The sequence below is a fragment of the Phragmites australis genome, chromosome 6 (assembly GCF_958298935.1).
Source record: "Phragmites australis chromosome 6, lpPhrAust1.1, whole genome shotgun sequence".
Lineage (NCBI taxonomy): Eukaryota > Viridiplantae > Streptophyta > Magnoliopsida > Poales > Poaceae > Phragmites > Phragmites australis.
In genome coordinates this window covers 10,091,365-10,162,223 of record NC_084926.1, presented here as the reverse complement: position 1 = coordinate 10,162,223, position 70,859 = coordinate 10,091,365, and the positions used below count along the sequence as shown (strand labels likewise).

Here is a 70,859-nt window from a genome sequence, read left to right as displayed (position 1 = left end):
TCTACTGTTAATCTTTTGAAATAAAGACAAGTTAATCTGGTAACGAAGCTTTTGAAACAGTTTAAAATAAGGTAACTTGGTAACAAAGCTTTTGAAACAGTTTAAAACAAGGTAACCTGGTAACAAAGCTTTTGAAACAGTTTAAAATAAGGTAACTTGGTAACAAAGCTTTTGAAACAGTTTTAAAACAAGATAACCTAGTAACAAAACTTTGAAAATAGTTTTAAAACAAGGTAACCTAGTAACAAAACTTTTGAAATAGTTTTAAATCCAAAAAACAATAACAAGTTATATCTGAGGGTTTTTCGATCCTAGGAGGGGCTACACCTCACTCCACAGTCTCTTCTATCACATCTGGTGTACCTCTAGTACCACACAAATCCTGGCAAATTGGGCCAACAACCTCATCACATGGACATCTAGTCCACACACTCACTCATCAAGACACACGCACTCGGAGTCTAGTCAATGCGATTGCTGCTTTCACATGTCTATGACCGCGGACACGGCTATTCGAATAGATTTACACTCTACAGAGGTTGTACACTGTACCCACGCGATATGTTCAGCCTCCAACCGTTGCAAGCGGAGGAGCAAATCATATCGAGACACTCCAATCACCTTTCCTATCGGGCTTTTCTACAAGATTTACCTTCAAGCGTCAGGGTCCAAGTACTGAAGGCCAATCCTCTTTTTAAGCCTAGGCCGGTACTAGTAACCTTCAAACAGAATGACAGATGCACACTTGATTGCTCGCTGCTCTTAGCCTCCTAGTATGATGTCCAACTCAGTCTGGTGAAGGAGAAGTCAAGTTTTGTCCATTCATGACGCATGGTTGCACAGGGTGGCTAGGCCAGATGACGCAATGACTCGGTCCTTAAGCGGTCAGGGCATATATCTTCTGGCAATAAACACCACAGAGGTGACTCAAGCCCCCTAGGAGTATCCTCATCCAGAGTACTGCTCCATCTGCCCTTGCTAAACAGTTTTTACCTATTTTTACACATCATCCACCATATCTCACATGACATCAAGGATTTCACAACCATCACGGAATTTACAATCATCAAGGATTCATGGTATATGAGTTATCGTTGATAATAGTAAATCTTATCACCGAGGAGATGTGTTTTAAAAGCAACGTCTCTGAGGAGACGCATTCAATCCTAAGTATGCTAGATATCAAGGTGTTGTCTAACATTAATATAGATAAAAACAGGTAATCCTCTATTTTGGATGATAACATTTATGGCATATAAAGTGTTTAATAGGATTAACTACTATAAGCAGTTTGTAAAAGCGCAATATATAGCACATACGATATAAGTCTAGTTTTAGTTGATCATGTAGATTAGTTAAAAACAAAAGTTCGATATGATCAAGGAGATATGACTTGCCTTCAAAAAAGTCAATTCATGATTGGTCTTGTCATTCGAGCATCCTGGGTTCTTCATCATCAGGCCTCGCCTTCAGTTCCTTCTTTGCGTTCTTGCTCAGAACCTTAACTTTGAGCCTACACAAACTAGCGATGAAAAGCGCACAACGACTAAGAAAATGAACACTAGAATAAAACTAAAGGAAACACCAAGACGAAAGAAGAACGACGGAGAAAACGGTGAAGCTAACCTAACGGAAAGACGACGGCAACACTAAGCTTAGCAAAACTAACATACAGAGATTAGCGAGATCAGCTTAGTGAAGTTAGGTCAAGTTGTTAATCTAGCTATTTATCGACTTAAGAGAAAGCATAAACAAGTTATTAACAACTAAATGAGCGTTTATTAGTCTAACTGCCAGAAAACGATACTTAGGATTTCTACGTGTAAGTGAGTGCACATGCATCGACATATATGTTGTGTGATACTTATGTTTATATGTATGTGAGCATGTATACATATATACATAAGTAGAAATCTAGGTGATTATATGTGCTTAAGTGTTGGATTAAATATTCTAACCTTGTACTAACCAAGGTTATCTAGTATTTATTCCTAATTACCTAGTATTACTTAATTGTCACTCTAATTAAGTCATATATTGTTGCCATCATAAGAAAAATTATATAATTAATTAATTAGGTCAAACTATTCTTTAAAACTAATTAATTAATTATTCAAAGGGTATTCAATTAATTAATTACTAACGTTAAACTATTCTATCATCTTCCAATGATTGATATTTATTTATTTAACAGCTACATTGGTTAACCTTATTACATTAATTAAACCAAAATTAATCTATAAACTATCGCATGAAATGACAATCTATTTCTAAACATTTATTAAAAGCAAACTTTTTAGTTTATTCTAAAAACTATTCTTTAATTAACATAGGGATTAAACATATAGTTAAGTTAGATTAACATTAGTGACTAATACACTATTATAACCTAAACATGATTATTGAATTATCTAACTCAAATTTAATTAATAAAAGACGAAACTATTTCTGGTTAACCACTGCGACACAAAAGTAAATACCAGATGAGAAAATTAAATGAGCTCCAAAAATTACAAGAGTTGGCCGAGAGATAGATTATGATTTTAGAGGAATATCAACGAAAAGAATCGCCGAAATTGGAGTTAAAATAGAGGAGATATGGCACTCGAAAGTTTGGCCAGAAGGATAATTCCAGGAAAAAGAAGAATGAAACTATTTCGTGGAATCGGTCCATGAAGCTTGTGGGCCGGTGGGGCTTGTGAGGGGGAGTCCATCGTGGATCGAGGCCGATGGACTAGCCCATGGGCCCACCTGTCAATGAGGAGGTGGCTCAAAGGGATAAGGGAGGAGGGAAGATAAGGTCGGGTGATTCTCTCCCACGGTACATCAAACTACGCGAGGAGACCACCTCTTCACGCTTTCGGCGGTTACTGAACACAATGAGGAAGTCCTTCAGGTGATGTTTGACCACCTGGCATTCATGCACCGCAACGCCGAACTCCACTGTGAGCGCGTCGGTGAGGAGGTATTCATTTGTGTCTGGCCTGGTCCCTGCCATGTATCACACCACGGCACGGTCGAGAAGCTTCTCCATCCGGCACGTCACCACGCCCGTCGTCGAGACAACTACATCTGCCTCAAGAGGCCTAGCCGCTAGATCCCTAGGAAAGGTGGCCATCTTATCGCAAACACCATTAGAGTGTTGGGCAGTGGTCTAAAGAGAGACATGAGAGGTGGAACAAAGTAGCGCTTCTTTGTAGGAGGGGTGTGACTGTTCTTTGGTTGGATTATGGCAGGGCGATGGTGAAAATGGGTGGCGTGAAAAAACAGAGGCGTCTGAAGCGTCCGCTGGAGCTTTGCCCAAGCACTCAAAGGACCGGTGATCGGACTTCTAACAGTTCCAACATCGAGGTGGTTCACGCCAAGAAGCTACTTTGTGCTCCGGGGAAAGCAGTTGAGGCACCTCCCCTGAGCTCTCCTGAGGAAGGCTTTCTTTCTAAGCAGCGTCTCCTCTGCATTAATGGAGTTACCCACCTTAGGACAGTGCCGTGAAAGAAACCCTAGCTTTCTCCACCAATGTCGCGGTCATACCACACTCCAGCCTTCCTCCAATGCCACTAGGGCATTGCCTCGAGCCCTTAGAGTGTCTGCTGCAGCTGCTATTGCAATGGGGAAATCCGAGCCATGAGACTGACATGGCCGTTGAAGGCCAGTGTCACTTGAATGCTGGGAGGGATTTGCATTGTGCTGAAGCTCTGGGTTGTTGAACTCTAACAAGAGAGCCAGTGGTAACTCTTGAGGAGGCAACATAGAGATCGAATTGAAGGAAAAGGAGATCTTGTTCCCTTTCGGAGGTGACTCTGTCATGTCGCTTCGAGGAGCTGCATCCCGCCGCGGAGTGAGAAGGTTCTGGCTGCGCCTGATGTGCCATGGCGCAATGAATGCTTTGACCTGGATCTCCAGGTTCTGTCACCAAGGAAGGGGGTAGGTTGTTGCCGCGCAGTGGATGCAAGGTCCCAGGATGTACGGAGCCATGAACTGAAGGGAAGCTCTCACGCCGGTGGTACGGAGCATGAGGAGAAGTCATTGGGCCCTTTGGTCAGCGTCGATAATACTCTGCACACTGGAGACCCAATTATGTAGATATGCGCCCTGCTAAGAGAGAGGACTCCGGAACGCCATCCGCTATCCGAAAGTGCTGCGAAAACTGAGGGATCTGCGATGAGGATGCAAATAGTGTAAGGAAACTAGGTGGATCTATGGTTTGTGTAGGACGAAGAAGGGATTTGGGGTTAGAGAAGGAGAGGACGAGCGAGTCGCCCCCTTGGTCGCCAAAGGGCTTCAATGGCTCTATCCCACTGTTGAGAGACACTGTCAGACTCCCCGAAAACTAGCAATTTCATTTTTGAAAATAACGTTACTTACTATTGCCAAAACATTTCTGAAACCTAAATAGAAATTTGCATGCATGTGCTGTCAGCTGTGCATATGCACAATTTTGAATTATTATGAGACATGTGTCCTTGTACTTTGCTAGAGATAATGTTTCGGCACGTAAGGGTAACAATGAAGCTAGGGTTTTGACAAGATCTGGACCTTCCCTATAAATAACCACGTACCCCCTCTCACCGAGCTTATTCCCATCCAGCATTCCAGCTGCACCAGCACTCTCCTAGCCCTGCTTTGTGCAAGCACTCCCTGCACCGTTGGAGGTTTCAGCCGCCATGGCATCCAAGGCTTTCTTCCTCGTGGCCCTCAACCTGATCCTCTTCACGGTGGCCAACGCCTGCGGCAGCACGTGCCCGACTCCAACGCCGCCAACGCCGACGCCGCCGTCGCCGTCCTACAACAAGTGCCCCAAAAACGCGCTCAAGCTCGCCGCGTGCGCCAGCGTGCTGGGTCTCGTCAGCGCCGAGGTCGGCCAGCCGCCCGCCGAGCCGTGCTGCAGCATCCTCGGCGGCCTCGCCGACCTTGAAGCCGCCGTCTGCCTCTGCACCGCCATCAAGGCCAACGTGCTCGGCATCACCCTCGACATCCCTGTCAAGCTCAGCCTCATTGTCAACTACTGTGGCAAGAACCTCCCAAGTGGCTTCATATGTGCTTGATAGCTACGTGTCTACGTGATTACGTACTTGCATTGCATGCAGCACGCACGCACGCATGAATACAGCGCTCATTCGTGAGTGCGTGCTGCGCGCATTGGTTTTCTCCGACCTTTTTTCTGTCTGCTTGCTTTGTCAGTCTGTTGGTTGTGAACGTAGAGCCACGGACAATCCAGATCAATAATTGTGAGTCAACTGTTTGTGCTCTATCTCTCTTTTCTTCTTCCCTCTGATCACATGGCTGTCAATGGAGATTTTCTCTCCAAGGTCCAAGCTAGGAACTGCATATGCAATGCTCTAGCTTTTATGTTTTACGTTGTGTTTCTTGCATTATTGTTGTACAGTAATTGCTTGGAGTTGATTCCATGGATTGTATGTACTGCAAGCAAGAAATTGTATGAGCTAGAGTTCAATTTAGCAATGTGTGCTGGCTACCTTAGGAGTTGGACATAAAACCCCTGTGCTCCAAAAAAAAAAAGTTACGGTACTATCCACCAGCTATTTATTGGAAATTTCAAATTGCAGTAAGGTTATAAATGAAGCAAATATATATGACTCTGTCCCTATGTCATATTATCGGCGCCGCTCAAAATAAAATAGTATCTTAAAGGGGAAATTTCAAACAAAAAACATATAGCTAGCTATATATATCTAAATCTATACCTTGTGTGTGCGTGTGTATGGGTGTGTGTAGGTGTGTGCTTGTCGTGCTCACTCCTAGGCCGCCGACCTTGTGGCACCGATGGCCCCTCTACTGGCCCATCTCGTGAAAAAAAAAATCTAAATCTAAGACCTCGTGCCAATTGAAGTCCAAATATGACTCTTTTTTTCAAGAACATGCCTGAACACATTTTTCGCTAAGAGGAAAATGATTGCAGCAACCAAAGCCAGCCCAAATTTAACTTTTTTTTTTTAGAAAGGACGGCACGATTCGGAGCCTAGCTAAATTTCGGAGCGAGCGTTTTGCTAGGCCGAGCCATGCCAAAAATTACTATTGACTGTAGTTGGGCATAACCAAATTTTTTGGGGACATGGCCTATGCTTGGTCACAAAACAAATGTAAGCCAAATTAGCATGGCCAAAATTTGGCTTGATACAGCCGCGACCTATCAAGTATCAAGCGCCAGTACGCGCAGGACAGGAGAGCTCTAACCTAAACACAAAGCCACACAACCTATCATCAGCGCCCGGTGCGCCTGGTCCCTCCACGGCAGACCTCGATATTTCAACCGCGGCCGTAGGGCCAAGCCCTGCCCTGCGGATGTGCCGATGTGCAGACTTCGTTCGTCACTTCGGAGCCCGTGACCTTGTGCGGGGCCGTCCAGCCGGGTGCCTACCGCGCGCGCTTAAGATTCACCTGCTAAATTCGTGCCGTGCGCTCATAGCGGCAGGCCGGCAGCCGCGGCAACGCGCGGTTCGACTCGGAGTTCAGTTCTCCACGGTGGCAATGGTGGATCGGCCACAGTCCGCAGAGCAGGCAGGCATGTGGATGTTGTTGGAAATAGAGATGTAAACCGAACCGAGATTGATCCGGTTAGTTGAGTTGTAGATACACCGGTCGTATTCAAAGTTGTAAAGCTCTTTAGATATAAGACATCTCTAATTCGTTGCTGATTCAGATCATCTCTCGGCCAGCCTTGTACAAGCCACGGCAGGGGCTTTTCCTGTCCATATAAACATGCAACCGTGGCCCTCCGGGTAGATACGCTTCAGCACTTTTATGGCATCAGGGCCAGCCTCCTCTGGCTCTTGTATCTCGGCAAGTTCCCAATCCATGACGTCGAGCTCTACTGTCCCGGCTAGAACGTCTGTTCCGGCGAGCGTTTCTGTTCCGGCGACAACAACTACTATGGCGGGTGCCTTCGGTATGCCGGTGGCTGAAAAACTAACCAGATAAAACTTTCTTCTCTGGAGAGCTCAAGTCTTGCCGGCAATCCGTGGAGCACAGCTGGTCGGGTTCCTGGAGGGAACAATCCCGACGTCTCCGGCCACCATTGAGGTCGCGAAGGAAGACAACATTGTCAGCATCTTGGCAAATCCTGCATATGCAACTTGGATTGCGCATGATCAGTAGGTATTGAGCTACCTCCTGGCATCCCTATCAAGAAAGGTACTAGCCTAAGTTGTGACTCTGACCAGTGCTACTAAAGTCCGGAAAGCAATTCAAGGGATGTTTGCCTCTCAGTCACGCTCAAGAATTATCCATCTAAGTTTCAAGCTAACAAGCATGTGTAAAGGAGACATGTCTGTAGCAGCGTACTTCTCCAAGATGAAAAGGTTTGCAGACAAGATGGCTGTTATAGGTAAACGGCTTGATGAAGATGATATTGTGTCTTATTTTCTTACTGGGCTTGATTCTGAATATAATCTGCTTATTGAGGCTATGAGTGCAAGAATTGACCCTATTAGTTTAAGTGATCTTTATGCTCAACTCTTATCCATTGAGATACGATTGGAGGCGCAAAGCTAGTTTCGAATATCAGCCAACAGTGCATCACGTGGATGACGAAATTCCTCGCATGGTCGTGGTGATGGAAACCGAGGAGGATGAGGTGGACGTCGATATAACAACAATAACGGCTCATCAAGCTCAAAACCAGTCTGCCAGCTTTGTTCTAAAGTTGTGCATACCATTCATCGTTGCTGGAAGGGATTCGATACAACCTGAAGAGAAGGTTGCAAATATAGTTGTTAATTCATATGGTGTTGATACAAATTGGTATACGAACACTGGTGTTACTGATCACATCACTGATGAACTAGACAAGTTAAGAACATGGGAGAAGTACAGTGGACAGGACCAGGTTCATACTGCTAATGGTGCAAGTATGGTTATTAATCATGTTGGTTACTCTACTGTTCCCACCCCAGTTTGTGATCTTCATCTTAATAATATTCTTCATGTTCCTAATGCCAAAAAGAACCTCATTTTTGTTCATCATCTTATTTCTGACAATAACACATATCTTGAATTTCATCCTAATTTCTTTTTGTTAAGGACCGAGCAACAAAGAGAACTCTACTGCAAGGCAGATGTAGAGATGGCCTCTATCATCTTCCAACCTTGAAGAAATTGTCTTCCTCGATACAAGCTCTTAGTGTAGTCAAGCCTTCACCCAAACGATAGCACAATCGCTTAAGTTATCCTTCCTCTATCATAGTTAAAAAGGTTATTAGCAGCAATAGTCTATCTTGTTCTCAAGAGTCCAATAAAGAGTCTGTATATAATGCTTATCAATAAGCCAAGAGTCAAGTGTGTCTAAGTTTTCTTTAGAACAAGTGTTCTCAGATGTGTGGGAGACTGCTCCTAGTTCAGTTGGAAGGAATAAATACTATATGAGTTTTATTGAGATTATAACAAATTTACTTGGGTCTATATGTTGAAAAATAAGTTTGATGTGTTTAATAAGTTTTATGAGTTTTAACAGCATGTTGAGAGGCTCTTCAATAGAAAAATTATAATTATGCAAACTGATTGGGGAGTTGAATATCAGAAGTTGCATTCCTTCTTTAAAATGGTAGGAATCTCCCATCATGTTTTCTGTCCCCATGCTCATCAACAGAATAGGTATGCGGAACGCAAACATCGCCATATTGTAGAAGTTAGATTAGCTTTGCTCGCTCATGCGTCGATTCCCCTAAAATTTTGGGATAAAGCTTTTCTTTCTGTTGCCTATCTTATTAATCGGCTTCCATCTAAAGTTATTAATTTTGAGTCCCCTATAGAGCGTCTCTTTTGTCATAAACCCGACTATTTCCTTCTTCGTGTATTTGGGTGTGCTATATAACATAAGAAAACTTCAGTTTCGATCTATAAGATGCACTTTTCTTAGTTATAGTGGTCTCCATAAAGTATATAAGTGTCTTGATATAGCTATAGGTTGGGTTTATATTTCAAGATACGTTATATTTTACAAAACAATTTATTCGTTTGCTCATCTCCATCCTAATACTGGTGCACAGCGTAGGTCTGAGATTCCTTCTCCTTCTTCCCACATTACTAAATCTCAATAGGACTGGGGATTCCACAGTAGATATTAACATGGTTAATGAAGTTATTGAACATGTTGTAGAACAGGGCACTGAAGTAACAGACACTACAGACCAACAGTTTATGCTTACTTAGGTCATCTCCAGCAGATATTTTAAAAATTCATCACCTATAATACTATTACAGCATCTCATAATACTATTACAACATCTTTTATTTTTTTTATTTTCAATAGTTACCCTATTTTCTACTTTCTATTACTCTTCTCCTCTCTCAAGATCCACGTGCATACGCGGTAAACAATGTTAGAGGATGCCGTATCCTGACGCAACTTTGCCGAACTCAATTTGCAACCCCTATCCTGTAGCAGTAAAAAAGTCGATTTAGAGTAGCTGCTGGAGCTTATTGCGGTAGCTTCCGATCGGTAAAAGGACAAAACCAAATGGCACAGTGATTTTGCGGCAGGAAACTGAGACAGCTGGAGATGGCCTCAGGAAGCCTTCACGGATTCCGGTGGAGATTATGCTGCTCCGATCTCTCCTCTGCCGGATGTGATCGGCCTCGGTCTGAGCTGTCGTCGGGACAGCAGAAGCGAAGGGACATTTTTGGTGATGATGCGCCGACCGAACATCAGCCCCGTGACTTGGTTCCAGCGCATGCTACGTCGTCTGGACAGAAGCAGCGCATGCATCTGCCGGTAGGAACAGTAAGTACTTCCGATTCTGAGCCTGGCTACAGTTATTCAGATGGTTAGGAAACTACTATTCAATGACCTGTCACTTGTTCTCAAAATAAAATTGTTAAGCCAAAAATATTCACTAATGGTACTATGCGATACGGATTTTTTATAGTAGAACCTCAAAGCTAGCAAGCAGCGATGAGTGATGATATATGGAGGGAAGCGATGAATAAGGAATATTCTGCATTAATGAAGAATAGAACTTGGTACTTAGTTCCAACAAAAGAGGCTAGTAAGATTATGGATTGCAAATGGGTCTACAAGGTAAAAAGAAAGACCGATGGAACGATAAATAGGTATAAAGCATGTGTAGTAGTAAAGAGTGTTTAAACAGCGGTATGGTATTGACTCTGAGGATATTTTTAGTCTCGTTGTCAAAGCTGCAACTATTTATATTGTACTATCTATTGCTACTTTCAGGAATTGGTGTTTTTGATAATTAGATGTTAAGAGCGTGTTCTTACATGGCATTATGGACGAGGAAGTTTACATGAGGCAGCCGTCTGGGTATGAATATTCTTCTTGTCCTAAACATATGTGTAAACTTGATAAAGTATTATATGGATTAAAGCAGACACCTAAAGCATGGTATTATAGATTTTGTATAAAATTACAGGAGCTTGGTTTTATTGCTTCCAAGGCAGGTACTTCATTGTTTTTGTATAACAAAGGTGGAGTAATCATATTTTTGTTAATTTATGTGAATGATCTAATTGTGGCGAGTTCTTCAGAAAATGTAGTTGAAGCTCTTCTTCACGATCTGAAGCTTGATTTTGCTTTAAAAGAGTTAGGTGAACTACATTATTTTCTAAGAATTGAAGTAAAAAAGACCAAGGATGGTATTATTCTTTCTAAGGAGAAATATGCGTCTGAGCTGTTGGGACATGTTGGAATGAGAAATTGTAAGCCTGTTACCACTCCTCTCTTGCTTTTAGAAAAGCTCTCAATCACTAGTGGTGATCCTTTAAATAGTGAAGACTCAACAAAATACCAAAGCATTGTTGGTGCTTTGCAATATTTGACGCTAACTCATCTAGACATTGTTTTCGCTATTAACAAGGTATGCTAATTTCTTCATGCACCAACGTCATTGCATTTGACAGCGGTAAAAAGAATTTTGAGGTATGTTGCTTATGCTATGAACTTGGGAGTTAAGATTCGCAAGTCATCTTCTATATTGGTTAGTGAATTTTTTAATGTAGATTGGACAGGATGTCCAGATGATATAAGGTCTACATGGGGTTTTGTAGTATATTTAGGGTAAAATCTTGTGTCTTGAAGTGCTCGTAAACAAGCTATAGTATCAAGGTCTAGTACCGAAGAAAATTATAAATCTCTTGATAATGCTACAACTGAGATTATTTGGGATCAGTCTATTCTAGATGAATTTGGTATAACTCAACCTAAAGCTGCTTGTCTCTGGTGTGACAATATTGGAGCAACTTATTTATCAGTTAATCATGTGTTTTATGTATGTAGTGTTACACCCAATTTTAATACAAAACCGAATGTAAGCTATATGTATGCAATGATCAAATTATATACACATAGTGACATCATAAGTGAGTAGCAGATATAATATCTTTTATTACAATGTTACTTTATTACATCAATAACCCAAGGGCCTAAAAGAAAATAACATCGCCTTCTAAGCAGCAACAAGATTATAGGAGAGAGTGCAAGCGTGAGTATATAGAATACTCAACAAGTGTAGAAAAGTATGACATATGAGCCAATAACAAGAATGGCTTACTCAAGGATTTATTTACATAAATACTATTATAATAATAAAACAGTTATATAAACAATCTATGTCTATGTGAATGATTCTTTAAGACATGAGTCATGGTTCCGACCACCTTGCTCCATAACCGAGATTCCAACCATCTCTAAACAAAGTTAACTTGGAATCACAGTTCCCACCACTGTGATCCACCAAAACCAACCCTGAAACACCCAACTAATCGTGTGAGGAGACCATGCCTCTCATGACCGTGAGCACGACTGATATATCAGTTTTCACTCTGCAGAGGTCGTACACTTTACCCACAAGACGTGTCCTCCTTTTTGCCCATGTCGATCAAACACTTGCACACTTCTAAGGTGTGCGGCCAAGATTCCACTACAAAGCCTTTCCAACGCCTCTCTCAACATGTATCGACCTGCTGAGGTTTCACCGCCATACATAAGTGGAGTACACCCTCCACCCTAGAAGCCCCTTTTTGTGCCTTACGATTCCAAAAAGTACACCCTTCCATCTCTGCACCACCAAATGATCTTCATAATACTGAGAGAATAGGGAATTACTCGGCTAGGTCCGTCCTATCCAAGTTTGTGGTTGTACTATTTTTAAGGGTAGTCACTTCATGAACCGGTGCTTAACATGGTCTGGGCAAGACCGCCATTATCCTAACAACAGGGTAATAACCAATATCTGATAAAGCCCACAATCTGCCTGGAACATATCTACAGATCAACCATCATGCCACACTTACCCAGACCCTAACTTCCATGTCTAAGCACTTTTACCAAAGTCTTTATCATGGTTCACATTATTAATCAAAAACACCATTTACATATGCTACCCATGAGTAAGCGACACTAAGTATTTTCTACCTAAAACATGATAATCATTCTACGGCTACAAGGAATACGGGGGAAACTAGTAAACCCTAACAATGGGATATCATATTTGACAAGCATGCAAATTGTAAAACAAAAGTTTTTAAAATAGGTGTAAGATGTTCAAGGAAACAAAAACTTTGTAAAAATAGGCGTAAGATGTTCAAGGACACTTGTCTTCTCCATTGAATTGTGAAATCCCTAAAGTCTTGATCATGGATGTTCTCAAACGCCTCTGGGACAAACTCCTCTACATGCGAGCAAACAAGCAACACTAAGAGCAAACACAATGAACAAACACTAGAACAAGATAGAGCACGATCTTTGGAAGATTTGAGCTTAAGAACCACCCAAATTGCAGCAACGATGAGAAAACTACAGCTAAATGAGTTACTAAACGGCTGAAAACGACAAAAACTATTTTTGTGCAACTAAACCTAATTTTTAAAAGGCCTAAAATATTTATTCAAAATTTTCTAGAGTTATTTTGTAGCATAAAACTGATTAAAACAATTTTATAGAATTGATTTACATTTTTCTGGAATTAAAACTAATTTTATATGCAATAAAACATTTTAAAAGCATTTATTTTATCAAAGAAAACATTTTTATACATTATCAAAATTAACCTAGATTTTCTAAACCATTTTCTAATTTCTAGAAATTTTCTAGTAAAGAAAAACCTATTTTTCGCATTATTCTATTTTTGTGAATTTATTTTCTAAAGGAAACTCGAATTTACAGCGCAACGCTGACATCATCGACTGACTGGGCTGCTGACTCAGCTCTGGAATGCTGACTGGACTCCCCACGTAGGACGGAGACGCCTACGTGGCCGCACAGGTGGCATGCTGACTAGGCTAAAGGCTATTTAAAACACGCGCATTGATCTAAGAATGGACGGCTGAGATCCATCTACTGCGAAGGGGTATCTGCCATCTAATCTATGTTGTACATCTAAGATTGAACAGTGGAAGGGTGGGGTTACCTCAGCTCTGGCTGTTCGGCGGCGATGGCTTCCGCGATGGTTGACGGCTAGAGAAGGACGAAGAGGTCGTCACGGCAGTTGGAACTCGATGACGAGCGGTGGAGCGCGGCTAGGTGACGAATACAAGCTCATTTGACGGGTCACGGTGCGTCGGGAAAGACCGTAGAGGCTCGACAACGAAGAGAGCTCGATGCAATGGCGGAAACTCAATAGCGAATGGCAAATGATGAAGAGATTCTAACAGCGAACACCATTGCAAGCTCAGACAGCGTCAGGGAGGCTTGGAGCGGCATGGCAACGACGGTGGGGTGTAGAAGAAGTCTGGCAACGACGTGGGGTCGTTCTAGTGATGCAAACGCGACAGGAGTTGGGGTGTTGGATGCAGTATGGCAAAGGGAGGCTCGACTGAGGGTCAATCGTGGACTTTATAGAGGAAGGAGGGGCAAATCGAGCTGGCCAATGGGGATTAATGGCAAGAGGAAGTTTAGGGCTCGATTTCCTTTTCTCACGTTGTCTTTCCTTTGCTAAATGATCTCGTCTTGATGGCAGTCTTTAACACGGGCTTCAGTTACCAAATGAACGTGGCCTCCTTCCTTTACTCAAGCGTGAAATCACCGGATTTTGAATCGAGCAGCTGCTCCCAGCGATGGAAAGAGGGGATTCACATGGGAAGATGAAGGAGATGGCAAGGGGGGCCCACATGGCAAAGAGAACAGAGAGAGAGAGAGAGAGAGAGAGAGAGAGAGAGAGAGATCATAGGGGAGGGAGAAAATAGGCGTGACACGTACCAAACATATTGAAGTTGAGTATCATTTTATAAGAAAATGAGTGATAGACAAGCGTCTTGATATAAGGTTTATATCATCTGAAGATCAAGATGCTGATGGATTTACTAAGGCCCTTGTTGTGTGTGGTGAAAATGACCCTATTAGACCATGATGATGATTTTAGTGATTAATGACAATATAGTCATTAGGACTAACATATTTGTCAAAAATATATGTTAGTAAGTCTCATAGATGCAGTGCATTAAAAAGCCACCATAGGCGGGATAAAGTTTGATTGAATTGGAGAAATCCTAGAAAAATTGTACCCAGCGGATGGTCCGGTGCTAGAAAAATTGCACGCACCAGAGCTTTGTGTCTAAAGGCAGTTTTACTTCACCGGATGATCCGGTGTCAAATGCGTAGAAGCAGTGGAGCATTGTTGACAAAGGGAAGAATGCAGATGGCTTCACCGGATGGCCCGATCATCATCGGAGTATTACGCCGGACTAATTCTTGCAGAAAAGAATCCAAGCACAGAAGAACAAAGATCCACTCACCGAAAGGTCTAGTGCCTGTGTTGTACACACCAGATACTTCACACAGGAGTACTTCCTGCAGAAGCGTTTCCAAGAGTTAGAGATCGAAGAATACCTCACTGGATGGTCTGATGATAGGATTTGTGTACACCGTAGGCTTACACTGGAGTAATTTACATAGAGAGGCTGCAGAGGCTCGGATGGCTCAATTGTACTCACTGTAAGTATAGTGATAGAGATGATGTATATACAGAAGTGTCTGGTGTTCATGATGACTTTGAGTGGAATCAAACAGCTAGTTTCTGATGGTGTACTCATCGGATTGTCCAGTGATTGTACTACTGTTGTCACCGAAAAATCAGGTGTTAACAGCTTTTCTGAGCCATTGGGTTAACAGCTAGTTGGCGAGTTTGAGGCTATAAATACCTCTGCACTCATTCATTTGAAGGGGCTAGAGTCCAGAGAAACACAGAGACACTTGAGAAGACATCCAAGCCACCAAGGTGCTTAAAGTGATCATCCAAGGTGATTAAGCACAAGATTAGAGTGTGTTTAGTACTTATAGGCCTAGAGTGAGTTGTAGCTAGGTGTTGCAGCTTGAAGAAGGGATCAAAGAGTGATCCTAGCTTATATCGAGTGGTATGTCGAGGCCTTGGAGTCATGGTGACTCGTCGCCTGTAGCGAACATACCCTTAGAAAGATTGTAGTGGAACATCTTTAGGACATGTATGTGATTTTAGTGATTAATAAAAACATAGTCAATGAGACTAACATGTTTGTCAAGTATATGCTTTAGTAGGTCTTATGGATACAACAAAAGAGAAGTCATTGAAGCCGGAACAAAAAAGAGGAACGAATTAGACTTGTTCCATGAATTTTAATGTGATCAAATAGATGGATTTCTATATAATATTGTAGAGCTCTTCACAACCTTTCCATATAGCCTAAGATCATTAAAATCAGAGTTCAGAGCGAAAAGTTATACCCAAAATACATAACATTGTTCTCCTGAAATTTGCCTAACCAGATAATCCGGTACTCACATCAAAATTAGTCTGGTGCTTTACCGGTAATCCGGTGAGAACAATGAAAAACAGACCGTTGTTCACAGAAAGTTTGAAGCGTAGTATTTTGCCTTACCAGATGATCTGGTGTTCACAAAATGAACATACCGGACTATTATTTTCAGAGAGCTCCAAAATGAGCATATGCATATAGGATAATCCGGTGCATTTGTCCAATGTTCAATGAGTTGTCACAGGATAATTAGGTGTTCACAGATGAGTTTGAGTGGGTTCCAATGGCTAGTTTCTTCTGATGTACTCACCGGATGATCCCATGCTTGTACTACTATTATCATCGGATTATCTGGTGCTCACATTTTTTCTGAGCCATTGGGACAACGGCTAATTGGTGGGTTTGAGGCTATAAATACCCCTTCACTTAGTTATTTGAAGGTGTGATATGCTACTAGAGTCTAGATAATCCCATATACACTTGAGAAGACATCTAAGCTACCAAAGTGCTTAAAGTATTCATCTAAGGCAATTTATCACACCATTAGAGAGTAATTAGTTCTATTAGACCTAGAGAGAAGTATTACTAGGTGCTACAACCTAGAGAGTGGATTAAGGAGTGATCCAACCATGTACCGAGAGGTACGTCGGCACTTTAGAGTCTGTGTGACTCACCGGTAACTTGTTGACCCTCCGACTTGGTGTGGAGTGGTGGCAAAAAGATTATGTGGAGACGTGGAGGCCCTTATCTTTGTGCCTAAAGCTTCGAAGTGAAGACGACACATATATGACGAAAAGAGAGGTTAGTGGTGAGACGTCGGTTTGGTAGCTTAGTGGCTCAACGTGCTTGAGACCTTATATTGGTGACTTGGTAACTCAAAAGCCATTATCAAAAGAGACTTGGCAATCGGGAGCATATCTTTTGTGGATCTCTAACGTGGACTAGGGATGACTCGTGTGTCACCGATACCACGGGATAAAAATCTCTTGTACCAAGTTTATCTCTCTATCTTATTTACGTTTCCACATTTACATACTTGCAATTTACTTTGCTAAAGTAGGTTGAGTAGACACACTAGATAAATCTAGAGTATATTTAAATAGAAATTGAAATAGGTTTATCTTATGAAGTTTTTGGAGCAATTAGTTTCTAAGTGTCCTAATTCACCCTTTCTTAGGACATCACCGTTCCTCACATCGACAAGTTGAGCCAGAGTTGCTTAAGCTTGTTGACCCTCTGACTTGGTGTGAAGCGGCGGCAAGACACGTATACGGGGACGTGGAAACCCTTGCCTTAGTGACTCAAGGTTCAAAGTGATCACGACAGCAAGTGACCGGAAGATAAGCTAGTGGTAAGGCCTTGCCTTTATGGCTTGACGACTCATCCGGCTTGAGGTCTTGCCTTGGTGGCTTGCTGGCTCAAGAGCCATAACCGGGTGTCGTCTGGGAGCATATCTTTGGTGGAGCTCCAATATTGACTAGGGATGATATTTATGCCGTCGATACCATGGGATAAAAATCTTTTGTGCCGAGTTTGCTTTCTCTAACATCTTTACACTTCCGCCTTCACATTCTTGCAATCTACTTTTTTTGCATTTACTTTCCTAAGTAGTTTTCTAGAATTGACTATAAGTTGCAAACCTTTTAAGCAGTAGAATAGGCACACTAGATAAATCTAGAGCATATTTAGATAGAAATTGATTTAGGTTTATCTTGTAAAGTTTTTAGAGCCAATTAGGTTAGGTTTTTAAATATCATGTTCACCCTCCTCTTAGGACGTTACCGATCCCTTCGCTGTGCGAAAATTAGAAGAGTTTAGGCGCAATCGTAACTTAGATAAAATATGATTGAGGGGGAGTGTTGGAGATAGAGATGTGAGCCGAACCGAGATTGATATGGTTAGTTGAGTTGTAGATACACGGGTTGTATTCAAAGTTGTAAAGCTCATTAGAGATAAAGTAAATTTCATAAAACTATAACTATTTGTATCATTGTAATACAGAACTACAATTTTTAAAGTCTATTTCACAAAACTACAACTGCTTTGATTCTTGATAACAAGAAACTATAACTTTTTAGCACATGTGTGGTTGATAGGTAGGACTAGACCATGTGGCAAATGTGTAGCTGAGGGGTGGAACCAGATCAAAAAATTGTAGTTTTTTGTTACTAAAGGTTAAAATAGTTGTAGTTTTATGAAATAGACTTTAAAAATTGTAATTATTTATTACAATGATATAAATAGTTATAGTTTTTTTAAATTTACTCTTAGAGACCAGACATATCTCTAATTCGTTCCTAGTTTAGATCATCTCGGCCGGCCTTGTACACGCCACGACAGGGGATTTTCTTGTCCATATAAACATGCAACCACGGCCCTCCGGAGTAGATACGCTTCAGCACTTTTAGATGTCATTGGATGAGTTTTTTTATTTTTATATTTTTTTGAGTTAAAATTTAAATAAATAGATTCCCGGCGAAAATATTTGCAAAACTAGGCGCCCGCAGCCCTCTCAGGGGGCTGCAGCCCTCTAAGAGGGTGGCTACGGGTGCTAACCGCCCCCTCAGAGGGCGGCAAGAGGGGCTAACCGCCCTCTCAGGGGGCGGTTAGGCCCTGAGGGGGCGGTTAGCCCCTAGCCGCCCTCTCAGAGGGCGGTTAGGGGCATTTTTTCCTCTAAATTTTTTTCCATTTTATCCTCTAAAAATGTATTATTTTTGTAATTAAAGAAATAAAAAATGAAGGGGTGTAAGGAAATTAAGAAATTAAATTTGGAGTAGGTTATGTAATAACGAGAGAAAAAAATCAATATTAGTAGTTGTAGCATTTTACGTGGGTATGGGGTGCGAACGAGGACAAACATAGTATTAAACACAGGGTGAAAACATTACAATACACTGTAACCGCGACGACACGATGAGGAAACAAAGGTGGCATGTACGGTTCGCACTAAGATCTACTTATTAGTGCGCCGATCCTAATCATAACATGTCTTAGGGAGGAAAAGTATGTCGGGTTATATTAGGTACTCTCTACTGCGTGCATCTAGGATACTTTTCCTTTCGAAGGGCATCGGGACCTGCCGCCTTAGCACGGTGGGCTCTCTCCCGCTTCCTTTCCCTCTCAGCCTCTCGAGCCTGAGCCACGGTACGGTCGTGCGCCGCCTTCCTCATGCGCTCTTCTTCCTCCTGCTTAAGGTGAAGTTCCTCTTGCTGTTCCTCGTACTCCCGACGTGCGTACGCTTTCCTTCTTCACGTCATGTTCATGTCGACCCACAGCTTATGTGAGTCATTTTGCTCATTGTTGAGCCACTGAATAAAATCACAGAGCGGTGGAGGGGACTGAACAAATGAAACAAGATGAGCGGTTAGTAAAAGAGGATGCGTAATCGGAAGAGATGAGGCGGATATCTGTTACTGTACCAGTCGATAACCAGTTGTTGCATGGCGAGGCTTGTCATACTCGTAGTTGGCACACATGAAGAAGCGCAGTCCATAGGTGTATGAGATGTCCTGCGACTCGCGGAGCTTACAAAGGTCACCACAGAAGCACATTGGTGGTTCGAGACCTTCAGGTATGGTAGTCCCCCAATATTTTTTTGGTGGGCTCGATGGAGCTGAGGAAGACATTGCACTTGAGAGATATGAGAAATGAGCGATGCTTCATCGTAAGGAGGTTCGGCTATTTATAGTTGGGGGAGGCAGGAGCATTGGATTCGCTCTTGAAGAAAGGAGTGAGGGCATGGGCGTTGCTAGTGGGAGGAGCATTGGATTCCATCTTGAAGAATGGGAAAGTTTTGTCATTGTCTATGGTCAGAGATTCATCGTTTATTGGTACCCGTGTTGTCATTTACTGATTTGAAAAAGCTGGGTAGTGTTGTCACATCTTGTTTAAAGCCTGCGGCAGGAGGCATGTGTTGTCAAGTCATGATTAAAGTTTAGTGCTGTGGTCACTTCTTCATTTAACGTGTCTGAATATGAAATGCATTTACGAAATGCTAAGTCGACCATACAAAGGAAACGTGTCTTAATACATAGGAGTACATCACGAAGCGAATATGCATATGTTAGTTACATAAAATGTAAAATGCTACTCATGCCTCCCTCATTGCCGTCGCCCGTGCGCCCCATCGTGGTCCCGATGCCGCTGGTTAACCCTCACGTGACCCCTGGAGTAGGTGAGGGGTCGGGTGGGCTGACGTGTCTGGTAGGCCTAGTAGGGACCACTGGTGTCGAGGGCTCGTCGTGCGTGGGCTGTGTCCGAAGCGGTGGACTGGAAACCTAGGACCGCTGAAGGACGTCGTAGTCAGGTGTGCCCTCGAAGAAGTCACGGACGATGTCGTATGCGGTGTCGGGGCTAGCCTCATCCTCCTGACTAGGGTAGGAGGACTGTGAAGGCTCGGCAGGCGACCATAGCTGAAGAAGAAGTGGACACCCGGCGAAAGTGGCTAGTGCCTCCTTCTTCGTGCATGCGTCGCAGAGCGCCCGATACGTCGCAGCAAGAACAGCGGATGCCCAGCTGAACTGCGGTACATCCTCCGCATCAGCGTCCGCTATCGACCGGGCGTACGACACAAGTGTCCTCGTAACCAGGTGGCCTTGGCCACTAGTGAACATCACCCACCCAAACAACCAAAGGAGGTAGGCCTCCAAATGTCTCGAGACCGCGTATGCGTTGGCGTGTGGGTGGATGTACGCCGGCTGCACATATGACTGGTGTCAGAAAGGATCATTACGACATACTTTGTTAGTATTCGATAGGTTGCATGTTACCGTACCTGGAACTGTAGGATCCACTTCTTCGTTGGCCCTCGTGCATCGGATAAGAACTCAGGCACGTAGGGGGGGGGGTGCGTCCGCCTTTCGCTCCACCGGCCCAAATCGCTGATGCATGTCGTTCATCCAGTCAGCCTGCATATCGATAACCCTAACCGCAGCTCCCACGCAAGGAAGGCCTAAGAGGTAGGAGACGTCCTGCAGGGTCGGGGTCATCTCTCCGCACGGTAGGTGGAACGTATGTGTCTCCGGCCTCCAACGGTCGACCAGTGCTGCTATCAGCGACCGATCGAAGTAGAAACGACGGGCCGCAACCTCGGGGTTCTCCGTCGATCGGGCCTCGACCAACCGGCAAAGCGGTAGGAGTCCGACCGCTGCCAACCTATAAGTATTGCAGTATATCAATAATATGTAACAATAGCAGTGATATGACAATTTCGTATCAAATTTTCTAAGTACCTGTGGCTCCATCGCTTGTCTACCATCAGCAGCTCTCCAGTGCCTCGTGGGCGAAACACTCCTAGCTCCGTCTGGTGCTTGGCGGATAAGAAGCTGCGATGCTTCTTGTCCACAGCAGGGTCCAAAAGCTCGGGGGTCGAAGGGTGAGCCATCTCTGCATTTGAAAGACATGTACATTAATACATTGATAAATAAATACAACAACAATATACTTTGAATGCAAATTAACTATATGCGAAATTAACAAATATTAAAATGGTACAAAACTAGCTGAACACACATGAAGCTCACCTAGACAACATGTGCATCACCGCCTGCAGTTTTGGGACAATATTTATAAGTGTGACCTACTTCATTGCACTGACTGTATCGCTTAATCCTAGGGCCAACCTCAGATTCATCCATATCGTTGCGAATCCGATAAGTCTGTCTTCGGCCCGGTGCGTTCTTCATCTTTCCCAAATCAGGCACATATATTCTTGCAGGCCCTGGGTTACTTGTAAAGTGTCAACAATGCTGTAACCATACAGCTCCTGGTTCCAAGTGTTCAGTACTTGATCTTTCATGAAATATTGTGACACATATTGCCTTGGAAGCATATGGTGCTCCGCGCACGCAGCTATGACGTGTGTATAAGGTTTGTGGAGTAATTGTGGCTTCTGACAACTACGTATGCATGTCCCACTCCTTAGCACACACTCTTGAACATGCCGCTCACGTCTACCCCCCCCCCCTCCGACCCTTATCCCGACACAGGACACTGAACCTGTGCTCTGCAGTGCCCTCTTGATTTGCGCGATGCATGTGGGCCTTCCTATTTGCCTTCTCCATGTACTCACATAGCATCCGGCCGTAAAGCATACGATTGTCCTCCATTACAACCTTAACAGCTCCATACCGATCAATGAAGTACTTGCAGGTCCCACGCAAAATGCCTTCTACAATTCCAACTAGTGGTAGGGACCTCGTTCCTCATATGACCCAGTTATAAACCTCTGCAAAGTTTGTAGTCATTACTCCATACCTGGCACCACCACTGTCGTACAGCAGAGCCCATTTTTCATTCGGCTCATTGCGTATCCACTGTGAAAAGCTCCTAATAGATGAGCCCGATCTCCTTACAATATGCGAGTATCGGTTGGAAGAGGACCGAGAGATATTGGTTCCTCACCATTAGGTGCAGCCTCCGTAGTTTGTTTAAGAGTCAGTTCATCAAGTCTTGCCCATAATGCATTGAACTTACGTTGCTGGTTCTGTCGGTGTATTCGGAACCAGGGGTCCCTAAGTCCTGAGATCAGGCCGTCCATCCGCCACATGTCACCACCCTGCAAGATAAGAAGAAGCTAAGTCCCGAGAGAAGGTGCTCGGGGCCGCCGCCTCTGGTCCCCGAGCACCCCAGTTCCCCGATGATCCGCAGAGCCCAAATATCAGGAAGGAAGTGCTCGGGAGAGAGTGCTCGGGGCTGCACGTGGCAGCCCCCGAGGACTCGGTTCCCCGAAGGTCTCACCCAAGTGCTCGGGAGAGAGTGCTCGGGGCTGCACGTGGCAGCCCCCGAGGACTCGGTTCCCCGAAGGCCTCACCCAAGTGCTCGGGAGAGAGTGCTCGGGGCTGCACGTGGCAGCCCCCGAGGACTCGGTTCCCCGAAGGCCTCACCCAAGTGCTCGGGAGAGAGTGCTCGGGGCTGCACGTGGCAGCCCCCGAGGACTCGGTCCCCCGGAGGCCTCACCCAAGTGCTCGGGAGAGAGTGCTCGGGGCTGCACGTGGCAGCCCCCGAGGACTCGGTCCCCCGAAGGCCTCACCCAAGTGCTCGGGAGAGAGTGCTCGGGGCTGCACGTGGCAGCCCCCGAGGACTAGGTTCCCCGAAGGTCTCACCCAAGTGCTCGGGAGAGAGTGCTCGGGGCTGCACGTGGCAGCCCCCGAGGACTCGGTTCCCCGAAAGGTCTCACTGAAGTGCTCGGGAGAGAGTGCTCGGGACTGCACGTGGCAGCCCCCGAGGACTCGGTCCCCCGAAGGCCTCACCCAAGTGCTCGGGAGAGAGTGCTCGGGGCTGCACGTGGCAGCCCCCGAGGACTCGGTTCTCCGAAGGTCTCACCCAAGTGCTCGGGAGAGAGTGCTCGGGGCTGCACGTGGCAGCCCCCGAGGACTCGGTTCCCCGAAAGGTCTCACCGAAGTGCTCGGGAGAGAGTGCTCGGGGCTGCACGTGGCAGCCCCCGAGGACTCGGTTCCCCGAAGGTCCCACCGAAGTCCTCGGGAGAGAGTGCTCGGGGCTGCGCGTGGCAGCCCCCGAGGACCCGGTTCCCCGAAGGTTCGCGCAAGATCATTCGACGACCCGAAGGATCCCATCGTCGGGGTGTCAGCCAGTCAAAGGCCCAATGCCACATTTAATAGGCACGCGCGGCCTGACATCCTGACATCCTGACATTCTCAGCTGCCCACGCCCCAGTGTCAGACCCTGTCATGCACTGGCAGGGGGGCGTGGGTCCATTAAATGCACGGGTCCCGTCCCGTTTCATCCGGGTGCCTCGGGATAACGTTGCCAGAACCGAAGCGCTCCGCCTGCCACCCTGCCCTGGCAGAAGAACAAGACAGGGTGGGTGCACCGGGCACCTCTGAGGCTGCCCGGTGGGCCCCCTTTATGGCGCCCGAGGGCTTCCACAGTGGCGGGTGGTCGGATGCGCGCCGCATTTCTCCACCGCCCCTGTCACTTCGCCAAGACGAAATGATTACGCCTTTCTCCGTGGCACCTTGGCATTCGCATCCCCTCTTTCCCATTCAGGATATGTTGAGGTCGGCGCGCCTATAAAAGGAAAGGATGGAGAACACGTAAAAGGGGACAAGACCGGAAGTGTGTGAAGAAGAGGACGCAGACGCTCGAACCAGCTCAAGCCAAACTAGAACACGAGAGCCTCAAGCTCTCTGTAAGTGGCTCTCTCTTTTGTAACCAGATACATCCTTGAAGAATTCCCTTCAAGGATAGATATAGCACTCACACAGGAGTAGGGTGTTACACCCCCGTGCGGCCCGAACCTGTCTAAACCCCGGTGCACCCATCTTTCTCGCACTAGGACGATCATCTCCCACCAGCCACTGCATTTATTTCCGTTTCCCGCTTATTTCCCAAAAACAAGCTCATTCAGGATCATCCCCCCGGCCGAATCTCTAAAAAGGGGTCTCTCGGGATCCCTGCGACAGGAGTTCACCCTCCGACAGCTGGCGCGCCAGGTAGGGGGGAATATCCCTGGATTGTTTGTTTCACTTTTTTCCCACAGGAAAAGATGGCCGGTGGGCACCGTCTCCAGCGTTCCGGCTCCACTTCCAGTGACGGAGCGCTGCCCGACGTCAGAAGGAACCCCGTCGCTGCTGCATGCCAGCAGCAGCCGCCGTCCGCATGCGCGTTTCTTCCCGCTCAAGGGGATCAAGGCGCTGGGCCCATCAGCGCCGCCGCCGCCGCTGCCGACGCACTTTCCAACCCCCAGCAGGTGGTCGGGACCCCGGCCGCTAGGTCCGCCTCTGGACCGCGCCGGGTGCCACCACGACGCGGGCTCGCTTTTAGCGACGCTAGCCCAGGGAGCGCGCTGCTTGCAGCACATGCTCTCCTTAGGCACCCGCCCGTTCAGGCCACGCCAAACACTCCGGAAGGCCGGTGGATACAAGATGTCATCGCTTTGGTCGGCACTGCTCGTCGCCAGGTGCAGACCGGGAGTCCTCGCACCACTTCCCGGCATGGTGCCGCCAGAGCCGGCTCCTCAACGGGCGACACCCGCACGGGCCGAGGGGTCTCCAGGCGGAGTGCCGTCCCCCTGGTCGCATCTGAAGCCCAGGACCTTCGTTTACACCTTGACGAGCGGAGGGGCCACGAGGATGCCCGAGTTACTCTCGAACGTCAGCGGGAGACCCGGCAGGGGGTCGGGGCAGAGGACCAGGCTTCCTCTCTCCCTGCCCACGGCCACCGGGGATCCCCGGCTCGCCGCTACTCACCACCGAGGACCCCCGCTCGCGCTGCGGGGTACGGCACCGGTTGCCGTGCTTTCACCGCCGAGCTCCGCCGGGTCAGGTGGCCTTCCAAGTTCCGCCCTGAGCTGCCGGAGAAGTACGACGTGTCCATCGACCCCATGGAGTTCCTCCAGATCTACACAACGGCCGTCCAAGCGGCCGGAGGCAGCAAAAAGGTGATGGCAAACTACTTTCATGTTGCCCTGAGGGGCTCCGCCCGCTCTTGGCTTATGAACTTACCCCCAGGGTCTATCGGCTCCTGGGATGACCTGTACCACCAGTTCGTGGCCAACTTTCAGGGCACGTTTATGCGTCCCGGTTTGGAGTGCGACCTCCACGCCGTCCAACAGCAGGAAGGGGAGACGCTACAGCGCTTTATACAGCGTTTCAGCCAGGTTCGCAACACCATTCCGCGAGTGGCCCCCCACGCTGTTATTGTTGCTTTCCGGCAGGGCGTCCGCGATGAGCGGATGCTTGAAAAGCTAGGTACGCACGAGATCGAGACCACTGCGGAACTCTTCGCACTGGCCGATAAGTGCGCCATGGCTGCGGAGGCCAGGGCGTGGCATGCTCCTCGCCCCGCCTCCGACCAGCCGAGTTCTTCCCGCTCCGACAAGCGGGAAAAGAAAAAGAGAAGGAAGCGCGAGGCCGCTCCCGTTGAGCCAGCCCAGGTCCTCGCTCACAGGGTGCCGCAAGAGCCCGATCACCGGCAAGAGCGTCGGCCGGGTGTCGATCGACGCCCCGTCAGGGCCCCTGCTCGGGCTCCTCCTCGGGCCTCTATGCCTACGAGGGCCCCGGCTCCAGCAAGGGCGCCAGCTCCAGCGAGAGCCCCGGCCCCTGGCCGAGCTCCCGTTCCAGCGAGGGACCCCGCTCCCGCGGGGCCCGAGCCAGGTAAATGGTGTCCCATACACCTGACCAGATGGCACGACCTCACGGAGTGTCGTACGGTCAAAGGACTCGTGGAGCAGCGCCAGAGGGAGCGCGACGAGTCCCGCGGAGGAGGCGATACTGAGGTCGTCCCCAACAACGCCGAGCTCGGCTTCCAGGAGCCCGAGCATGCCGTCGCCTTCATCAACGGGGGCGCTTACACACCTTGCTCGCGCCGTGGCATCAAGGTCATGCGGCGCGAGGTGTGCTCGGCAACCCCGAGCGAAGAGGCCGCAAGGCCCCTGAGGTGGTCGGATGTTCCGATCACGTTCAGCATGGCTGATCACCCCGCCAGTACTGCAGCCGTGGGAAGGCTACCTCTGGTAGTGTCCCCCACTGTCTGCAATGTCAAGGTCGGCAGGGTGCTGATCGACGGTGGTGCTGGCCTCAACCTCCTTTCTAAGGAGGCTTTTGAGAAGCTACAAGTGTCTTCCCGACGCCTAAAACCGTCGCTCCCTTTCTGTGGAGTGACCCCTGGGCACTCCCTGCCCCTCGGGCAGGTTGAGTTGCCTGTCACGTTCGGGAGCCGGGACAACTTCCGCACGGAGTGCGTCCTCTTCGATGTCGCAGAGCTCCCTCTCCGCTACAACGCCATCCTCGGGCGTCCGGCGCTTGCCAAGTTTATGATGGCCGTGCATTATGCATACCTTACGGTTAAGATGCCCGGCCCCGCAGGCTCTATCTCCGTGATCGCCGACTCTGGCGGCGCCGTTTCCTGCGCTGAACAATCATACATGGCTCTGGACTCAGCGCAGGCCGAGGTCGATGGCTCTACAGGGGGCCCGGGACCCTCTTCATCCAGACCCCGACTCGCCGCCGACACCTCTGTTCCAACGAAGGAGGTCGTGGTGGGCGAAGACGCTACCCAAGTTGTCCGTATCGCCAGCGACCTGGGCAGCAAATAGGAAAGCGCGCTCGTCGCCTTCCTCCGGGCTAACGTAGACGTGTTTGCCTGGCAACCGTCCGACATGCCCGGGATCCCTAGGGAGGTGATCGAGCATCACTTGGCCGTGCGTCCGGACGCCCGCCCAGTGAAGCAGAAGGTCCGGCGGCAGGCGCCAGAGCGCCAGGAGTTTATCCGTGAGCAGGTCAGCAAGCTCCTCGACGCCGGATTCATCCGAGAAGTCCTCCACCCCGACTGGCTAGCAAACCCAGTCATCGTCCCGAAGGCCAACGGCAAGCTTCGCATGTGCGTGGACTACACCGACCTTAACCAGGCTTGTCCTAAAGATCCCTTCCCCTTACCTCGCATTGATCAAATTATAGATTCAACCGCGGGATGTGATCTTTTATGCTTCCTAGATGCAAACTCTGGGTATCACCAGATTCGCATGGCCATAGGGGACGAGGAAAAAACTGCTTTTACCACTCCGGTGGGGACTTATTGCTACATGTCAATGCCTTTCGGCCTGCGCAACGCTGGATCCTCTTTCCAGCGCGCTATTTGTATCACTCTTAACTCGCAGGTTGGCCGCAACATCGAGGCTTACATCGACGATCTCGTGGTCAAAACCCGAGACCGCGCCACCCTGCTCGAGGACCTTGCCGAGACTTTCAACAGTCTCCGCTCTACCCACCTCAAGCTCAACCCGGAGAAATGTGTCTTCGGGGTGCCGGCGGGCAAGCTCCTTGGTTTCTTGGTCTCTGGCCGAGGGATCGAGGTCAATCCAGAGAAGATCCGGGCCATCGAGCAGATGCGACCCCCGGTTCGACTCAAAGAGGTCCAGCGCCTCGCCGGCTGCATGGTAGCCCTCGGGCGCTTCATCTCCAAGCTCGGGGAGCGAGGGCTCCCCCTCTTCAAGCTTTTGAAGAAATCCGGTCGTTTTGACTGGACGCCGGAGGCCGAGCAGGCCTTCCGCGACTTAAAGAAGTACCTTACTTCGCCACCCGTGTTGGTGGCTCCCTCTCAAGGTGAGCCCCTGCTACTCTACGTTTCGGCCACTCCTCAGGTTGTGAGCGTAGTACTGGTGGTGGAGCACGACGAGTATTCGGGGCCGGGTGCTGGGTCCCAGCTCCCAGAGGCCCCCGACCACTCGCTTGTCCTCATGGCTCCCCCTGGGCAAGGGGTCGAGCCCGAGCACACTGCTCTTCCCAGCCAAGGAATCGAGCCCGAGTGACCGGCCAGCCCCGACCATACCGCCGACCATGGGGGCTGCGGCAGCCCCCCGGGTGGGGCCACCGTCCGGGCCCGCCAGGTACAGCGACCGGTGTACTTCATCAGCGAGGTCCTCCGGGAGGCCAAGACAAGGTATCCCCAGGCGCAGAAGCTACTCTATGCCGTGCTCATCGCCTCCCGGAAGCTGCGCCACTACTTCCAGGCGCATAAGATCTCGGTGGTTACCACTTATCCACTGGGACCCATTCTCCGGAACCGGGAAGGCACCAGGCGCGTTGTCAAATGGGCGGTCGAGCTGGCGGAGTTCGACCTACACTTCGTCTGTCGCCAGACAATCAAAAGCCAGGCACTCTCCGACTTCTTGGCAGAGTGGACACCCGTCCCCTGCATCGTCCCAGAAGAGGTCTCTGCCTATCCCGGGCACGACGCGCCCGGGTACTGGGTTATGCACTTCGATGGCTCCCTCTCGCTGAAAGGCGCAGGGGCCGGAGTGGTTCTCACCTCCCCAACGGGTGAAGAGCTCCGGTACGTCGTACAGTTGCAGTTCCGCGCATCCAACAACATGGCGGAGTATGAAGGTCTCATCGCCGGCCTCCGGGCTGCGGTGGGGCTCGGGATTCATCGCCTCCTAGTCAAAGGGGACTCCCAACTGGTCGTCAACCAGGTATCCAAGGAGTACCAGTGCACGGATCCTCAAATGGCGGCGTACGTGGCTGCAGTCAGGAAGCTCGAGAGACGCTTCGACGGCCTCGAATTGCGGCATATCCCTCGCCGCGATAATGCTCCGGCCGACGAGCTCTCTCGCCTGGCCTCCTCACGTGCGCGCGTCCCTACCGGAGTCTTTGAAGAAAGACTCGCACGGCCTTCCGTCCTGCCTGCCGAACAGGATGAAGGGGAAACCTCGAACTCAATTCAGGGGACCTAGGTGGTGCCCTCAGTGGGAAGCCCCGTCAGGGCGCCGCCGTCCGGCGAGTGCGCTGTGCTCGCCGAATGTTCTCAAGATGCCTCGTGGATGTCTGACATCCGAGGGTACTTGAAAGAAAAGTTCCTACCCGAGGATGAGGCGTCTGCCGAAAGAGTTGCTCGGCAGTCCAGGCGCTATGCCATAGTAGATGGGGATCTCTACCGGCGTAGAGCAGGAGGTGTCCTCCTGAAATGCATCTCTCGGGCAGAAGGCGGCGATCTTCTCGCTGAGGTCCACGAGGGTGAGTGCGGTGGCCATTCATCGTTCCGCACGCTGGTCGGGAAAGCCTTCCGGCAAGGTTTCTACTGGCCTACAGCTCTCCAGGATGCTTCCGAGCTGGTTCGGCGCTGCAGGACGTGCCAGTTCCATGCAAACCAGATTCACCAGCCAGCTCAAGCTCTCCATACCATTCCCCTGTCATGGCCTTTCGCGGTCTGGGGTTTGGACATTCTGGGTCCATTCCCCCGAGCAGTCGGGGGCTATGCATACCTATATGTCGCTATCGACAAATTCACCAAGTGGCCGGAGGCGGTCCCAGTCATCAAGGTAACCAAAAACACGGCGCTCCAGTTTATCCGCGGCATCACTAGCCACTTTGGCGTCCCCAACCGGATCATCACCGACAACGGCACCCAGTTCACTAGTGCCTTGTTCGGGGACTATTGCAAAGATCTCGGCATCAAGCTTTGCTTCGCTTCCGTCGCTCATCCTCGAAGTAACGGGCAGGTCGAGCGTGCCAACGCGGAGATTCTGAAGGGCCTCAAAACCCGGACCTATAACGTGCTCGCTAAGCACGGGAAGGGAAGGGTGGACGAGCTGCCAGCCGTGCTGTGGGCCAATCGGACTACGCCAAGCCGCACCACCGGGGAGACTCCGTTCTTCCTCGTCTATGGCGCCGAAGCAGTCCTCCCCTCCGAGCTCACTCTGGGCTCCCCTCGAGTGCATGCATACTCTGAGGGTGAGCAGGAGCGGCAAAGACGCGACGACGTGGACTACCTGGAAGAGCGCCGGCGTCGTGCCGTTGTCCGGGTGGCTCGGTATCAGCAGAGTCTGCGGCGTTATCATCTGCGCCATGTCCGGGCCCGGTCTCTCGAGGTGGGGGACCTAGTTCTCTGACGCATCCAGTCGCGCGAAGGAATGAATAAGCTGTCCCCTGTGTGGGAAGGTCCCTTCACCGTGATCGCGGTCCCGCGGGCAGGTTCTTTCAGGTTGGCGACGGAGGAAGGACAGCCACTCCCGAATCCGTGGAACATCGAGCATCTCCGACGCTTCTACCCGTAGATGGTCGTGCTCGCGGCTCAGGTCAGCAAGGCCGGGGGCTTCTCCCCGCCCAAGCAGTCCGAGGGCTTCGCCCCTTGGGTAAGTCGCTGTCGCCCAACCTTGTAAATATTGCACATTCAGTATTTCAATAAGCAATCGCTATGTCAAAATATTTTTTCTGGATTCCGTATGTTTAATCTGTCTGGTGAGGTGCTCGGTTGTGCGAGAAAAAGTTCGCTCTCTCTTTTTCCCCGTTGATAAAAGAATCCCAATCGGTATGCATGCGGGCAGTCGCCGCTAACTTACGTCCGGCATGGTAGGGTGTGATGTTCGGTGTCATGACAGGCTCCCGGGCACTACCGAGTTTCGGGGTGCTCTGGGTAATCCCATCGCTCGAGCTGCTCGAGTAGTCCGGAGCTCGGGCCCCCGGAGCGGGCTGTCGGTGCTCGGTCTGGTCTGTCTTACCCGGGCGCCACCAAACCATAGGACCTCTGGGTTATGCCTCTGCCCGCTCTTGTCCGCCGGTTTGGGTGTTCGAGAGGTCTCGGGTCGAAAACGAGAGTAGTCTATAGCAAGTACCGCACTGACAGAGCGCACCAGACAAAGAAATCCTATTTTCTCTTTTAAAGTCACACGCTGGCGATCACGAGCAGCTCGGCCGCGAGGGCTTCAATGCCCCGGTCTCTGGTCGGCCCCAAGGGTCCTCGGGTGGTCCTACCACTTAGGCATGGGTGGTCGAGATCACCCGACCCTAGGAGCCTCGTGCGCCTTGGGCGCTCGGGCGCCCCGTTAAAAGAATTAAGTTCCCAGGCACCTGAGCTCGGAAGCACATCCCTCCTGGATCAATTGGCCGGAAGGCCGACAGCTGTCCGGTGAGTGGTTATATTCAGACAAGTCTGCTTTAAGTAAATTTATGTCCTCGAGTCACTCTCGGGGGCTCTCGCGGTTTAATCTGTTCGGCGAGGTGGTCTCCTCGCACGCAAAAACCCTGCCGCGTGTCTACTTTTTCCCAGAAAGACAGAGCGGTTTGCAGAAAAGAGTAGCGTGCTTGCGATAATGTCTGACCGAAGCCCTTCGTGGTGGACGTGGTGTTCGGTCCGCTTTTAAGGACCCCGAGCACTACCGAGTCCTCGGGTACCATGGGTAATCCTATCGCTCGAGCTACTCGGGTAGTCTGGAGCTCAGGCCTCGGGGGCGGGCTGTCAGTGCTCGGTCCGGCCCGTTTTAAGCCCGGGCACCACCGGACCACGAGGACTCTTGGTCACGTTCTCGCCCACACGTGTCTCCCTTCTGCTAACTGAGTGGTCGCAAAGTGAAAAAGTGTTCACTAGGTATGGCGTGTTCCGAGCGGGATCGATCTATCTCCCGGGCAAGGGAGTCTGTGTCTTTGTTTCTTAACTTAGGCAAATACGGACTCGCGAGAGCTCGAAGGCCGACTGCGCCAGCAACAGCAATCAGGACCACTTTATCCTCGGGGACGGGAAGGTCGGGAACGGCCAGACTGAGTACTCCCCGGGACTTCCAGGCAAAACACCAGAAGAAGCATCATACACTCAGAGAAACTGGAGTTACGAGCTCAAGGAAAAATTGCCATTAATATTCACAGGATAGATACAAGGCATTTTCTAAGAATTCAATCCTACATCTACATTCATCAAAGATAACAAAAGAAAAAAGACTGCAAAAGATCTAGTCGGCAGCAGAGGCGTCGGCTGAGTCCTCTGAGTCGTCCCCAGGGCTGGCGGCGGCGGCACCTCTCGCCTGAAGCCGGCCGCCACCTCGGCGGCGGTACTCCGGACCGCTGCCCGGGCAGCCTCTCCCTCAGCCTCGACCACTCCATCCCGCGCCGGCTCCAGCGGGAAGTTAGGGTCCCTGCTTCGGTAGCAGGCCAGGACGTGCTCGGCCACTGCATGCGCCAAGCCACGTCCCTCCCGGGCGGCGAGTTCTTGGACCGCCCAAGGCAGGGCCTCGAGACGCTCGCAGACCTGCTGCAGCCCCAACACTTGTCGTCCGGGGCCGTCGCCCTTCTCGCCTCCAACGAGCCATCCGAGACCACCCTTCTCTACGGCTCGCCGCATCCGCCGGAGTACGTCTTCCAGCATATGCTCGAGGTTGACCCGCGAGACAAAGGCGGTCTCGAGCTTCTCCTTGGCGGCCCGCAGCTGTGCCTCAAGTCCCTGGTCCCCGACCGGACCGGAAGAACCGCCAACTGCTGCGGGGGCGGCAGCCTGCTTCGCCTTGGCCACCATCTCGGATAAAGCACGTTCACGGGCGGTCAGTTCCGCCTCGTGCTTCGCGTTCTGCTCCACCTTGGTCGCCATGGCCGCCGCCGCCGCGTCAGCCTCGCCTTCTCGACGACTCAGTTCGCCTTCTCGGCGACTCAGCTCGCCCTCCCGCCGGGCCAGCGCGTCCTCCTTCTGGGCCACCGAAGTCTCCCGGGCGTCGAGATCCGACGCCGACAACTCATTGTCCACCTCCCGCAAGGAAACGACCTCCTCCCAATGGTGGATCTCCTCCCTGATCTTCCGAAGGTCATCTTCCCTGCGCTGGAGGTCAGCGCACGTCTTCTCGGCCGCGCCCTCCCGGCGGGTCAGCTCGGCTTGCCGCTCCTCCGCAGCCTGCTCCCGGGCTGCGATTGCCACCTCCCTCTCCTGCGCCTGCCCCATCTTGGCAAGGGCCTCGGCAGCTTGCTGCCTCGACGCCTTAGCCAGGCGGGCGGCGTCTTCTCGCTCCCGCGCGGCTTCTGCCCGCGCGGTCTTCAAAACTTCCTGTTCCCGCGCGACTTCCGCTCGGATATCTTCTAGGAGCTTCTGCTCCCGCGCGGCTGCCGCACGGGCCTCCTCCTGAGCGCCCGCCAGCTGCGTCTTCTCCAACGCCAGGCGGGCACGCTCGGCCTCGAGCTCCCCCTCCTTGGCGTCCACCGCTGCGCCCAGCCGCCCGACCGCTACTTTGACGCCTTCAATGGCGGCCAGGAAAGGGTCGCCGGGCTGGCCGGGCGCCGGTGGGGCCCAGGCTTCTCCGCAGAGTGCCTCCAGGGGGGCCGAGCTCTCTGCAGGGCCCTGCGCTACCATCCGCCCCGGGCTCTGCCTGCCCGAGGTAGGCTCCGCCGGCGCCGAAGACTCGGACGGCGGCCGCATTTCAGCATCGGCCGCCCTATCCGCCGGCCCCGGCAAAGCATCCTCCTCCACCATCATCCGCCCTGGGCTTTCCGCGCCCGGGGTAGGTTCCACCGGCGCCAAGGATCCGGACGTTTGCTCCGTCCTCCTCTCGGCCGCCGCCTCCGTCTCTCTTCCGCTGGCCGCCACGACGGTTGGCGCCTCCGCCGTTCTGGTGCCCACCTCCGTCGGAACAGCAGGCGGGCTCGGCTCTGGTCCCGGCGCCTGTTCTCTCTCCGTCGCAGCAGCGCCTGCGGCCAGCCTACGGGAGACAAATGAAAATTGTCAAAACTTAGTTCGGGCCAGAAATGCCCATGGAAAAGCAAGAAAGAAGACTCACCGATACCGCCATTTGGCCGCTGGAAGCCTGATGTCCGGGTCCGACGCCGTCGGTCCGGACTCCTCCCACCGCCTCTTCCGCTGGGGGCTCGGCTGAACCGCTGCGTGGGCTTCGGGTGCCGCCGCACGAGTCTCGGTTTCCGCCCTGCGGGTCGCAGGCGCCGGTGCAGGCCCCATCCACACCAGGCGCGGCTCCAGCACCGGAAATGCCGCCGCTGCCGTCGGCGACGGCGGAGAGTCCGGCACCAGGATCAGGGCCCAGGGACGTTTTCCCCGATCTCCCGGCGCCACCTCCTCGACGACTTCAGTCGCGACCTCCTCCTCGGCACGGCGGCTGCTGCCTGCGGCGACCCCTTCACCAGCCCGTGCCGAGCTGCCAGCGACCTCCTCGCCAAGTAGCTCTTCCAGCCCGGGGAGTTCGGAGGCCTCGGGACTCCGGCTTCGTGGCCGGTCCACAGGCCCCTGGGCGTCGAACTCCGGCAGCCCCGCCATAATGGCCACCCGGTTGGGGTTGGTGCAGAGCACCATCTCCGGCCACAGGAGCTCCGTCCAGCTCATGTCCTCCGTTCCGGTGATCACCCGTGTCATCCCCCGCAGCTCCGCCTGCCCCAGATTCCAGCTCGCGCCGATCTGGGTCCTGGTGATATCCTCCGGCCCGGTGTAGAACCAGCTCGGCCGGGCCCGCTCTCGCAAAGGCGCCAGCCGACGGCGCAGGAAGTCCACAACCACCATGACGGAGGTCAGCCCGCACTCGCGCAGCTCCAGGATGCGCTCCAGCACCGGCTTCAGTCTCGCATCTTCTGGTGGCGGCGCCTCCCACGTCGATCGCCGAGGTTCCGCCGCCGCCTCCGGCAGCTCGAGGCGCTCGTGGGGGTCGACGTCGACGAAGAACCAGTCCCGTCGCCACTCCTCCCACTTGTTGCGCAGCACCTGGGGAATGTAACGATCCCCCAGGCCGTCCAGGAGCCGAAGGTTGCAGCACCCCGCGACGTCCGCCGTGGAGTGCCCCCTCTTCTTCCCCACCGGCCGAAGGACGAAGAAATGGCGAAGCAGCGTCGCCGACGGCATCACCCCCATGAACATTTCGCAGAGATGCGCGAAGACCGCCAACGCCACCACAGAGTTGGGGCTTAGGTGCACCAGTTGAATGCCGTACGTCTCCAGCACTTGCAGGAAGAAAGCTGAGAACGGCGGCACCAACCCCGCCGCCACAAAGGAAGTGAAGAGGATGATCCTCCCAGGGACGGTCGTCGCCGGCGTCAGAGTCGCCGGCCTCACCACCACAGCACCTTCCTGCCCCTCCGGCACCAGCAGCTTCCTAATCTTGTCCGCCGCCTCCTCGTTCCTCAGACGAGACTCCGGCAAGATGCTGTCCGAAGCCTTGTCCCGGCGTCCTCCTCCAACCCTCGTCATCTCGACAAGATGGAAGGTGTTTTGGTGGTGGAGAGAGAGAGAAGGAAGAATGCTCCGGTCGCCTGAGAATTTCCTAAGGGCTTCGGAGCACAAAGAAGGCAGGAGCACAAGGGCGAGAAAGCGTAAAAAGGGGAACGGACCGATCCGTTCCCCCTTTTATATCTCAAAGTTCAAAAACTGCCGCCCAAACGGTTCGTTCGGCGAAGCGTCGCCTCGATCGACGCAACTGCCAGGCGAATCTCCCGCCGATCGCGCGATGTCAGCGGCTGCCAGGCGTATTTTCCTCGATCTACGCGACAACCACGCGTGCTGCCCGTATGGTCATTATACCCTTCAGAAGTTGTGTGGACACGCGTCCACTCATTTTTCCCGTTGGGGCGTACTTGAGGTTCGGGTCCGCAAGGGCCACCTCTCAAAAGCTTGCCACATGGCGTCTGCACTAGCCTCGGCCTCGGCCGCGACGAAGGGCCCATTCGCAGTCTCCGTCCCGTCACCTACCAACGGGCCCGGGGGCTGCTGTCGGTGTATTCGGAACCAGGGGTCCCTAAGTCCCGAGACCAGGCCGTCCATCCGCCACATGTCACCACCCTGCAAGATAAGAAGAAGCTAAGTCCCGGGAGAAGGTGCTCGGGGCCGCCGCCTCTGGTCCCCGAGCACCCCAGTTCCCCGATGATCCGCAGAGCCCAAATATCAGGAAGGAAGTGCTCGGGAGAGAGTGCTCGGGGCTGCACGTGGCAGCCCCCGAGGACTCGGTTCCCCGAAGGTCTCACCCAAGTGCTCGGGAGAGAGTGCTCGGGGCTGCACGTGGCAGCCCCCGAGGACTCGGTTCCCCGAAGGCCTCACCCAAGTGCTCGGGAGAGAGTGCTCGGGGCTACACGTGGCAGCCCCCGAGGACTCGGTTCCCCGAAGGCCTCACCCAAGTGCTCAGGAGAGAGTGCTCGGGGCTGCACGTGGCAGCCCCCGAGGACTCGGTCCCCCGAAGGCCTCACCCAAGTGCTCGGGAGAGAGTGCTCGGGGCTGCACGTGGCAGCCCCCGAGGACTCGGTTCCCCGAAAGGTCTCACCGAAGTGCTCGGGAGAGAGTGCTCGGGGCTGCACGTGGCAGCCCCTGAGGACTCGGTTCCCCGAAGGTCCCACCGAAGTCCTCGGGAGAGAGTGCTCGGGGCTACGCGTGGCGGCCCCCGAGGACCCGGTTCCCCGAAGGTTCGCGCAAGATCATTCGACGACCCGAAGGATCCCATCGTCGGGGTGTCAGCTAGTCAAAGGCCCAATGCCACATTTAATAGGCACGCGCGGCCTGACATCCTGACATCCTGACATTCTCAGCTGCCCACGCCCCAGTGTCAGACCCTGCCATGCACTGGCAGGGGGGCGTGGGTCCATTAAATGCACGGGTCCCGTCTCGTTTCATCCAGGTGCCTCGGGATAACGTTGCCAGAACCGAAGCGCTCCGCCTGCCACCCTGCCCTGGCAGAAGAACAAGACAGGGTGGGTGCACCGGGCACCTCTGAGGCTGCCCGGTGGGCCCCCTTTATGGCGCCCGAGGGCTTCCACAGTGGCGGGTGGTCGGATGCGCGCCGCATTTCTCCACCGCCCCTGTCACTTCGCCAAGACGAAATGATTACGCCTTTCTCCGTGGCACCTTGGCATTCGCATCCCCTCTTTCCCATTCAGGATATGTTGAGGTCGGCGCGCCTATAAAAGGAAAGGATGGAGAACACGTAAAAGGGGACAAGACCGGAAGTGTGTGAAGAAGAGGACGCAGACGCTCGAACCAGCTCAAGTCAAACTAGAACACGAGAGCCTCAAGCTCTCTGTAAGTGGCTCTCTCTTTTGTAACCAGATACATCCTTGAAGAATTCCCTTCAAGGATAGATATAGCACTCACACAGGAGTAGGGTGTTACGCCCCCGTGCGGCCCGAACCTGTCTAAACCCCGGTGCACCCATCTTTCTCGCACTAGGACGATCATCTCCCACCAGCCACTGCATTTATTTCCGTTTCCCGCTTATTTCCCAAAAACAAGCTCATTCAGGATCATCCCCCCGGCCGAATCTCTAAAAAGGGGTCTCTCGGGATCCCTGCGACAGGAGTTCACCCTCCGACAGGTTCTGACTGCACAACTTCTTGAAAAGCTTCATTAATTCTTTGTTTTTAAACAGTCTGTAGAAGTTCGCACCCATATGGCGCATGCACCACTTGCTTTTGAGATCTGGCCACTGTACTGGTACACCCCGTCGCACGCTACCATGTTGCATATCCAACAAAGCCTGCAACAATCCTGCATATCTATCATGAATGAGACACACATTTGGTCGGTCAAGAACAATTGCATGCTTCACCCGCTCTAGGAACCAATACCAGCTGTCCCCGTTCTCACTCTCCACGAACGCAAACCCTAGTGGCAGGACTTGGTTGTTACCGTCAACCCCTATTGCAGACAAAATCTGCCATTTGTACTTCCCAGTCAGGAATGTTCCATCTAGGCATATGATGGGTCGGCAATATCTAAATGCTTTGATAGTTGCAGCGAATGCAAAGAAAGCACGCTGCAATACTCTTTTTCCGCTGTACTCCACATCAGTAGAGGGGTAATGCTTGATATCATAGTAGCTACCTGGATTTCTTGCACAAATTGTGGCTAATTGACGAGGTAGATTATGATACGAATCTTCATATGTACCGAACCTCATCTCAATAGCCTTTTGTTTCGCCCTCCATTCCTTCGCATAGTTTATTGTGTATTGAAACCTTTGCTCAATAGCACGGATTATTGATCGTGGCTCATACCTTAGGTTGTCCACAATCTCTCAATACATAACCTCTGCAATGAAAGCAGAAGACAGGTTCCGGTGGGCGAACTCTATTTCCTCAATGTGACAATTATGTTCCTTAACTATTGAGCATTGCCAGTAGTCTGCCCATTTCCCTCTGAATGCGTGCACCCACCAAGGGCACTGAGGAACCAAGCACTTCACATCATACTCTCTTTTACTTGATTTAACAACCTTGAATTGCCTACGAAGAGAAAACGACCAGAATTTTACTGCATCAATAACTACCTCTTTTGTAGGGTATATAGCACCCTGTGACACCTCATTCTCATGGTACTGCCACGGTGTCTGGTCAGCCTCGCTAACCACCAACTTCGAAAATTCTTGATCCCGCCACTTTGCAGGAACTGGAGCATTACCCTCCTCATCAGAAGAATCCCCATCGGCAAGGCCTTCCTCCAACTCTTCATCCTCCAAATACATATCTTCAATGATGCTAGTATGTGCTCCCCTTCATCAGCTACACCCATCGGCTGCAGCTCTGGAACATCACCAACCTCCTCCCTGGACCCTACATTAGCCGCCTCTAACTCATCTTCCACTGCCTCACTTGGTCCTGCTACTGCTTCTACAGAGTTCACCTCATTTTGATCTTTCAGGTACGCCTCAGCTAACAAAACAAGCGGCAGGCCACGTTCACAGCATATATCTACATACTGCCTCCAAGTTGATGTGGCTTCGATGGGAACAAGCTCACCAAAGTATCCATGACTAGCACAGCTCAGAACAGCTTTCAACTTCAGCTCATATTGCTGCGGATCCAGTTGGAAAAACCGCATGAGCCATTTACACACACCCACAATAGTCCTCTCATTAGCCTTACTAAGCTCCTTCATGACATGACAAAATCCAGAGAGATCTACGCCGTTGGGACCATACCTAATTTCACCCTCACCATAATATATCTGAAAAATTAATTTATCTGTCATCCCTGGAAACACCCGCAAACATAACCCATGTTAAGACAACAAACTATATTTCTGATTATCGGATAAAATAGTTTTTAAATGCTACCCTAGGTTCACAAATTATCATCTACTGTTGCCTCATACGACCGCAGGTACAAATAATATACTAAAAACTATATACTACAAATAACATACTGAAAATAATATACTAAAAATAATATACTACAGATAACATACTGAAAATAATATACTAAAATAATATTCTATATTGAACTGCTATTGTACCATTTTCTAACTAAATTTGACAATTTTCTAAACCCTAGGTTATAAATGTTTAAAATCTATGTCATATACTACTACTGCACTAATTAACAACAATAAAAAGGAAAAAAAAATTATCCGAAATTTTTCTTCAAATCCGCGGCCCAAATGCAGCAGGACTTCGCCGACCTCTCTTCCTCCCCTCTCCTCTCCCCTCTTCTCCTCTCTCTTCTCAACTTTTCCTTTTTTCCGAATTTTATGGTTTTTTGCCCATTTTTTGGGTTTTTTATAGACTGCAGGGCGCGGGCGGGCGGTGCGGTGCGGCGGGCGAGAGGAGCCCTTACCGCCCCCTGAGAGGGCGGTAAGAAGCTCTACCCGCCCCCTCAGGGGGCGGTAAGACTGTGGGCCGGGCGGGAAGGCCCCACCCGCCCTCTGAGGGGGCGGTTAGGCCTATCGCCCTCTCAGGGAGCGGTTAGGACCCGTAACCGCCCTCTCAGAGGGCCCTCTGAGAGGGCTATGGGTGTCTAGTTTTACAAATATTTTCGCCGGAAATCTATTTATTTAAATTTTAACTAAAAAAATATAAAAATAAAAAAACTCGTGATTGGATGATCGGATCAGGCCAGTCGGCGGTTCGGCGCCCGTGACTGGGTCAGTCCCGCGCCTACCTCAGCTCTCGTCTCGTCCACGGACGCCGGTCGCGCGGTCTCATACGGCCCGCCAGAATGCCAGATATTTGTTGGCGTCGACCGCTCACTGGATTTGCTCATCTCGTCGTCCTTGCGACCCGCGTCGTGCTATCGTGCATGTCATGGCCGGCCGCCGGCCGGTTGGCACGAGGATAACGCGGTAATGCATTGTCGATGCGGAGCGCCGGAGTGCTTTGAATAAGCCGTGCACAGCTCTGAAGGACGTCAACCAAAAAGAGCAATTAGCCCTATTAACAGGGGGCGAAATTTTCTATGCAAACGACTACATCGGTGCAAACGTGCGAACATCCTTAGGAGACCCGTCCGATCCGCATCCAATGAAAGCACACGATCCCACCATCGCACCGCGCTCATTTTGTGGAAATCTCCTACTCAAATTAACATTCTTGCAACTTGATCGCTCTCCTTCCCCGGCCGTAGCCACACCCAAAATCCCTATCTGTCTTGCTAGGTTTTTATTATAAGACTAGTTGAATACCCGTGTGTTACAATAATAATCAAAAATTTACATATTATAAAATTGTTAACTCCTCTAAACCAAACATCATCATCGAAGTATCTTTCAAACTATAACATTGTTAAAACACTACAAACAATAAAGGCAATACTCTAAACACCAGATAATACACCGCCATATAACCAAGTTTGCATCTTTCTTCGAGCGTACACTGAACACTAATAAAAAAACACGAGAAAATGAGATTTAGACTAAACGTTAGCGTCAAACATAACAAAATATATACACAGAAATTTATTACAGAACATAAACAAAGTAAAAAATACAAACCATTTAGGAATTAGTTAGTGATGGGTAAACAGAGGGAGCATGCATGCCTCGTACCTTTCCTTTCCTCATGATGTACTTGACTGGCTGGCCTTCGAGCAGGCCAGTGGCGAGGAGCTCTATGAGGTTGGTGGGGATCTTGTTTGTATTCAGGGATCCCCTTGTTGCGGTTGATATTGGTCGTCGTTGCTGTCCTTGTCCTGATTGCCTCTTCCTCCGGTGGCTCCGGTTTGGGCTTGCGTGGAGCCGCAGTCAGCAGGAGTAGCGGGGATCTGAGGAGGCGGAGGCTTGAGGACTCGGACACCACCAAAATGTACCTTATTTTTGTCAGGGGAAAAAACAAGGTGGCAGAGAACATCATTCAATCGTATGCACAAGGGCTACTGCACTCGGTTCACAAGGCGCAGCGACATCTCGAAACACGAGCTCGGAGCAAAACTCCACAACGATCCACCGCTGGCGCACCGAAAGGCGCCACGATCAGAGCAGCAAAGCTTCACGGCAGCACGCTTACATGGCCGCGAAGTACTCTTTGCTTCCCTTGGGGTCGGGCTTCATTGACTTCTCTCCAGGCCTCCATCCTGCCGGGCAGACCTCATCCGCTCTCCTGGACGTACTGCAACGCCTGAAACATTGAGAGATGTCAGCTTAAACTTTCTTCCAGTTGTGATCAGTGGACACTGGACAGTGACATGGGAAAAAGCAAGTAAAAGTAGGTCGGGCATAAACCAGCACAGCAAAATGCTCAAAGATGGACCACGATTGGCATCCTGTGCCAGATAGTTGAGTTATTTTTCGTCCACAGACTACACAAGGTCATCCCAGGCTCCCAGCTCAGCATGGCCAGGTCAAGCAGCCTACTTGTTTCCTTAGGGTCATGCTTACTATCATAAATCTTGATCCTCCCAAAAGAAAATTGATGCATCTTGAGTCCTCTGGCAGGTGATAATAAAATGTACTCCAAATCAAAGGAAATAGCTTCAAAAAAAATCGAAGGAAATAGATCAAGGTGTGCATTTACTTCAGTTATTAGTGTGTAATTCTAATTCATTAGAATTTAAAAATACACATAAAAGTTAGATGAAGTTTACTTTTTGTTCCTTGAAATGTAGAACTGAAGTTTACTTTTTGTTCCTTGAAATGTAGAACTACATGTCTACATTGCACTGTTACTCAACAAACAATAATGTAAAATGCACAGCTAAATGTTGTATGTTGTTCAAGTTGTGTATCACAGGCACCATGAATGCCAAGTAAATGTTCTTCTCATTTCAGATTTTAGTAACATCAAAAGGCAACTTCTCTTTCATTTCTTAAGTCTGGAGCAATAGCCCACTTGAACTAAAATGGAACGTACCTGAAGGGTCCTCATGGTCTCATCCACACTGCGACCAATGGCAAGGTTGTTAATGGTAGAGTGCTGAATTACTCCCTCCTTGTCAATGATGAACAGTCCTCTCAGAGCAATTCCCTGCCAACAGAACATTCAGATTTAGAAAGCAACATACAACAGCAAAACACGGAAAACAAAAGGACTCGACAGGGAAAAATCTAAGGAAGAATATCATGTGATTCAAAAGAATACCTGATCAGGGATCAGAACACCAAAGGACTTTGAAATTGACCTGGCCATGCTGGGCGGCGACTCCAGCGGGATGATGATGTTGGCGTGGTGTGCAGGATCTGCATCATCCGCGTCGGCATGGGCATGCGCACGGGCATGGGGGTGGAGTCGAAAGCGGCAGCGACGATTGAGGGAAGGGCTCAGCAGCAGCCATCAAGGCGAGCACGGGCCCGGCTGCTCGAGAGCGTCCCCCTCATGGTGTTCTCCAGGGGCGAGGGTGGGGCAGAGATGTCAATAGGAATTCGATCCTTGATTTATTGTGAGGAATTTCTTTATTAGAGGACGGAGATGAGAAGATTGTGTCATCTACGGGAATATAAATGGTACAAATTATATCTCCGTCGGATCTAGTGGGGACGAGTATAGGTAAGCATTCCTTGTCCTCGTTTCCCCGCGGGGACCCGTTTCGGCCAAGCGGTAGTGGCCCAGGCGTGCGTGATCGGCTCAGATGGGTGCTAGCACGCAGCCCAACCAGGCATGGCCTGGCGCCGTGGTATGGTGTGAGTCAACCCAATAGACTGCCTCGACCTAGGTAGGTAGGGACAGGTTCCCCGTCGGGTCTCCATTCCCCGCGCGAAAACGAGGAGTCATTCCCTGACGAGAAATTCTCCATTGACACTTAGGGCGGGGGTCTTCTTTTGGAGAGGGGAAGGTGGAGGATCTAGTGGGCGTGGGCGCTTGGGCTTGAGATTGGGGTCCAGGGTTGAGGAGAGGAGGATGTGGGGTTGAGGGTGCGGGAAGGAACCACTTCGTATTCTAAGTAATAAAGTAGAGAATCCCACTAGGGTTCGAACCCCCTCGTAGGGCCTCCGCCGTTGGCCTCCTCCTCCACGGCGTCGTCGATGAGCGACATGCAGAAGGCAGTGGGCGTGGCGAGCATGATGAGGAAGGCGCAGCCGTAGAGCGGGCGAAGGAGATCGCAGAAGGCGCCCATGGCAAGACAGGAGAAGATGGATCCCGAGACGGATGCAACGCCGCTGTTGCCGATGTCGGCCTTGGAGAGGTTGAGATTGTCGCGGATGATGGGCACGAGCGGCGCAGCCGCCAAGGTGGACACGAAGCAGGTGAAGGAGAGGTGGAAGGTGTGCAAGTGCGGGTTGGCGAAGGAGAAGAGCGTGATGGATGTGTCCTTGTGCTCCGAGTTCACCGGCAGGTCGAACTTGCTCGCCGACGGCGGACGAAGGCGAACGCCCCGTGACGACGTGCAGCGAGCTCCCTGGTGCACCAACCTCCATAGCCTCTCGATCTGCTTCAAATCTAGCTAGCTAGCTAGCTTCTTGAAGTTGCTTGCTAGCTCTTAAGCAGATGCGGCAGGTGCTTGATCTGAGCTGCACGCCGCGGAGGAGGCCGACGGCGGAGGCCCTACGAGGGAGCTCGAACCTAGCGGGATGGCCGGGGATTGGGGATTTTGGGTGGGGTTGCGGCCGGGAAAGGAGAGGGACCAAGTTGCGAGAATGTTAATTCGCGTAGGGGGAATTCCACAAAATGATCGCGGGGCATTGGTGGGATCGTGGGATGTCGTTGGATACGGATCGGACGGCCTTCGAAAGGCGTTTGCACGCTTGCACCGATCTGGACGATTGCACAGAAAATTTCTTCTCCAGCCTGCATCCGGATTCCGCACTATAGCAGCAGTCAACTGGTGCTGGACACACATCTGACGACGCAAGGCGCGGCGACCATGGGCGCCGCGGCGGCCGACCTCGAGGCGCGGCAGCTACGCATCCTCGGCCGGATCGCCGACCTCGAGCTCGCAGCGCAGCAGCGCCGCCTCGGGGCGCTCTCCATCTCTGCCTCGCCGTCGGAGGCCATCGCGGGGGCGGGGGCCACCGAGGCGCGGCTCTCGGCCCTCCTGGCCGCGCGCGGCGTGCGTGACTTCGCCTTCCGCCGCGTGCCCGCCGACTACTACGACCGCCCCCTCGAGGAGCGCCGCGGCCTCCTCCGCGCCGACTCGGTCGCCCAGCTCTGCAAGAGCATCGTCATGGTACGGGCCATTCCCTACCCTTTCCGTGCGGGCGTTTCGTCGAACACCTGGACTGCATGACCGCGTTAGGTTGACTATCATTACATTGCTGTGGCATTTTGTCGAACGACTGGTGTGCGCATGCAGTTGGTTGATTTAGAGTAGCAATACGTTGAGAGCGGTATGTGGACTATGAAGGAAATAGCGTCCAAAGTAATTGTCTTTGGATTGTTAAATGCGATATGTAGCATGGAAAAGGTGCTAGTACTAATATTATAGTTTTTTTAGACAGCAGTAGTACTGGATTAGGGTCAATAATATGTTTGACGTTTAAGCAAAAGACTTTGTTATCTTTTATTATTTGTTTGTATAACAGACTGCTCAATCACTATATGATTGTACCAATATGTTTGGGGAATTGCTGTTCTTTTTGACTGGTTGAAGGAAGAATTGCTCTGATTTCGAATTGTTATGTACAGACAGAAATGCTACAATGCTAGTAGCTGTACATAGGATAATTTATGGATAGATAACTGTTGTCATTAACCATGAACTAGTACCACTATCCGGATTTCAAATAATTGCTTTGAGTTTGTAGTATGAGCTAGTATTGTGGCCACAATTGCCATAATTAGTTTGTGGCTGGGTAAAGGTCAAGACTTGTACTAGTTCTTGGCATGGCATTGTAAGTTGAAAAGTGCTTGCTGGAGAACGAGTGGTAGTGGAAGAATGGTCTGCTGTTGAAGAGTACTAGAAAGGAGCTAGCTGCTGGTTCTCTTGAGTTGATTGCAGGTAGGCAGCAAAGTTTGCTGTATGTAGGCTGGTGAAGATATAAGCTAATGTGTCATGAGCTATGACAAGTTGGCCAAAAATGTCATTACATCATTTGTTTCTTAGCAGATACTCATTAGCAGGTTTATCAGAAGCAGTTTTTTTATAGTAACTACTATTGTATATTATGTCATTGAATTGTGTATAGGAATATTGCATGATATTAACCCTTCATTTTTTGTGGAAGAAGTTGTTTGCTAATTTGTTGATAATGATTCATCGGCATGACCTATCTTTTTATTACAGAATATTGAACTAGTAAATTGGGTTGTTAGTTCTGTAATATTCAAAGGAGAAAGTATCTTCCACATACTATTAGGTGATTGCAGATAAAGGTCTTTATATCTTATCTATTGTAATACAACTATTGAAAGATGAGGCTCATTGATGGCAGGCAAAGAAAGACGTAAGGATGCGTCAACTTGGTTGTGCTTTACGGGATTCTTTCAGAATTTTTGCCCCATTAAATATTTATGCAACATACTACATGAAGTTTTGAATTGCATTAGGCTTATTTAGATTCTAATCATTTGTTTGAGAATCAGATATGCAATCTGAACTGAAATTCGCTGCCTATCAGCTTTAACTAGTGTAGGAAACTAGGAATGCTTAAACACAGAATACTCTTTTATCTTTGGAGGGACAGGTAATGTTGTACTTCTTAGGCATAGAAGTATATAACTACAGTTTCATGTTCATGCTTTAGTATCCGAGAATAATTATTCTTTAACTTAAGTTGTGATGTTGAAGTATATCCATCGTTTCTTAGGTGAACACCCAAGCTGCTGCAGATGTTGTTGACTGCAGCAATCCAAAGAATTCTAAATATTATGTCGTTGTTGTTCAGGTAAGCTTTAAGATCTCAGTGCGCTGTCATCAAATTAAATTCACCATATTTATCTCAAGAAAATGTATATCCTTGCAGTATATGGCACGGCTTAATGCTGAGAGCATCAAGAACTTCCTCTATGAACTAAATGAGAAGCAAATACCTAAAAAGAGATTTAACAGTAAGATTCTTTACAATGTACTGGAAGTGTTCTTTGTATTTATTGTTCTGATGTTGTGTCCGGTGCTCTATTAAGCTTTATTAGACATCTGTGGTCCAGATTTTCTCCCCCCCCCCCCCCCCCAATAGAATTATCAGAGTTCAGATTGTTTAAATAGAGTGCATTGACATGGTGTACCTCATTTCTGATGGTGTACTGCAACACATTATGGTCTCCATATAAAGCTCTGTTCATATACCGGGAGTTCTATACTTCTAGTAAACATTATATCCTGGGCCTACTATTGTTGTCATCTTAAAGCAGCCTTGCTGTTTACTTTTATTTGATGCAGTGAGATTGGCACCAGAAGAGGAGTCACACAAGCTTACTGGCTTTGTGCACAACGCTGTCACATGCATTGGAATGGAAACAAACATACCGGTAATGTAAATTCCTGGTTAACAGCTTTCAAAGGATGTACATTGTGAAGATACAGTCTTAAGGTTTAAATTAAAACTGAAAGAGTTATATGCGGCGAACTGTGTATTTTGCACATCCACACATGAAATTCTGTAATAAATATCTTTATGAGCTTTTGCAGTCCTACCCCTGTTGCATAAGTGTAAATGCATGGTAGCCATAGCCAATAGATAGATGGTTTGAACTCTCAACTGTGAGTATGGAGAGAACATATTGTCAAGTTTCTGGTTTGATAGATTACTTTGTAGACTTGCTCAACATATGGGTCCTATGAGTGAACAATGAACATACAAAGTTAGCAAGGTACCTGATACAAAGAATTTCCTCCTCAGGTTATCATAGATGAAGCTATCACCAGGTTGGATGAGGATTTCTTCTGGCTGGGTGGTGGGGAAGTTGATCTGAAGCTCGGGTTGCAAACCTCACAATTCCTAAATGCCTTTTGCCCATTTGTGGTGAAGTGTAGTTGATGACAACACTAGAGAAGCTTCAGAGCCTTGATCAGTGCATGGCCAGGGAGGTTCACAACAAATATGTTTTGCTTGGATCTGGGGTTCGGATGTCTGTCTTTTCTGGAGCAGGCTCTTCCCTTCCAATTGCTTGTCTCACATTGTTTACCGCTGATTGTTGGTAAGATTGGTGTGGTGGAGGGGACATTCTTGGGAAGATTGAGATAATTGCCACAACTAGGCATATAATAATACCCTTCGTGTTTTGTTCCCAATACTTGCTGGTTACTCCTCTGTTTCTTCTGGTGTGCACTAGAAAAGTTACATGGGTTGCTCATTAGACATTCCTAAATTTGTCACTGGGGACATATCAAGTCCAATCACTCTGTGGGTCATCACATTTTATGCCTGCACACTGAATCAATATGAAAAAGATCCCCAAAAAATTCCGGATTTACATCTCAATTCCACTGTCTATATAGAGAATTCAAAGTCATATTCACTGTGTGTTCAAGTACTAAAAATGGGAAAATGCTGACAATGATAAATAAAAAAGGGACAAGATGATAGAGCTTGTTTGGACGATCACCACACTTTGTCACACCTGGTTGTGTCAAGCAACACATCTTGTGTCGACCAGATCGGTCGCTGTAATTATGCATGGTTTAGCAAGAGTGTCTACGATGAGCGAGTCCAAGTGCTAAAAAATTATGGCACGCCACAGCGTGGCTAAGAGCCAAACAACCCTTTACTGTTATAGCAAACCCATCTTTTCTTTTGTCTCCTCACACTCCGATGATTTTTTTGGGACACGGCTAAATTCCGGGTCATGCATGCTATATTAGTTTAGCATGCACACCTATATTTAGCATAATTTGATCTAAACACTACTTCCTCTTTCCATTTTTGGGATATTTAACATTCATTTTTCAACATATGTCCGTCTTTTCGGTTTTTGGCTACTTAGCATCCGAGCTCCAAGCACATTATTTACATATCCAACTTTAATATGCGGTAAAACCAAACAAAAATAGGGAAAATCCATATGTTCTTTCCTTAGTCACCGAGGTAAATAAGCATTTTTGTTAAAAGTTGTAAGCAAACTAGAATGGACTCAGAAGCAAGTTGGAACAAATGTGCAAGCAAATTGCATGAATTCAGATACCATAATAGCAAAAATCAAATCAATCTACTATATATTTCCAAACAAAAATAAAAAACAATTTGTATGCTTCCCTAGGTTTGAGAGAGCAAATTGCCTCAATTTACAAAAGCAAATCAGTATGACACAAAAGAGAATTTTTTTTAATTTTACAATTAAATATGTACCAACTTATAAAGCAAGTTTGTTTTATTTACAAGAAAACTAATCCATACAGATTTAGAGGACAAATTTGTTTCAATTTACAAATGTAAATACATAAAAAATCAGAAAGTAAATTTATATCTTTTTATGAGCAAATCGGTACCAAATCCAAGAGCAAATTTGTTTAAACCGAAGAGCAAATCTAGCAAGCTCGTAGCCGACAGGATGGATTGGAGAGGAGGGTGTATGTATCATGGATGAGGTGGAGGGTCATCTCAGAGCGGGGGTGCTAGTTGATGGGGCCGAGGAGCGCCAAGCGGTGGAAGGTATGAGAGATGGCGACCTGGTCAGGACTGGCCCCTAGGGACAACTGGAGGACAGCAAGCATGTCAAGGTGACCGGAGGGTGAGGGTGTTCTGGGAGGTGAGGAGGGCGTTGGCGATGGCGACGAGCTCATCGGTGCCAGGGAGGAGCAGGTTGAACTCCAACACGCTAGTGCCTCCGCTCGGCGAACCCTCATGAGCACATCTTGGTAATCTGGTAAGCAAGTTGTATACACACCCTTGATCATGTGTGGCTTCAAGCTTCGCCCATCTCTGCTCCACCAGATCTAGCAAAATCCTAACACGATTACCATGGCAATCGATTTGGGATGGGAGGTTGAATCGATATATGAGACATAGATATATGCATATTAGGAGAGAGGGAAGAGAAGATCGAATGGATGCACCAAAAATGAAAAAATGGAGCAAATTTTGGAGCAAACAATGCACATGACCTTCTTTTGCCATATATCTATGATGACTTCCGCAGCTGCTTCTCCCATCCTCATTCCCTGCCATGTTTGGAGGTGGTGCGAGATTTGAGCAGAACGAGCATGATTCAAGGTCGTAATCGGCATGGGACGGAGGGCTGAAGTTGCATTTGCCCAACTCGTGGGTCGGATCCATCAGCTCCATGCCAGGGGACGGTCAGCGAGCCCCCCGACGCAGGGACCTTGTTGCCCAGAGAGAGGTGGGGAGGGAGCTGTTGCTTAGTGACTTAGGAGAGAACTCAAGGCTGCAGCCTGCGTGAGTTTCGAGTGAGCATGGTGCCAGAGAAGAGCTTGGTAATGCGGATGAGTGAGCTTTAGCGCAACAATGTTGGGGAACATGATGAGGAGGCTTCTGGATTTCTTAGAGATCAAGAGGATTTTGGTGAGAGAGGCACAGATGGGAGATTTTTGTGTGGAGGTGGAGCAACCACATCGAAGGACAAGATGCTTAGCGCAGCAGAGCGTGGGGATGAGGCTCAGCGCAGCGAGTGTGTGGGCATGAGCGTTAACGGCCGCACACTCGAAATCTAGTCATTGCTCTTTTTTTCATGTTGATTTTACTCCCACATGGAAATTTGATTCCATGATTGCAATTCTAGAGGTGATTGCATTTGATTTGTTGTCTTTTATCGTTAGGTGATAATCCATCAACAATGATAAATCTAGCAAAAATCATCCTCAGGAAACTCGATTAAACACCAAATTTCTGCTGTTATCCTGTCATGTTAACCAAGAGGTACCAAGATCATATATATTTTTGCACGCGAAAATGCCAGACACTGACATTGACGAGTGTTTGCCTATACCGAGTCATGTTAACGGCTTGCGTCACTGATGAGCAAATGTGATAGAGCAGTTGTAATAGGCAGTTTGTCACTAATGAGCATCATGCACACTTGATTTCGGCCATTCAAACATCCAACTCGATCATCCTATACAACAGCACACAAGATGCATGTGCTAAAGGCGAGAGCGATTACAGGCAACTACTGTTGATCACATATATATCAAAGTTAACTAGAATCTCCCAACATTCCTTCAAAATTTGGCCAGTTCATGGAAAGAGGCCTGAGAGGGTAAATTAAACTGTGGTTGTCGATTGTCTGGTTGATGCACTGCTACCTGTTATGAACAGCCGGTGCTGGGTGTGCATCTAGGTAGTCCATGGCTACTAGAGTTTCTGCGGTGTACGCGGTGGTCGCGTTCGATCCTAGTTGCTCGCTGTTCGACTCAGCTCCTAGCACCGGCCTCTCTCGCATGCCTGACCGCGCCTACAAGAAGATAAAAAGGGTTTGCCTATATCACTCTAGCAAATGCTGTGCAATGCCTATCAGTATGGTATATACGTTGGAAATGCATACCTTAATTCCTTCGAATCTCTTTCTCACAGAACCACGAGAAGAATCACCTGCAAATTATGTCTATGAATGATCAATGCTACAAGTCTGTGCACGAATTACTGACGAGCAATCTAATGGTACAGGGTTCGTTTGCATGTTTAATTCGGGCTATCAAAATGTCTACAGCTAACAAGCACAAGGGATATATCTAGGTAGCTAGTGAGATTCAATGTGGCTCCTTCCTATGAAAGCAAGCACACACAGATGAATGTCCACTAGAGGGCAGGGAGAAGAAATATATAAAGGGTAACTGCATTAAGGATCACAATGATACATGATATCATATGATCTCATCGGTTGTGACATGGAGTGTGCGTTGTAGGTTGAGCGTAATCCAGATGAATTCCCTCATCGCCCCCATGCTCACGATGAGGAAGCTGTCGCAAAACCCTAGCGACATGTCTAGTATTTCTAACTCCACCTGATAATGCCACTTCCTTCTTCACCTTAGCCATCACTTCCTTTCCCATTGACGCATCGATGTTGCTTCCAGCTCGAACCGCCATTGAGGGTCTCATCTTCTCCTTGGTGGCACCAACCTCTATCACATCCTACAGAATGGAGAGAAGCGAAGAAAATCTTGGAAAGTTGAACTTGACCGAATGCTAGTTAAATTTAATATAGAACGAAATTTAGTTAGAATTAATGGATCGGAATAAGATTAATTACCTTGGGTGGTGATGAGGAAGTCAGCTTGCTTGAGTGCTTACCATGAACGTTAACGCGTAGGTGCCGAGCTTTGCAAGAGGTAACACAGAGAGTGAAGATGAACACAACTAGGAGGACGGTAGTGGCGGTGCTGAGCTTTAGCTGCCCCTTGAGAGCTAGGGGAGAGCTTAGGCTAAACATGGAGGAGTGGTGTGGTTGCTTGTAGTGATCTCTTATTAGAAGACATGGATAGGTAAAAGAAGAGAACACGAAAGATGCAAAAGAGATGGCTGTGTGTTGTGCCCAACCTATGCTTTGTATCATCGTTTCAATGAGGGGATAGAATGAGGAGAAAGGGTCCACAATTAGATGGGTTTGACGTTTCCATTGGGTTAAATATATAAAAGTACAGGGGTGGTTTTAGAAATACAATAAACTAGCAAGTTAGCTATGATAATAATATGACTAGCCTTAATATTTTTTCACGATAAACTTTAATTCAAAATTAGTTATTTATTATTTATTTTATTTTATGTGGACTAATTGTTTAGATACTTTGTTATCCAATCTGTATAGAAATCGAACTGCTAAACTTTCATATCTTTTAATTTTGAAATTACCTACTCTTTAGTTAAATCTAAACCATTAGATATTTGTAACGATAAGCGGTCTAGGTCATTTTTTTATTAACATGATAATTTCATGATCTTAAGAGCTGATATGATATTTTATTTTTTCCCTTAAATATTAATAGATAAATATGGGGATGTACTTTAAAGGGTTCTTCTTCATGTCAAGTGGCAAGACATGCACAACTGGTTGGAATAATCTATGCGACCTTACTTTGTGTTTCAACTGAGGTTTGTGATTAACCGATGAAGTTGGGATTAGTGCATCAAAAGTAAGGAGGGTTAGTGCGAAGGTTAGTACTATCCTTTCTATTGTACGAAAAACTCATCGATGGACGAATTACGCTGGGGCATGAGGGCTAGTACTGGTCACGGGAAGCGAGGCGGAGCTATCTACTCAGCCGCACATGAATGTCTCGATCCGTCGCCTTTCTTGAAGCTGTCATACGTACATAGATTTTGTAGGCAACTCATTGTTAATCTCCACACGATTTCTTGATCATAGATGCATGCGCGTTGCAATTATTACATGCAGTGCGATCCACTGTTTCAGTAAGCTTGTATCATCGAACCGATTAATGAATCCCTGCTTTATTGCCTCGATGTGACTAAGCTGGCATTCTTAAGCTCTACTTCATAGTTTTGTTTTTGTTTTTTTGCTACTCGCTTCTTCCGTTGCAGCGTTGCTCCTGTTAATATAAAACTGTCGGCGTCGACATGTTTGGAAATGGCTGCAATATGAGTAAGGATTTGCATCCAAGAATACTGATCGGTGCATTCCCAACTCTGTTCAACAGTATTTTTGTTGGATTGCTAACAAAATGTTTAGTTCGTTGCCGCAGGTGTTGTCATACCTTATGTAAGTAGGGTTGACTGATTGTGGCTAGTGTTTGGTTTATTGCCAGATATTTGACATGTTAAACTTTCTGCTTATTAAGATCCAACTATTATTGACTTAATTTTTTGTCAACTTTTGTCACAATTGTGGTGGATGATTTGTTCGCTATAAAAACTGTGGTACACTGTATTTATGATAAGAAAGTGTGATAATTTCTTAACACCAACCAAACACGTCCTAAATTTCTACCTCATGGTAATATTTTTCATGTTATTGGACCATTTGGTGCTGGGCCATTTGGAAGGCTAGGATTTGATAATAGGTTGATTCGAGACCCTAGCGAAATAATATACCATGCTTGTTCATTTCTCAAATATTGGACGGATCTCTTGAAAGGCCTTGGCAAGGATGAACTTCTGCGGGGTCTTGAAGGGCTGATGGGCTGATGCACGCCATGACGCTGCTGATGTCTGCACAGAATGCCAGCGGTGTTGTTGATGCTAGAAGGATGAAGCTCCTTCCTGTGGGTGACCAACTGGGCCAGGGTGGATCTGAAGACGCTGTGAAAAATGATCCAAAATGGTGTGAAGGGGATCACTGTGGCCGGTGGCCTTTTGAACCCTTCAAGGCAGTTTGAAAAGGTGATAATCAAAATTGATGCTGGGATATAAAAAGTAGTAGTAGTCGTTCTCCCTGTCATTTTTATGTTCAATCACTCTTCCTCTTATCGTTTCAAATTTTCAGAGAGTATTGATCAGTGATTTTTTTTAGAATAATAGGACATACTGATCAGTGGGCAAAGTCAATTTGTCCAAGTCACCTTGGACAGTTAAGTTCAGACTTAAATAATGTCAGATTTTTGCATGCGAAATTTGAGAGCGTGCATGCTAGAGAGAAGCGCCTGAACTGAACTCTGAAACAAACAAATGCGGCTAGATGCTAGAAAGCTAGCAGCGGGTGCAGCTCTGATCGCTGTGCGCGCGTGCGGGTTGGGGAGGGTTGGGGAGGAGGATTGCGATGCATGAGAGGGGCCAAGTTTGCTTGGCGAGGCAAAATGGCGCGGGCGTTGGAGAAAGTGCCGGGGAAAGGGTGCCTGGCTCTGGCTGTCGCACGAGCGACAGCGCGCCTGTCCCGCCGTGTCGGCGGCGCGGCGACACCCGCCACCCCGCAACCAAGCACGGCTGCGCATACCCAACCCTTCCGCCCGGCCGCTCCCCGTTGTCGTCCGGTGCACGTACGCGTCTCTTCTATCACTGCCACTGCGCGGTGCGTCTGCGTGAGTGAAGTTCACAAGTTGTAGGTCGATCAGGGAGCTACCGGCACCGATTCAGGTATCATAATACCCATACAGTCGTGCCAAGCTACATCCAGTACGTACAAACGAGTCATGCAGGCGTGTCGTCGATGCAGCACCACTGCGCGGTTTACATCCCGCCTGGTCGTGCGCACCACTAGGACGCGCGCCTCTCCCGCTGTAGCGCGTGCCGCGCAAGACTCATCGAGATGCCGTCCCGTTGTAGCGCGGGTCGCGCAGGCACTGGCTGCGCCACTGCGTTTTTTAGATCGAGTAAGTTTCATTAATCTTGCTAACCATTCCGTTCATTATTATATAGTCTCAGCCGTGAGCTACAAGGATAATATCAACAAATGAAAAAAAACAATTAAACATCAATAACAAAATAGGAATGATAACTTTAAGCACCAAGTCTATTCATAGACATTCACACATACTTGAAACCGTTTTCTGACACGACAGACCCATTTCATCTTGTCATCACCTCCTTTTTACAACGAGATCAGAAGCAAATCCAATATATTCATCTGAAAATAATATGTATAAAAGAATTTAATCTTACCTTGTAAAAATAATATCATTCATTGTTAACTATATAGTCGAAACAAGAGGATACACTCTGAAGTGGTTTTGGCCTAAATGCGATCTGTACCGAACGCCAAATGAACTTTCGAAATAGCAATAAAAAACAACGCTGTGCACTGCCTTACCCCGGCCAAACCCCCTTGCTGCCGGACGCCTTCCTTTTCACGGTTTCCTTCCTCCGCGACAGCGCGGCGCTGCACGCTCCGCACTTGGGTGCACACCCGCCCGCGCCCGCGCTAGCCGCTGACGCCGCGTTCAGGAGCCCCGTGAATGGGCGACGATTGCCACGTAGCGCCTGTAACGCGCAAATAAATTCCAAGACGAGAACCGAGAGGTGCACCACACAGATGCCTGCCGAAACGCGCAAACGAGTTCCGATGCGGGGTTCGGCGTGTAATGTGATGGGAGGGCCCAACAAACAGTCAAGTCGTGGCTGTGTCAAATCTACTGTTAAGGGATTTTTTTATATTTTTTCTTTAATATTTGCAAGAATACACGTCCGTTTAGAAAAATAGTAGAAGTAGACTATCGTCGTCTGTTTATGTGATGAGATCATGTTCTCGTCCGATAAACGAACGATACTTTGTGAGCACTACCTGTCAAGTAATAAAAAACCTTTAGATATGCGAGGCCCACAAGGTCTCGTCTGGTTAGTGAACGGGATTTTGATCTTGTCTGCTGAACGGACGGGATCTTACGTCAGTAAGTTCACCAAAATATATCGCCACTGATTGGATGATACTTTTCATGTGTATTGTTTACCCAGCCATGTCTAGTGTCTATACGTTTGTGTGTTTTCATATTTTTTTATTTAAATCTCGATTTTATCTGGAGTACATGAGTGTTCTAAAATTCTAAATAATTTCATGAGTAAACTAGAGCTCACTAACAACTTATTTTAATTGGTTTGATAAAAAAACTTAAGCTAATATTTAATTAAAATTCTCCAAAACAACCTACCTTTATAACTTATATAAATTTTTAATGTCTTGAATACATTTCCAAAACTCAGGGAAAATTCACTAATATTCTTATCATATGATATACTAATTTATAAAAATATTTTCAACCTTAGGTTATTTGGTGAAAAAGTGAATTACTTTGTAATGCTCCATTTATTTACATTTTTGTCATTTCAAGTGATATTATGAATTCAAATTGAATTAAAAAGAGAATATGAAATTGAATTAAAAAGAGAATATCACATTAAATGACAAAAATATAAATAAATGGAGTATTACAAAGTAACTCATTTTTTCATCAAATAATATAGGGTTGAAAATATTTTTATAAATTAGTAAATCATATGCTAAGAATATTAGTGAATTTTCTCTGATTTTTAGGAATTTATTCAAGGCATTAAAATTTCCTATAAGTTATAAAAGTAGGTTGTTTTGGAGAATTTTAATTAAATATTGGTTTAGGCTTTTTAATCAAAACAATTAAAATATGTTGCTATTGAGCTCTAGTTTGCGCATAAGAATGTTTAGAATTTTTAGAACACTCGTGTGCTTCTAGATAAAATCGAGATTTAAATGAAAAATATGAAAACACACACGAGACATGGCTAGGTAAACAGTGCGTGTGAAAAATATTCACCGATCAATGGACGATATGGTTTGATGTGCCTACTAACGTAAGATCTCACCTATTCAGCAAGTGAGATCAAGGTCTCGTCTACTGAACGAACGAGACTTTATGAGCCCCATATATCCATAGATTTTTTATTACCTGATAGGCGGGGCGTACAAAATATCACCCGTTTATCGGATGAGAACTTAATCTGGTTCAATGGTTGGATGACGGTAGACTACTTCTATGATTTTTCTAAACGAGCGTGTATTCTTACAAATATTAAAGAAAAAATATATAAACAAAAATTCCTACTAAGGTTTGGGTAGTTGGGCCGGAAACCCAAAGCGGCAGGAGGAAGGAAAAACCTTCCCCAGCTGGCCCGAATCAGAACTTTGTACCCAGATTTCTGACCTGCTGGGTTTTGAAATCGTGGCCTGATGTAAGTTAAAAAAAAATCGTGGCCCGATGTAGCCCACTTACATTTACAATTTCCTTTTCGCCTCCCTTCCCTGTCTTAGTGGTCTGTACTGTACACGGTACACCACTGAAAAAAGTAGTCAGAACTGTAAAAAAGCGTGCGTGGCGAGGGACGTTCATCATCACCAAGTACACAGTGCAAAACACTCAGTCTTGTGTTAGGTAGCAGCTAGCTGGTATTATTATAGTATATAGATAGAAGAGAGTTTATAGGTGAAGATAAACTTGATGTGGAGGAAAATTTTATTCATATGAAAGAAAATTTTAGAGAATTAATTTTTAAAGAAGAGAAAATAAGTGATAGCTATAAGCATTATGAGATGTAAAAAATTAGAAATATAATTTTTAAAAAAATATATTGTATAGCAGCTGGATAACCACTGCACCACTACGAGCACACATGAACTGTGCCATACCTGACATGTGCGACCGTCCACCGCGCGTGCTGACTGCTGACAGAAGAGCCACGTCACCCAAGCGACGGACAATGCCGTACGCTGCTTGCCTCCGAATCTAGCCCATAGACAACTGCTCGGCCAAGCGTCTGGCATTCTCAGTCTATCCACAGACCCACAGCTCCATGAATTCTCTCTGACAAACAGAGTATGGTCAATGAGTAATCATGCCAATCTGAAATACTTTAACATGAAAAATTCCCGAAATTAGTTTCTACCTGTGCTTCTCAAGGTGTTCTGCACTAAGTACCCAGGTCAAATTCAGTCTAGGTTAAAATGGCAATCTTGGGTGAACCTATGTTGAAACATTTTTTTGGCAAAAGTTGAAATTTCAAAGGGCAGTACAAAGTTCAAATCTCATAATTTTCCTTTCGGGGTTTTTCATGCCCCAGCCAAAAATTTGACTATACTCTATACGAAATAATGGAAAGACTGTTATGACCTCATGTGCCCTGCTCCTTTAGATGCGATGTTGGAGGCTAGACAGTTGCAGGCGAACGTCCCCCGTTGGGACCACCGAACAAAAGGAAAGGGAAGCAACCTTGGCAAACTCATCTAAGCTTTTCATCATTATTACCAAAAGGTTTAGGAGATTGTCCTGAATCTATAAATAGGTAAGGAACAATCCAATGATCGTTTCTTTGAAAACTTCTTTCGAGGAAAGAAATCCTCTGAAAATCGACACCTGTATCTCCAGAGCGGAGGAAGAGGTAAAGCTTTATCCGCATCGATGGGGACATTTGGGCGGAGAAAAGAATTTTCTATGGCGCCAACGCTACAGAAATTAACATGGGACCAACTTGGGATGCTAACATGTGGAAGCAAAATTGCTCATTGCAAGGATTTTTGCAATCTCTCGTATGGTATATTATCCAGGGAGGACTCACATAAATTAGCAACATGATATTTTCGAATTCTTGTGGTTCAAAGTGTTAATTAGTGCTACGTATTATTTTAAAAATTACACTAAGTCACCAAATAAGTACATTTGCGATCATGAGATGCAAAGTTAGCACGCAAAGTTAGCATATTATTCGGTTGGGGAAACACTTCAGCTTAAGATATTTAGACAGTGTATTATGACAATACTAGAGCGATCATAGTATTATGTTACCACGTGACATGTCAAAAAGTAAAATGTTCATAATACTCTCATATGCACATAATTGTATATAATATCTTAAGAGCAGAGTGATGACTTCATCTATCCATTCTCTCGATAAAATATGGCCCTCACAAGACAGAGGAGGAGAATTGTAAGTTCTCCACCCATTACAACACTTCTCTCTCTCCCTCCTCTCAGCTATATTTTTCTCCAAGCTTGAGCCTCCCTTGTAAGGAGGGGCTCTCGCCGTACACTGTCTGAGGCATGTTTTCGGGCCCTAACAGCGTGTCTATGGGGATCTCGATACAAGAAGCCATGAGAGGAGGGCATGAGGAGTAGAGAGAAGCATCCTTCCTTCACGATTGACGTGGTGGAACCACCGTCGGGCTGCCACTCCAATGTGCGTCCACTGTGGCCCAAACGCCCGTGGAGGATCGTCATCGCGCCAAGCACCACACACGAGCCCGATGCCTCGGCGCCGTGGTTGTGGCGCGAGGTGGTGGCCGTCGCATTGCCACTCGCCCGCAGGCTCAGAGCTCACCAACGCATGCTGCGTAGGTGCACAAGCGGTGAACGACGCTCGCTGACCCCACGGTGGGCGTAGCGAGCCTCTCTCTCTGTCACCCCTCGTGATGGATCATCGCTGTGCTGGCCAGTATACATCGTGCTATGTGAGGCGAACCCGCCATCAGGCGAGCTCGCCTCCTCCGCGGAAGAGCCATCGCGCTGAGGCTATGGCATGGTGGGTCCGTCGTCATGCCATTATGGGCGTATGGGCACGCTGTCACCATGTCGTGCCTCCGAGCACACACTAAGGGCCATTGCTATTTCACTATGTGCGTGGACGCCTCCCAACCACCAGTAGCTGGCGCGTCGGGGCTCACCTTTGAGCTCCAGATCAAAGCCGCCCTCATTGTGCGAGGCGGGCTTCGTTCACCCTCCGTTTTCGCTGAAATGAGAGGAGACTTGCAAGTCTATCCGCGTCAAGCAGGTATGGGCACTTTGATAAGAAAAACAAAGAATGGAAAAGAAGCCACTTTTATGGCATGGTGCTCCACCTTTTTTCCTTCCGAGAGCCCCGTACATGACGATATGAGTCGGGCAACCTAGTTGTTGAGGCTGGTAGTAACACACAACATGGCTACAACACGTATAGGCTACCAGCTAGTTATTTTTCTAATAGGTATGGATGATCCATTGGGGACCCATGAGTGGTGGGCACCATCAAAAAAGTCTGTCGTGTTTGTGGCCACATGCGCGTAGTAGATCTGTCGACATATTTATTGCTTAGCATGTTGTGCTCTATGCTAGTCATGCCTTGTCAGATTATTTATCTCTGTATCGAAAGACCAATCGTATAGCATGGCTACGTTGAAAGCTAGTACTACTGATGTATTTTTTACTAGCACCTACTTGCTACTTTAGTGCTACCCTAACCGTGCATAAAGCATCTGCCTCTGCTCCGCGAGGTCAGTAAGGTGCGGCAGTAGATCATTGCATGGGCTAGGGAGTGCACTAATAAAATTTTCATTGCATAGTACAATGGCATCCTTTTTTCTTATTTGGGAGCTCTGCGTAGTTGCTTATTCATACGAAACCCAGTAGCTGAGCACTATGCCATGTGGTGGCAGTAGACTATGGGTGGCACTTATGACTGCTGTGGCAGAATGGAGTGGCTGCAGGGCCTGTTCTACAGCTAGTTGATGACATGATATGTGCCCTCAGTGTTCGCATTCATTTCTGACCTATGACGTGTGTAGTCCTTTGATTTTTTACAGCCCACATGCACCCATGAGTGGCTAAGACCATGTGGCCGACCAGCCACATACATGAGTGTTTATTAAATCTCGGTGTTGTGCGTTTGTTTGCCTCTATTGGCTCACCATGCTTGCAAGACAACGAAAAAGCCATCGAGCCTCGTCGCATCTACCTGTTGAGGGTGTAGCAGACTTCCTCCCTCAAACTCACCATTGACTTCATCTCCGGCCACCATTGCGAGGCTTCGGACGTCCCTACCTCCGTCGAGCCTCACCGTCTACCCACTGAGGGGGTAGCAGACTACCTCCCTCAGCCTAACGGTTGACAACATCTCTGGCCATCACCACGTGGCTCCGGATGACATTGCCTCCATCAAGCCTCACCACGTCTACCCATTGAGAAGATAGCGGACTACCTCCCTCTGCCTCACTGTCAACTACATATCTAGCCTCTGCCACGGGACTCTGGACGACACTACCTCCATCGAGCCTTGTCGCATCTACCCACTAACGGGGCAACAGACTACCACCCTATGCCTCACAGTCGTCTTCATCTTCGGCCTCCGCTGGGGGGCTCCGGACAACACTGCCTCCGTCGAGCCTTGCCACATCTACCAGCTGATTGGGCAACATACTATCACCATATGCCTCACCATCAACTTCATCTTCGGCCTCCACCCGGGGCTCCGAACGGCACTACCTCCGTCGAGTCTTGCCGTGTCTACCCATTGAGGAGGTAGCGGACTACCTCCCCTAGCCTCGCCATCAACTTCATCTCCGTCCTCCATCGGAGGGTTCCAGAAGTCCATGCCTCCGTTGAGCCTCGCCGCATCTACCCACTGAGGTGGTTGTGGACTAACTGCCTCAACCTCACCATCGACTTCATCTCTGGCCTCCGCCGCGGGGCTCGAGACAACATTGCCTCCATCGAGCCTTGTCGTGTCTACCCGCTGAGGAGATAGCGAACTACCTCCCCCAGCCTCGCCATCAACTTCATCTTTGGCCTCCGCCGCAGGGCTCCAGACGTTCCTACCTCCATCAATCCTCGCCGTGTCTACCAGCTGAGCGGGTAGCGAACTACATACTCAGCCTCACAGTTGACTTCATCTCCGGCCTCCACCGTGGGGCTCTGGACGTCCCTTCCTCCATTGAGCCTCGCTGCGTCTACCCATTGATGGGGTAGTGGAATACCTCCCTCAACCTCACCATTGACTTCATCTCTTGCCTTCGTCGAGCCCCACCACGTCTACCCGGTGAGGAGATAGCGGAATACCTCCCCCAGCCTCGCTGTTGACCTTATCTCCGGCTTCCGCAGTGGGGCTCCAAACATCCCTGCCTCTTTCGAGCCTTGCCACATCTACCCGCTGAGGGGTAGATACCTCCCTCAGCCTCACCATCAATCAGGCCATCATTGCGTGGCTCCGGACGGCACTGCCTCCGTCGAGCCTCGTTGCGTCTACCTGGTGAGTTGATAGTGGACTACCTCCCCCATCGATATCATCTCTGGCCTCCGTCGTGGGGCTCCGAACATCCCTGCCTCCATCGAGCATCACTGCGTCTACTCATTGAGGGTGTAGCGGACTAACTCCTTTAGCCTCACCATCGACTTCATCTCCGTTCATCATCACGTGGCTCTGGACGACACTACCTCTGTCAAGCCATGCCCCGTCTACCCACTAAGGACATAGAGGACTACCTCCACCAGCCTCACCGTTGACTTCATCTCTGCCCTGTGTCGTGGGGCTTTGGACGTCCCTATATCCATCGAGCCTCACCGCCCCTACCCGTTGAGTAGGTAGAAGACTACCTCCCTTAGTTTCACCATTGACTTCATCTCAAGTCATCATTGTGTGGCTCAGTATGACCCTTCCTCTGTCGAGCCTCGCCGTGTCTACCCACTGAGGAGATAGCGGACTACCTCCCCTAGCCTCAATGTCTACCCACTGAGGAGGTAGCAGATTACCTCCCTTAGCCTCATGGTTGATTTCATCTTTGGCCATTAGCTCGTGGCTCCAGACGGCACTGCCTCTATCGAGCCTCGCCATGTCTACCCTTTGAGGAGATAGCGGACAACCTCCATCAGCCTCATTGTCGACTTCATCTCCAGCCTTCACCGTGGGGCTCTGGATAGCACTGCCTCCATCAAACCTTGCCGCATCTACCCCCTGAGGGGGTAACGGACTACCACCCTTAGCCTCACTGTCGACTTCATCTCCGGCCTACTCCGTGGGGCTATGGACAACACTACCTCCATCGATCCTTGTCGCATCTACCCACTGAGGAGATATCAGACTACCTCCCCTAGCCTCGCCATCGACTTCATCTCTGGCCTCCACCACGGGGCTTCGGACGTCCTTGCCTTTTTTGATCCTCGTCGCATCTACCTGCTGAGGGGTAGTGGACTACCTGCCTCAGCCTCACCGTCGACTTCATCTCCAGCATCCGTCGTGGGGCTCCTGTCGGTGACATGGGAACCAGGGGTCCCCGTGTCCCGAGGCCAGAGTAGCAGAGTGCCACGTGGCGCCCTCCCTCGAGGGTTGTCTCCCCAAGGTCTGAGAAGACCAAGTTCCGGGAGAGGGTGCACGGGGCCATGAACAGTGGTTCCCGAGTACCCGAGTTCCCCGATGATCTGAGAAGACCAAGTTCCAGGAGAGGGTGCTCGGGGCTATGAACAGTGTTCCCCCGAGTACCCGAGTTCCCCGATGACCCGAGAAGGCCGAGTTCCGGGAGAGGGTGCTCGAGGTCATGAACAGTGGTCCCCGAGCACCCGAGTTCCCCGATGACAAGAAAAGTCAGTTTCGGGAGAGAGTGCTCGGGGCCGTGAACAGTGGCCCCCGAGCACCCAAGTTCCCCGAGGACCCGAGCAGTCAAGTTCCGGGACAGAGTGCTCGGGGCCGTGAACAGTGGCTCCCGAGGACCAAGAGAGGGTATATCCGGGAGAGAGTGCTCGGGGTTGTGAACAGTAGTCCCCGAGCACTCACAGTTCCCTGAGGGCCTGAGAAGTCCTTCACCGGTGGTCCCCACAAGGGATCAGCGGTGAGGTGTCAATTGTTGAGAGGCCCGATGCTGCATTTAAGAGGGCACGTGGCCTGTCACTTCCAACCACTCCCCCCACGCCTGTAGTCAGTCCCTGCCACGGTCTGGCAGGGAGGCGTGGGGACATTTAATGCGTGGGTCCCATCACGCGTCATCCGGCGTGCCTCGAGATAACATCGTAGGGATCGAGGCGCAACGCCTGCCGCCCTGCTGTGTCAGGCTCGCTCTGACCGGGCGGGCACGCGGGGCTGCTCGGTGGCTGTCTAGCGGGCCCTCCCCGCTGCACCCGCTAGAAAGCGGAATGATGACGAACAAGACCGGACGGGGGCGCATTTTCAACCCTCCCCGTCACCTCACGCAGCGGCCCATGATGGTTGCTTTCCATTTATGGCGTCTTGGAACTAGCGTCATCCTTTCTTGGCACGCTTCCACCCTGACGGGTATATAAGCGGGGTGGGCTCCTCCGTCAAGCATCACCGCATCTACCCACCGAGGTGGTAGCAGATTACCTCCCTCAACCTCACCATGGACTTCATCTCTAGCCATCATTGCGTGGCTCCGTATGAGCCTGCCTCTATCGAGCATCACCGCATCTACCTGTTGAGGAGATAACAGACTACCTCCTGCAGCCTCGCTGTCGACTTCAACTCCGGACTCCTGTGTGGGGCTCCGAACATCCCTACCACCGTCGAGCCTTGCCACGACAACCCGCTGAGGGGGTAGTGGACTACCTCCCTCGATGTCACCATCGACTTCATCTCCAACCAACACTGCGAGGCTCCAGATAACTACCTCTATCGAGCCTCGTTGCATCTACTCGCTGAGGGGGTAGCGGACTACCTCCATCAGCCTCACCGCCAGCTTCATCTCAAGCCTCTGCCACAGGGCTCTAGAATGTACTACCTCTGTCGAGCCTCGTTGCGTCTACCTGATGAGGAGATAACGGACTACCTCCTTAGCCTCACCGTTGACTTCATCTCTGGCCTCCATCGCGGGTCTCCAGATGTCCCTTCCTCCGTCGAGCCTCGCTGCGTCTACTCGATGAGGGGGTAGCAGACTACCTCCCTCAGTCTCACCATTGACTTCATCTCCGGCCATCATAGCGTGGCTCTGGAAAGCCCTGCCTCCACCGATCCTCACAGCGTCTATCTGCTAAGGACATAGCGGAGTACCTCCCCTAGCCTCGGTGTTGACTTCATCTTCAGCCTCTATCATGGGGCTTCGGACGTCCCTGCCTCTGTCAAGCCTCGCCACGTCTACCCACTGAGGGGGTAGCAGACTACCTCCCACAGCCTCACCGTTGACTTCACCTTCGACCTCCACAGTGGGGCTCCGAGTGTCCCTGCCTTTGTCGAGCCTCACCGCGTCTACCCGCTGAGGGTGGCGCAGTACCTCCGTCAACCTCACCATCGACTTCATATACGGCCATCACCACGTGGCTCCAAGCGGCACTGCCTCTATCGAGCCTTGCCGCTTCTACTCGGTGAGGAGATATCAGACTACCACCCCTAGCCTTGCCATCGACTTCATCTCTAGCCTCCGCCATGGGGCTCCGGATGTCCCTGCCTCCATCAAGTCTCACGACGTATACCCATTGAGGGGGTGGTGCACTACCTCCCTCAACCTCACCATCAACTTCTTCTACGGCCATCACCTCATGGCTCTTGATAGCACTGCCTCCGTTGACCCTTGTCGCTTCTACCTGGTAAGGAGATAGCGGACTACCTCCCCTGGCCCTTACCATCGACTTCATCTATGGCCTCCACCATTGGACTCCAGACGTCCTTGCCTCCGTCAAACATCACCGCGTCTACATGCTGAGGGGGTAGCAGACTACCTCCCTCAACCTCACCATCGACTTCATCTCCGACCATCATCGCGTGGCTCCAGATAGCACTACCTCTATCGAGCCTCGCCCCATTTACCCACTGAGGAGATAGCAGACTACCTCCCCTAGCCTCACCGTTGACTTTATCTCCAGCCTTCGCCGCAGGGCTTCGGACGTCTTGGCCTTCGTTGAGCCTCATCACATCTACCTGCTGAGGGGGTAGCAGACTACCTCTGTCAGCCTCACCGTCGACTTCATCTCCACCCTCTGTCAAGGGGCTCTAGACTTCCCTGCCTCTGTCGAGCCTCACCACTTCTACCGGCTGAGGGGGTAGCAGACTACCTCCTTCGGCCTCACCGTTGACTTCATCTTCAGCCATCATTGCGTGGCTCTGTATGGCCCTGCCTCTGTTGAGCTTCACTGCATCTACCCGATGAGGAGATAAAGAACTACCTCCCCTAGCCTTGCTGTCGACTTCATCTTTGGCCTCCGTCACGAGGCTCCAGACATCCCTACCACCATCGAGCCTCGTCATGTCTACCCGCTGTGGGGGTAGTGGACTACCTCCCTCAGACTCACCGTTGACTTTATCTCAAGCCTCCATCGAGCCTCGTCGCGTCTACCCACTGAGGAGATAGCGGACTACCTTCTCAGCCTCGCTGTTGACTTCTTCTCCAGCCTTCACCATGGGGCTCCGGACGTCCCTGCCTGTGTCAAGCCTCGCCGTGTCTACCCTCTGAGGGGGTAGCGGACTACCTCCCTTAGCCTTACCATTGACTTCATCTCCGGGCATCATAGCGTGGCTCTGGACCGCCCTGCCTCCATGAAGCCTCACCGCATCTACCCATTGAGGAGATAGCGGACTACCACCCCCAACATAGTAGTCAACTTCATATCCGGCCTCCATCGCAGGGCTTCGAACATCCTTACCTCCATCGAGCCTCGTTGTAGACTTCACCTCCAGCCTGCACCACGAGGCTCTAGACATCCCTACCTCCGTCAAGCCTCACCGCGTCTACCCGCGGAGGGGGTAGCAGACTACCTGCCTCAGCCTCACTTTCGCCTTCATCTCTAGCCTCCACCGTGGGGCTTCAGATGGCATTGCCTTCGTCGAGCCTTGCTGCATCTACCTACTAAGGAGATAGTGGACTACCTCCCCCAGCCTCACCATCAACTTCATCTTCGGCTCACCATCGACTTCATCTCATGCCTTCGTCGTGGGGCTCTGGACGGCACTACCTCCGTCAAGCGTCGTCGCATCTACCCGCTGAGGAGATAGAAGACTACCTCAGTTAGTCTCACCGTTGACTTCATTTATGGCCTCCACAGCAAGGCTCCAAACGTCCCTGCCTCCATCGAGCCTCGCCGCATCTACCCACTGAGGGGGCAGTGAACTACCTTCCTTACCTCCCCGTCGACTTAATCTCCAGCCATCATCACGTGGCTCCGAACAGCCCAACCTCTGTCGATCCTCGCCGCATCTACCCGCTGAGGAGATAGCGAACTACATCCCCCAGCCTTGCCATCGACTTCATCTCTGGCCTCCACCGTGGGGCTTAGCACGTTCCTGCCTCCATCGAGCCTCACTGCGTCTACCCACTGAGGGGGCAACATACTACCTCCTTCAACCTCACTTTCAACTTCACCTCCGACCATCACTATGTGGCTCCGGATGGCACTCCCTCCGTCGACATCATCTTAGGCCACTGCCATGGGGCTCCGGAGGGCACTGCCTCAGTCGAGCCTCGCCACGTCTACCTGCAGAGGTGATAGCGGACTACCTCCACCAACCTCACCGTCAACTTCATCTCTGCCCTCTGCCACGGGGTTCCAGATGTCCCTACTTGTGTCAAGCCTTGCCGTTTCTACCCGCTGACACTACATGAAAAAAGTTATTAGTGACGGGTGATAACCAGTATTAGTGATGGGTCATTTACCCGTTACTCTTATCGCATCACTAATGATAGGTCATTAGTGACGGGTGATGACCTGTCACTAATGAGGTCATTAGTTACTGGCTATAACCGTGACCCGTCACTAATGTTCAGTAGTGACGGGTCATAACCGTGACCTATCACTATTGACTGAACATTAGTGATGGATTGTAATCTTGACCCGTCACTAATGATCGATGAATATTTTTCGTATTTTTTTAATACAAAATAGTCAAAAAAAATTCACCCGAGAGAACCTAACGCAGGCCATCCCATATGCCTCACATGCCATGCTTTTTTTTCCACATTGTTTTCAAGTTTGCATTCCATGGAAATCGAACCCGCGACCTCCTCCTCGCACGTGTAACCATCTTACCACCTCTGCTATCACGTAGTTGTGATAGAAATTGGATATTTTATCCTTTTAACCTTCTTTGCCAAATGTCATAGTAACGCGTCATAACCATGACCCATCACTAATGACTAATTTTACAAAATTTCATCGAGGATTATAATTTAATAGGTGACAACGGAGTACATTCGGTAAAACGGGTATAACTTTTGCATACGGACTCCGATTTTGACATTTTTTGACTCTACGGACATCTACAGAAAAAGTTACATCCGTTTCTCCCCCACTTTGTCAGGTTCAGAGAATTTTTTGAGGCAAAAAATTTCTTAGAAGATTGATTTCTCGCCCTCAAAATTTTCTGCACCATTTTCAAAACGCACGTTTGTGTCCATAGCTGTCACACCTTACATCAAACTTGACCAGAAATGTACAATAGATCATATTCTAGTGCTGCTGAGGTGAGAAAAATAAAATAAAAATATTTGCGAATACCAGCATTAGTTACTGGGTTGATTATTAGTGATGGATTATAAATTGACCTGTCACTAATGACTGGCTTAGGACGACCCATCACTGATGAGTGGATCATTAGTGACGGATCAAGTTGTGACCTGTCACTAATGACTGGTTTAGGACGACCCGTCACTGATGACCTAGTCATTAGTGACGGGTCACAACTTGACCCGTCACTAATGATTGGCCTAGGACGACCCATCACTGATGACCTTATCATTAGTGATGGGTCACAACTTGACCCGTCACTAATGACTGGCCTAGGATGACCTGTCACTGATGACCTAGTCATTAGTGACAGGTCACAACTTGACCCACCATTATTATCATCAGTGACGGGTCATTTTACGACATGCTATTAATGACAACTCATTAGTGATGGGTCTATATCTGGTCCCAATCAAAAGACACATTAGTGACACATCCTTATTGGACCTGTCACTAATAGGATATTAGTGATGTGTATTGAGCAGTTGTCACTAATGTGGTGTCTACTTTACTAGTTTCTTACATAGTGTGAGGGGGTAGCAAACTACCCCTCTTAGCCTCACCATTGACTTCATCTCCAACCATCATTACATGGCTCTGTATGGCCCTGCCTCTATCGAGCCTCGCCATGTCTACCCACTGAGGAGATAGCAGACTACCTCCCCCAGCTTCGCTGTCGACTTCATCTTCGACCTCCGTCATGGGGCTTTGGACGTCTCTGCCTCCGTTGAGCCTCGTTGTGTCTACCCGTTGAGGGGGTAGCGATCTACCTCTCTCAGCCTCACCGTCGACTTAATATCTGGCCATCATCGCGTGGCTCTGGACGACACTGCCTCTATCGAGCCTCTCCGCGTCTAGCCAGAGAGGAGATAGCGTACTACCTCCCCTAGCCTCATCATCGACTTCATCTTCAGCCTCCGTTGTGAGGCTCCAGACGTCCCTGCCTCCATCGAGCCTCACCGCGTCTACCCGCTGAGGGGGTAGAGGACTACCTCCCTTAGTCTCACCATCGATTTCATCTCCGGTCATCACCTTGTGGCTCCAGACAGCATTGTCTTTGTCGAGCCTCGCAATGTCTACCCGCTGAGGAGATAGCGGACTACCTCCCATAGCCTCACCATCGACTTCATCTCAGCCTCTGCTGCGGGGCTTCGGATGTCCCTACCTTCGTCAAGCCTCGCCATCTACCAGCTAAGGGGGTAGCATACTACCTCCCTCAGCCCCATAGTCGACTTCATCTATGGCCATCACCGCGTGGCTCTAGATGGCACTACCTCCGTCAAGCCTCGGCGCGTCTACCCAGTGAGGAGATAACAGACTTCCTCTCTCATCCTCACCGTCGACTTCATCTCTAGCCTCCACCGTGGAGCTCTGGACGACATTGCCTCCGTTGAGCCTTGTCGCGTCTACCTGCTGAGGCGGTAGCAGACTACCACACTTAGTCTCATCATTGACTTCATCTCTGGCCTCCACCGCGGGGCTCCAGATGGCACTACCTCTATCAAGCCTCACCGTGTCTTACCACTGAGGATATAGTGGACTAACTCCATAGCCTCGCCGTCGACTTCATATCTAGCCTCCGTTGTGTGGCTCCAGATGTCCCCACCCATAGAGCCTCGCTATGTCTACCCGCTGAGGTGGTAGTGAACTACCTCCCTCAGCCTCACTGTCTACTTTATCTCCGACCATCACCGCTTGGCTCTTGATGGCACTACCTACGTTGAGCCTCACCGCGTCTACCCACTGAGGAGATAGTGGACTACCTCCCTCAGCCTCATCGTCAACTTCATCTCTAGCCTCCGTCGTGGGGCTCCGGACATTCTTGCCTTCATTGAGCCTTGCCGCGTCTACCCACTGAGGGGGTAGCAACTACCTCCCTTAGCCTCACTGTTGACTTCATCTCCGACCATCAACACTTGGCTCTAGACGACAATGCCTTTGTCGAGCCTCACCATGTCTATTTGCTGAGGAGGTAGCGGACTACCTCCCCTAGCTTCGCCATCGTCGTTATCTCTTGCCTCCACCGTGGGGCTCCAGACGGCACTGTCTCCATCAAGCCTTGTCGCGTGTACTGCTGAGGGGGCTGCGGACTACCTCCCTCAGTCTCGCTGTCGAAATTTCATCTCCACCCTCTGCCGTGGGGCTTTGGACGGACCAGCCTCCGTCAAGTCTTGTCGTGTCTTTCCGCCGAGGAGGTAGCAGACTATCTCCCCTAGCCTCATCATTGACTTCATCTCCAGCCCCCAGCGTGTGACAGCCCAAATGGCTTAAGCATGTCATTAAGCATCATTAGCATCATGTTTAATTGTTTTGAGCAATTATTAATATGTAATTTCAATTAAACCTATATTGTGAAAATTAATGTTAAGTAGTGCTTTGTGAAGCAACTCACAATATTGTTATGAAACATAGGAATGAAAACAATGTTTGATATTAGTCCATGATAAGTGAGGAATATTAGTGATTTTTTTTTCAAATTTTTGGGAATGGTTTTGCAGGTATAAAAAAACCACAAGTTAGAAAATCTTGCATCTTTGGAGAATTTTAGATTGAAATTGGCTCAGGCATTATGGGTCAAACAAATTAAAATGGGTTGCACGTGAATTGTAGTTTCACAAAAAAATTGTCCCATAATTTTTGGACCACGGGAAAGTGTTCTTTTGAATAGAAGAAGTAGGATGGATATTGTTTTTGGCTGGCTACTGTTCATAGCCCATCTCTCCCTCTCTCTCTCTGCTCTCTGCCTCTGGCCGTCGGTTTTATGGACTTTGGAGGTCGGACACCCACGATGTTGGCGCAGCCTTTGTTGACTCCGAGCACGTGACCATCGCCCTTATCTCCTCCTCTCCCTGCCCTCTGCTCTCTCTCTCTCACACACACACACACTCTTGCCTCGCCCCACTGAGCACGCAGAGCAGAGCGCGAGCTCAGAGCCACACACGTCGTTGACCCAAATTCGTTGAGCTGAGATTAAATCCGCCCTGGCCAAGCTCCTCTGAGCACTGAAGGGTGGCGCCAGGGCTTCCACCGAGCCCTCACCGGTCAATTTGGTGCATTTCCCGCCGGATTTGCAGGTCGAGCTGCCATCTTCTTCGTCTCCAACGGCTTCACTCCGCACCTCACCGCCGAGCCGTCGGACCATATCTTCTCCGGCCCGACTGAAATAGCAGTGAGCTTCCTCACTCTCCTCTCCCTTTTGTGCGCATGTGCTTTGGACCTTGGCCCGTCGCTGGCGCGGCTTTCCTCGGTGATCGAGCTCCGTCGCCCATGGCCGCACACCATCGGCCCAGTTCCGGCCGGGCCCATCGGCTGGCGAGCACACCGTTGGGTCCGTGCTTCCTCGTAGAAGCTATAGCTGCCCTCGTCCGGCTCGATTGAATCGTCGTTTAGCCG

The 70,859-nt window shown here is 49.3% G+C and overlaps 3 protein-coding genes, 1 long non-coding RNA gene and 1 other non-coding gene across 6 annotated transcripts; 3 read left to right on the top strand and 2 right to left on the bottom strand.

Annotated features, from left to right (window-relative positions):
* Window positions 1-4,565: 4,565 nt before the first annotated feature.
* LOC133921607 (14 kDa proline-rich protein DC2.15-like) lies at window positions 4,566-5,459 on the top strand. The gene has a single exon (XM_062366551.1). The coding sequence runs from the start codon at window positions 4,665-4,667 to the stop codon at window positions 5,043-5,045; it is 381 nt and encodes a 126-aa protein (XP_062222535.1). The 5' UTR covers window positions 4,566-4,664; the 3' UTR covers window positions 5,046-5,459.
* Window positions 5,460-7,350: 1,891 nt separating this feature from the next.
* On the top strand, window positions 7,351-7,489 carry LOC133923334 (small nucleolar RNA Z247). Its single transcript, XR_009910591.1, has one exon. It is a non-coding gene; the product is annotated as a small nucleolar RNA Z247 (small nucleolar RNA).
* Window positions 7,490-21,072: 13,583 nt separating this feature from the next.
* On the bottom strand, window positions 21,073-42,574 carry LOC133920435 (uncharacterized). Of its 2 annotated transcripts, none has more exons than XR_009910100.1 (4): window positions 42,182-42,574; window positions 41,954-42,067; window positions 40,654-41,221; window positions 21,073-21,087 (listed from the first exon to the last, which is right to left on the bottom strand). It is a non-coding gene; the product is annotated as an uncharacterized LOC133920435 (long non-coding RNA). The 2 variants fall into 2 exon arrangements; XR_009910099.1 differs by lacking the exon at window positions 21,073-21,087 and adding an exon at window positions 40,255-40,487 and having other exon boundaries at window positions 42,182-42,573.
* Window positions 42,575-43,042: 468 nt separating this feature from the next.
* Window positions 43,043-47,207, top strand: LOC133921606 (uncharacterized). Its single transcript, XM_062366550.1, has 5 exons — window positions 43,043-44,204; window positions 45,784-45,861; window positions 45,940-46,024; window positions 46,356-46,444; window positions 46,816-47,207. Exons 1-5 carry the CDS (start codon window positions 43,902-43,904, stop codon window positions 46,951-46,953), a joined length of 693 nt encoding a protein of 230 aa, XP_062222534.1. The 5' UTR covers window positions 43,043-43,901; the 3' UTR covers window positions 46,954-47,207.
* Window positions 47,208-50,133: 2,926 nt separating this feature from the next.
* On the bottom strand, window positions 50,134-51,301 carry LOC133922929 (uncharacterized). The gene is made up of 4 exons (XM_062368443.1): window positions 51,116-51,301; window positions 50,874-51,003; window positions 50,414-50,460; window positions 50,134-50,323 (listed from the first exon to the last, which is right to left on the bottom strand). Exons 1-4 carry the CDS (start codon window positions 51,299-51,301, stop codon window positions 50,171-50,173), a joined length of 516 nt encoding a protein of 171 aa, XP_062224427.1. The 3' UTR covers window positions 50,134-50,170.
* Window positions 51,302-70,859: the final 19,558 nt, after the last annotated feature.

What these genes read in the sequence shown, in the direction of transcription:
- LOC133921607 (XM_062366551.1), top strand. Translation starts at nt 4,665, where the DNA reads ATGGCATCCAAGGCTTTCTTCCTCGTGGCCCTCAACCTGATCCTCTTC.
- LOC133921606 (XM_062366550.1), top strand. Translation starts at nt 43,902, where the DNA reads ATGGGCGCCGCGGCGGCCGACCTCGAGGCGCGGCAGCTACGCATCCTC. An exon ending in ATTATGTCGTTGTTGTTCAG is followed by an intron (nt 45,862 to 45,939) that starts GTAAGCTTTAAG and finishes ATATCCTTGCAG; the next exon opens with TATATGGCACGGCTTAATGC. An exon ending in ACCTAAAAAGAGATTTAACA is followed by an intron (nt 46,025 to 46,355) that starts GTAAGATTCTTT and finishes TATTTGATGCAG; the next exon opens with TGAGATTGGCACCAGAAGAG.
- LOC133922929 (XM_062368443.1), bottom strand. Translation starts at nt 51,301, where the DNA reads ATGTTTAGCCTAAGCTCTCCCCTAGCTCTCAAGGGGCAGCTAAAGCTC. An exon ending in CATCACCACCCAAGGTAATT is followed by an intron (nt 51,004 to 51,115) that starts AATCTTATTCCG and finishes TCCATTCTGTAG; the next exon opens with GATGTGATAGAGGTTGGTGC. An exon ending in AGAGATTCGAAGGAATTAAG is followed by an intron (nt 50,324 to 50,413) that starts GTATGCATTTCC and finishes ATCTTCTTGTAG; the next exon opens with GCGCGGTCAGGCATGCGAGA.